The sequence below is a fragment of the Desmodus rotundus genome, chromosome 6 (assembly GCF_022682495.2).
Source record: "Desmodus rotundus isolate HL8 chromosome 6, HLdesRot8A.1, whole genome shotgun sequence".
Lineage (NCBI taxonomy): Eukaryota > Metazoa > Chordata > Mammalia > Chiroptera > Phyllostomidae > Desmodus > Desmodus rotundus.
The window spans coordinates 59431910-59503998 of NC_071392.1; the positions used below are offsets into that span (position 1 = coordinate 59431910).

General features: G+C 40.3%; 1 pseudogene; it reads right to left on the bottom strand.

Annotated features, from left to right (window-relative positions):
- Positions 1 to 8638: 8638 nt before the first annotated feature.
- On the bottom strand, positions 8639 to 56339 carry LOC139441017 (host cell factor 1-like; annotated as a pseudogene).
- Between the last annotated feature and the right edge of the window lie 15750 nt (positions 56340 to 72089).

The following is a 72089-nucleotide window of genomic DNA, read 5'->3' on the forward strand; positions in this document are numbered from 1 at the left end:
TTTGGGTACTCCTATGTTGGGTACATATATGTTTATAATGTTTATGTTTTCTTGATAGATTCTTACCTTGAGTATTATGAAGCATCCTCATGGGTCTCTTTTTGTGGTCTTTGTTTTGAATTCTATTTTGTCTGATAAAAGTATTGGTACCCCTACTTTTTTCCCTATCTATTTGCTTGGAATATATTTTTCCAACCTTCACTTTCAGTCTATGTGGATCTTTCATTCTGAGGTGGGTCTCTTGTAGGCAGCATAAGCAGGTTATGTTTTTTTATCCATTCAGCTACCCTGTGTCTTTGGTTTGGAGCATTTAATACATTTACATTTAAGCTTATTGATAGATACTTGTCATTGTTGTTTTTTTCCCCTTTGTAGTTGTGCTCCTTTCTCACTATATAACTTCATTTTCTTAAAGCAGTTCTTTTAGCATGTCTTGAAATGTTGGTTTGTTGGAAGTGTATTCTTTTAGTCTTATTTGTTTGGGAAACTTTTTATTTCACCTTCCATTTTAAATGACAGTCTTGCTCAGTAGGGTAGGATTGGTTGTGGACCTTTGCCTTTCATTATGTGGAATATTTCTTGCCATTTTCTTCTGGCTTGTAGTGTTTACATTGAGAAATCAGCTTTTAGCCTTATTGGAGCTCCTTTGTAAACTATCTTTTCATCCTTTGCTGCCTTTAAGATTCTCTTTGTCTTTAACATTTGACACTTTAATTATGATGTATCTTGGAGTAGGCCTCTCAGGTTTCACCTTCCTGAACTGTGTGGATTTTCCCCTTTTCAGGTTAGGGAAATTTTCTGTCACTATTTTTTCAAACAGGTTTTCTATCCCTTGCTTTTTATCTTCTTCTTCTGGTATTCCTATGACTCAAATGTAGTTGCGTTTCATGTTTTTCTGCACTTCCCTTAAGCAGTCTTCATATTTTTTTGAGTTTTATTTTCATGCAGATGTTCTACCTGTGTATTTTTTTCTACCTTGTCTTGCAGCTCACTAATTCGGTCCTCTCCTTCATCCAGACTGTATGTAATTTCTTGTATTATATTTTTATTTCAGATATTGTATTCTTCATTTCTTCCTGGTTCTTGTTTATAATTTTGATTTCCATTTTCATGTATACCAACCAATTCCTTGTAGGTTTCAGTGAGTTCCTTGAGCATGCTTTTATAACCAGTCTTTCGAATTCTGTATCTGATAGTTTGTTTGCATCCATTTCATTTAGCTCTTTTACTGGGGAAGGATCCATTCCTTTCAATCTGTGTTATTACTTTTTCTCCCCATTTTGGTGAATCATTTTGTTTGTTTCTGCGATTTCAGATGCTCTGCTTTTCCAGGTGTCTTTGTAGGGTGAACTACTGTGTTAGGGGTTCGGTGAGACTCAGTGCTGTGATCTCTTTGATTTCCTTGTCTGGATGATCTAGGGTTTCCCTTTCTTCTGTTTGTGTGGGCTCTCTTGCACTTGGTCTTTACCTACTGGTGGTTCCTTTGTTTGTGGGTTATCTCTGCCAGTCTGTTTACTGATACTCATAACTCCCACCTTGTCCCGTGTGCTGTTGTACAGGTATGGTTAACAAAGCAGTATTAACAGACAACCAAACCTATGCCAGCAGAAAGAACCCCGCTACCACATCAGCAATCTCAACCATAATTGAACTAATATTAATAAAGTTTAAGAGAGATCACAGTCATTATAAGATATGACAAAGGGGATATAAGATAACTAAATGGGGGAAATTTTGCTGTGTGGCAAGAGGGAGGAGAACTGATAAGAGTTGGGTTGGAACTGAGGCAACGAAAGGAAGAGAGTACAATTTATTATTTTTAAAGTATATTTTATTGATTATACTATTACAGTTGTCCCATATTTTACTCACCTTTATTCTCCTCCACGCTGCAGCTCCCCTCCCACAAGCATCCCTACCCCCCATTAGTTCATGTCCATGGGTAACACATAGAAGTTCTTTGGCTTCTCAATTTCCTATACTATTCTTCACTTCACTCCGTCTATTTTTACCTGCCATTTGTGCTTCCTATTCACTGTTCCTTTTCCCCCATTCTTCCCCCATCCCCACCCTGCTGGTAACCCTCCATGTGATTTCCATTTCTGTGATTCTGTTCCTGTTCTAGTTTTTTGCTCAGTTTTTAAAAAAAATTTTCTAGGTTCAATTGTCGATAGTTGTGAGTTTGTTATCTTTTACTGTTCATATTTTTGAACAATCTTCTTTTTCTTGGTTAAATCCCTTTAACATTTCCTATAATAAGGGCTTGGTGATGATGAACTCCTTTAACTTGACCTTATCTGGGAAGTTAAGGTCAAGTTAAAGGACCTGTATCTGCCCTTCCATTCTAAATGATAACTTTGCTGAATGGAGTAATCTTGGATACAGGTCCTTGCCTTTCATGACTTGGAATACTTCCTTCCAACCGCTTCTTGCCTGCAAGGTTCATTTTGAGAAATCAGCTGACAGTCTTATGAGCACTCCTTTGTAAGTAACTCTCTACTTTCCTCTTGCTGCTTTTAAGATTCTCTCCTTATCTTTAATCTTAAGTAATGTAATTATGATGTGCCTTGGTGTGTGCTTCCTTGAGTCCAACTTCTTTTAGGCTTCATGAGCTTTCTGGACTTCCTGGAAGTATATTTCCTTTGCCAGATTGGGGAAGTTCTCACTCATTATTTTTTTTCAAATAAGTTTTCAATTTCTTGCTTTTCCTCTTCTCCTTCTGGCACCCCTATTTTCAGATGTTGAAACTTTTAAAGTTGTCCTGGAGGTTCATAAGCTTCTCTTCATTTTTTTTTGAATTCTTATTTGTTCATTCTGTTCTGTTTGAGTGTTTATTTTTTCCTTCTTCTCCAAATTGTTGATTTGAGTTTTGGTTTCCTCCCCTTCACTCACCAGTCGCCCTGCCCAGTATATATATACAGGGAACCACCTTCCCTGTATATATATTTTATTTCACTTTGCATAGCCTTTATTTTTTCCTCCATTTTGAGACCATGCTCAACCATTTCTGTGAGCATCTTGATTACCAGTGTTTTGAACTCTGCATCTGATAGGCTGGATATCTCTTCATCACTTAGTTCTGTTTTTGGAGCTTTGATCTTTCCTTTCACTTGGGCCATATTTTTCTGTCTCAGAGCCTCTGTTATATTGTAAGAGGCAGAGCCTTAGGTATTCCCCAGGGCAGGGCGACTCATGTTCCTGTGTTATGGTACTGTATGTGGGGGAGGTGTCTGAGAGGGAACAATGCTGCTTGCTTGACTCTCAGTGTGCTTTCAGCCATTTCCCCCACTACCCACAAGCATATTGGGTCCTCTGGTGCTGATTCCTGCCTGAGTGGGTTTGTTTATGTTCTAGGACCCTATGAGTCTGGGAGAGAGCAAAATATAAAACATAATTAAAAATGAAAGGGCAATGGGAACAATGGGGTAAGAAGACAAGAGTATACTATGAGTGTTTTAGTAAAATTGAAAAGGTACTGGACCAAAGGGAGCAAAAGTGCAGAAAAACCACAACAGGGTTGATATCGACAGCTGAATGAAGTTTAATAAAGGTGAAACAGGAATAAGAGTATTGTAGAAGAAAGAGTGAAAAGTGAATATCAGATATCTACAGGAAAGGAAAATTATTTTGACAGAAGAGTAAGAAGTAAAGCCCAGGTTGAGAGAGCGGGAAAAGGAAGAAAAAAGGGAGAGAGAACACAATGAAATAAAATTCCTCACTCAACTGATTTAGGGTAGGGGAAGGCGAAATGGAGTAAGAGATCAGGAAAGTATTGTATGGGATTTAAACTACAGATAATTAGTGAACAAATAGGAATTCCTTTGGAGAAGTACAGCAATAAGCTTGGTATTTCACCCAACTAGTCACTGTTTATAAAACATGAAAAAGAAATAAGACTCTTACTAGAAGGGAAAAAGAATGTGAGGTTGATTAAGAAACAAGAGCCTTTACAGTAGGCTAGGTGGAAAAGAAATAGTGAGAGTAAGGGACAGAAATTTGGTATAGAGTAAGAGAAAATAAAGTTAATCACAACAGTAATAAAGCTCAGGAAGATGGCAAAATGGATTAAGACCAAGGAAGGGATTTGGAATAACAATAGTATGATAAGAAATACATAATCTGAATGAAAAGTAAAAGACCAAGATTAGTGTGTTATTTAGATTGTGAGTGAAGTGAAAAGAGAAAAATTAAAATGCAATATGAAAGGGAGAATAAAAAAAAGCAATAAAAGAATAAGAACAAACAAGAAAACCTAAACAAACTGAAAGAAGAGAAATAAAACAAAACAAGCAAGTTCTGAAGGAGAGTAAAGTGAAATTCATCTCAGCTTTGGTGTTCACCTTCTGTCTTCCTTCTGGATCTGTCTCTTTTTCTCACAGCTCCAGGTCTTATTCTTGGGGTGGAGGGGTGGGAGAAACCTCCTACTGATTTCAAACCTGCCCAGCCAGTTTTGCAGGTCTTCCTGCATCCTGCAGGCAGAGGGGAGCTGGGCTTTGTATTTTTCCTTTCCTGTGGTTCTGCAAGAATGGGGTTCAGTCTGGGCTATAATAATCAAAGGTGCCCATTTTCCAGCCCACACTCAGAGCACTGTGCAGCCTGCACCATCCACTCTGTGCATTTACACCAGGCTGTCAATGATAATCCACCTCATTCTGCAAACCTTTGATCAGTCTGTGAGGTGCCCTGAGTGGGAACAAATAATGCCCACACTCCTCCCTCTTTGCTGTGAGGCAAGAGACAGCACAGGAAGAACTCTGAGACTGCATACTGTAACTGGCTAGCATCTAGCATCCTGGTTGCCAGGAAATGCCTTTTACTAATTAGGTAGATTAAATAGTAAACTGACGCAGGGAGGAGGAAGGAGACAGGTCTCACATGCTAACTCAGCAGTCCTGAGCCTGTTCTGATAATATTGCCAGGTGTTCCAACATCACAAGAAACACTATGTTAGCAAGAAAGAAGGGAAGTCCTCGAAATTCTATGTAGCATTTCCACTATCTGGGAAAGAAAGCCTTGGAACAATGCTTTCATCCCAAGGCCTGGAATGTGGGAGAGGGTCCATGGTGCCCAAGAAGAAGCCCATAAAACAACTTTGGTTAATTGTCTACCTCTGGTCACTATCTGTTTTATGAGGGAGTCCCTGATGCTTATAGAAAGTGCCCATAAATAACTTTGGAAAGTGCCCCAGTTTTAATTAACTGCCTCCTGTCACGTATTTGTTTTACAACAAGATGAACAAATGGAGTCTGGAGCAAGATAAGGATTTGGGCTAACAGACCCCCACACAAACCTAAGTTTGGGTAGTCACATTCCCCCAGGAAAGCTGGCACCACATTTACCCATTAATCAGTATGTAACTTTTTTTCTTATATCCCACCAACCATATAAGTCCTCAGAACAAAGGACTCGCTCTCTCTCTATTTGGGGCTTGGGGTGCTCTTGGTGCTCTTGGTGCTCTTGGCTCCCAGGCCACTGGGCCTCTGGCCACCTGGCATCAGGCTGCCCAGGGGCTTGACACTCTGGTCTTCAGCCACTCTTTTCCTGTCCTGCTTTGCCCTGAAACTGCCTTTCACCCCCAACTCTACCCAGTCCTGTTCTCTCCATGGGTATGGGTCACTAATAAACTGATTACACACTAATAGATTTGCTGATCTGTAATTCTTTACATGCGTCAGCAAGAAGAACCATGTTTCTCCTGTCAACAGCTATTCCAGCTGTTCATGAGCGAGGTCCTTGCAGTGTAGCTCAGTTCCCCTTTTGAAAAATGCCTCCATGGGTGTCACTGCCACTCCTAACCAGTGCCTGACTTTCCACACATTCCAATACTCTGAACTGTCCATAGTATATTAGGGTCATGGCCTCACGTCTCCTCTCTTCTCCAAGCTCTAGGTGTCACCTGGGTCCCCAATTTCTCTGGTACTCTCCCAGATGGTGACCTCTGCCCCAGCCAGGGTATGCTGCTGGCTGTTTGTCTCTTACTGCATATTTATTCCCCTAGCAACTTTGTGCATACTCATCTCTCCTGGCACAGGTCTGGGACTTCCCCACTCTGGGAGGGGAGCGAGCCTCTATGCTGTGATCACTGGCCCAACTTTCTTCCAGTGCTCCCACAGCAGCCGTGGTCTCTGGTGCAAGACCTGGGGACCTTCCTGTTGACCTACAAAATCTCTTTACCACCTGTTTTGAAGTGCCCTCTGCACTTTGGCTTCCAAACTTCACGTTAGCTGGGATTCTGTTGGCTATTTACTCTGTTCTTCAGAAGATCAGCTAGGTATCCCAATTGGTTGCAAGAGCAAGTGGGCTCAGCTCCCACCTGCATCACCGTCATCTTCCTACCACCCATTATCATGTTAATTGTTAACTCTTCACTATGCTATAACCACCTATGTAAAAGAAGTATATATCAATTTGTTTTACTTTAAAAAAATATTATATTTGTTTATTTTTAGACAGAGGTGAAGTGAAGGAGAAAGAGAGGGAGGGCAACATCAACATGTGGTTTCCTCTTGCATACCCCCTCCTGGGGACCTGGCCTGCAACCCAGGCATGTGCCCTGACTGGGAATCAAACGAGTGACCCTTTGGTTCTCAGGCCAGCATTCAGTCCACTGAGCTACACCAGCCAGGGCTATTTGTGTTACTTTTTATCCAATCCCAGAGATTTCCCAGTTTTGCTTTCTCCCCCACTCCCTAATCTGTCACCATTGAATTTCATGTAACCCCTTACACTTGCCTCCTCATTTGATTGTAATGTATAAAATAAGGTGCAAAACTGTTATTTTCTGGATCATTTTCTTCTATCTGTTGAGATTTTGATTCTGGCAGTTGTCATCAGTTTGGCACAAATAAACTCATAAAAATTCTTACAGGTTTGGACATTCTTTGTTGACACAAGAAAGAAGATGCCCAGTCAGGATTTGAACTCCAATCTTTTTGTTTGTTTCAAAACAGGCCATTTTTAATTGTTCAAAATATCACAAAATGACATCACACTATGGTAATATTAAATCATTCTCAATATGTTTTAGGGGTTACTCTACAATAGACAATTGGAAGTACTATTATCAGAAACAAGGGGCAAAGGAAGGGGAAACAATTAGGACCATGTAAGTGGGCTCCAAGGTGACTAAAAGTGATATTTTTCACAGTGAAATATATTATTATGCAATAAACCAGAGGCCTCAGAGGAAGCCAGCCAGTGGATGGGAGGGTCTGTGGAGGAAGGGAAGGGGGATGCAGCCTCAGTTGTGTCACCAGAGCAGAGATGGGGGGGGTCTGAAAAGATGGGTTAATTTTAAATCTTGTGTAATCTTTGTATGTGAACACAGTACATTGTACAGATGATGTGTTGCAGAATTGTGCACCTGAAGCCTGCATAATTTTGTTAACCAATGTAACCATGCAAACTAGGCTTCAGCTTCCTGGTGCCCTTATATATGACCAAACAATTTGTATCAAAGGAAACAGGTTTTTATTCACAGGGTATTAGGTTGGATAGATAGTAAACCAAGGCAGGGAGGAGGAGGTAGACATGTCTTACGCACTAACTCAGCAGTCCTGAGGCTGGTCCAATAATATTGCCAAGTGTTCCAACATCACAAGACACACCATGCTAACACTTTGAAATTCTATGTATTGTTTCCACTATCTGGGAAAGAAAGCCTTTGAAATTGTGCATTCATCCCAAGGCCTGGATGGCAAGAGGAAGTCCACAGTGTCCAAAGAAAAAGTCCATGAAACAACTTCGGTTAATTGCCTACCTCTGGTCACTATCTGTTTTACAAGTGGGTCCCTAGTGCTTACAGAAATAGCCCATAAATAACTTTGGGTAACTGACTCAACTTTAATTAACTGCCTCCTGTCACATATCTGTTTTACAACAAGATGAACAAATGGAGTCTGGAGCAAGATAAGGATTCAGGCTAATAGTCCCCCACACATACCTATGCTTGGGTAGTCATGTCCTCCTGGGGAAGCTGGCACCACCTATAGCTGTCAATCAATATGTAACTTTTTCACCATCATCCTTCTAACTATATAAGTCCCCAGGACAAAGGACTTGATGCTTTTGCCACCCTTGCCTTTTGCTGCCCTTACCTTGCCCTGCCCTGAATCTATGCTTTTCAACCCCCACCTTAGCTAAGCCCCATTCTCTTGCATGAGAATTTAGAACTAATAAACCTTGCCTGCATGCTGATAGACTTTGCTGATCTGTAATTCTTTACAATGTTGGCAAGAAAAACCGAATTTCTCAAATAACAAAGGTTCCAAACTTGGGGGCGGGCTGAGAGTACTCCTGCTTGATTCCTTCTCTTCCATGAGACCCAGAACTTCTCTTGCTCCCCAAAAGAGTACAAGCCAAAACCATGTCCAGAAGCTTCCCATTTCCTTATCTATCCTTAAGCGAGTCATGCAAACAGATCTCCATCCTCTCTGACATGTACACTTGTGGGTTTCAGAGTTGCCATCTTCTTGCAGCAGTTCTCTCCTTCAGGATCTGTGGTGCACTGCTCCCAGTCTCCATGTAGTGGTTCAGGAACTGTGTGCCATACCTTGTGTCCCAGAGGCTGGAGCCTAGGGAGGCACACACCCCAGCATGGGACCCTGCCTCCAGGAGTGGGCTCCCATCCATGCAAGGTTTAAGCCCCTGCTGGGCCTGGCATCTGCCTGGTCCCATGACCACTCTCACCCATGTTGGGAGCAGGGCTGGAGGCCTAGAATGTCCAAATGCCAAAAGCCATATAGAGAGCTTGCACCAAGCTCCAAAGCAAATGAGTGACTTCTCTGTGCCAAGCATGTGAGAGCACACTTGAACGAGAAAGTTTTCTGTGCCCTTGCTTTAAAAAGGTCCTGTTGAAATTCCACGTGCACAGGAAGCCAGACGCAGTGTCTAGCTATTTCTGTGGTGCATCAACGTCTGCCATTTTTAGTAAGTGTCTTTGACTCTCTTTTAGCTGCCATTTTTAGTAAGGGCAAATGTTTCCCAGTCACACACAGGTGCACTTGCATCTGTTTTTCCAGGCCTCTGGCTCCTGCAGCTCATATAAGCAAGCACTGTATGAGCTTCCCCCACCACCAGGTTGTGAGTGAGGAGTGACTGTTATTCTGTCTCTTGGTCTCATAGTTACACTGACTTTCTTTACAGTTTGCCCTGCATGCAGCAGCCTTCTGCCACAGCTCCTTTTGGGAAGGCATGGGCTATTATATTCTACCTTTGTTATGCAATAAGCCTTAAGCACTGTGCCTTCTGCTCAATAGGCACCCTTCCAGCCACCCTGCTTTTTTGCTTTTGGGTTTCCCTCTTTTCCAGGGACCTCTGCTCTGACACCCCATTTCAGTGTCACCCAGTGAATTCAATAAAAAGGAAAAGTAAATAAATCCTGTGTAACCTGTTTGTAAGCCTTGCTCCTTGCCTAAAGCTGGGGCGTGGGCCAAGAGCTGGATCATTAGCCACTCCAAGCAGAGACTGAGAAGTCTGGCAGTAGAGAGTCCAAGAAATCTGGCACTAGGAGGACTGCATTGCCTGGGGACAGTGTTGTAAGTTCATAGACCTGGTGACTAGCACTATTAGCCTTCTTCTTCCACAGACTCCCATACTAGGTGAAGGCACACACTTGCCCTCTCATAATGAAACCAGAAAAGCCACTGGCCTTTGGGCTGCCTGTCACTACCAAACCCAATAAGCAATGACAGCAATTTAATTTTTATAGGTGCTTTATTCAGATGGCCTGTGATCCAAGAAGATGGTGGGTTCATACCCTAACAAACCATCTTCCCTTCTCTTTCCAGGCCAGGCATTTTATAACAGGGAATAAATAAGGTGCAGAGAGGGCTTTGAGTTTCAGGGGGGATTACGTGAAAGAAGTTGCAACATTCCTGTCCTGGGCAGTTAGCTGTTCCCAGGGGGTGGGTGGTCAGTCTGTCTCCCTGGAACACAAAGGCCTGGATGCTTCCACTTGTCCCCAGGTAGTAATCTTTAACAGTGCCCCAGAAGGTCGGCTGTTTTTCCCAGGAGCCAGGATGGGTCTTAACTGTAGTTTCTGAAACAAAAGCTTTAACACATACATTACTTACTAGGCTTATAACATTTTCCCTTAAACTAAAATTTTCCAACTCTTGAGTCCCCTGTCAATAATGCCTCTAAAAACTGGTTTTCCTTTATTCCCCCACTAGACCTTTTTTCTTACAACTTTGTCTGCAGAGGGAGTGGATACAGAAGGCAACAGTTGAGGGTGTCAGATGCTCTAAATTGTAAACTAGCTATGCCAAAGAGGTAGGGGTAAGAGGGTGGTGGAGAGTTCTGTGAACCCAGAACTAGGAAGATCCTAGGCCTTGACCCTTGGGCTATCTTCAAAAACCTGAATGACTTTATGCTCCTGTGGAATCTCAAACTCACCCCTGTGGTGTGATGTGATTCAATTGCCCGTGGAGAGTGAAGTTTGTGAGCTTACACTTCCTTTGTCTCAAAGATGTGGGTACAGGCAAAAGGGTAGAAGTCAGGGACCAGCAAGAGGAGGTTGGGCTGGGCAGCAAACACCAGCTCTGCATAGGAGAGTCTTCACCTCTCCTGCCCTGGCTGTCTCCACCTTTTCCTCCAGAAAGATCCATGTCAAGGCTTAGCCAAGTACAGAAAAGAAAAAAAACATTCTATACTCAGCTATAAACAACAAAAAGGGACAAAACCCCCATGCTAAAACTAAAATTACAATAAAAATGTTAACTTCATGACTTTCAACTTAAAAAAATACAACAAATGAAACAGTTGGTGATATGGTCCTTAGCCTCAACTCACTGGGGCTGAAGCCAGGCTCAGTGGTGGCTACTCTACTGGGAGCCAGGAGGTTTTCACAGAACACTGCTCAAGTCACCATGAGGCCCCTTTCCCTGCTTCTCTTTTTCTTTTCTTTCTTCTCTTGATTTAAATGGGTAAGAAGAAGGAAGGGGAACTTTTGTAAGCTTCTGATACAAGGCCTCTGAGAAAATGTGTAAGTGTCCTATGGGATCACTTAGCAGAGATCGGTTGGATAAGTAAAGGGCAGGCTGTTAAGTGACAGGGAATGCAAAGGGAACAAAATAAAATAGAAATAGACAGACACCCAGCACAGGGTGCCCCACAAAGCCTCTCTTGCCTCTAGGAGCAGAGGCTGGGGAGGAGGACTGAGGGGCACCTTTCCCTGGCTTCCATGTCCCTCTGTGCAGCCAGAGTCCCTCCATAGAGGGATTTGTAATGGGGTCCAGAACTCAGAGCATCCAGGAAATATTAAAAATATAGGATGTCCTCAACCCCACAAGTCTGAAATGGGGGATGGGACACAAGGAGCAGGGCCTTTGAGTTATTTTGCATATCAACAGTTTTGCAAATAAACTCTAGAACAGTCATTTAACATATGTATAACTTTTAACTGGTTTCATGGATATGTTAAATGACTGTGGCTGTGCTTTGAGCCAGGGAGATAGGAGTGACTTCCACCCAAGATGTAACTGGGAGGCAACACCCTCTGGTTATGGCATCTAGTGAGAATGTGGAGATGATTGGCTCCACTCCATGGGGCCAAGCCTGCCCAGACTTACTATGGCAGCCCAGAAAAGCTGGAAAAATAAGGGAATACTGGCAGATGTAGCCATAGTGGGATGAGTCAGAAATTGGGATTCAGAAGAAGATTGGCGCTGGGATTTAAACTGAGGCTCGATAGCCATGCAAGGGAGAACTCTGTGGCTTTGGTGAGAGGTCAGAACTATGTGACTTTGGGGCTCTGTTTGCCAGGCAGCTTAGGAAGCTGGAAAGCAAGATATAGCAGCAATGCAGAGCTTTGTTAGCAGTTTGGAAGAATGCAGGAGAGACGTTGAGGGAAGGAAAGGGGTGAAAGGACTCTTGCTGGTGGGCCATGAGTAGGTGCCACATGGTTTTGAATTAAGAACTGGAGACTGTGGCAGCATGCAGCTGATGATGCTGGGAACCACGGAGGTCTGCCAGTTGAGCATGGATCACTGGGAAGAATGGGGGGCTACCTGAGTCATGCATGGACTTCTATTTCTTTTCCTGAGGTATGGTACCCTGGACTGGGCAAAGCGGGGAAGGAAAGACTGTTTGTGCTTGTGGGTGTTTTAAGGGACTTTGGGATTTTAATGACCACATTAAGTCATTATTCTGTGTAACTTTTTGAATAAATAGTTCCTTTGCTTTCATCAACCTCTGGCATTGAGAGCTATAATTCCCTGGTGGCGGGCAAGGTGAACCTAGTACAGGGGGACCCCGGGAGAGGGGGGGTTCCATTCGGTAATAGTATATAATTCCCCACCACACTAAGGTCTCTGGCTTCCCCCTCAAGCCCAGGGTGATAAATAGCAAGAGGCTCTTCAAAGGCTGTGTATTTTCATGCCTCCACTGTTTCCACATCTTTGTTCTAAGTTTCTCTTTCTCTCCCTCAGGGCCCAAGGACTCTGTGGCTAACTCATTCCCCCAGTGGAGGATGCAAGGTGGAGGAGGCGCACTAGACCTGCCTCTGCTTCTTTCCAATCACAATGGTAAAATATACTTTCTTGAGATTATTTTAAAAACATGGGGAGAGAGAAAAGGAGAAAGAAGGAATAGTGGTGGCAAGTAGCTTGAGAGGGGTAAGTGTGAGCACTGGGCAGGTAGAATGGGCTGCTAACCCTGGTGGGTGGTGCTCCTGAAGCAGAGGGATCTCTTGAGATGAATCCAGGTGCAAGCTAGTTGCCTCTCACTAACCACCTACCTTAGATTACCTTGGAGCAGATTTCATTTCCTGAGAGGAAATGGGCTGCTTGCTGGTCAGCTTGGGGCCAGAGCTATCTTTACTGGTTTCTTGGCAACCACCTCACATGGGTGGCTGAGCCATAGCCTTTCTTGTTTTTAGCAGCAGTGCGGAATATGATGGCAGGCTTGGTGGTACAGTCAGTGTGGGCATTGGAGAGGCTGAAGGGCTGTAGGACACAAGAGGCACTGGGTCCATAGTAAACTCACATAAAGGCCTGCTGGCCTTGGGTGGAGCTCTTGGGCTTGCCAGTGTCCTGTGAGCTTTGGATGGCCAGGTACACAGAGTACATGATGATCTTATAGGGGATCACAGAGAGTATGTCATTAGGAAGACTGCATGGCCTAGGGACAATGCTGTAAATTCATAGACCCAGTGACTGGTGCTGTCAGCTTGCTCCTTCTATAGACTTCCATCCTTGGTGAAGACACATACTAGCCCTCTCAGACTACCTCTGAATACAAGTTACTTTAAAAAAATATTTTAATTATTTATTTTTAGAGAGAGGGGAAGGGCAGGAAAAAGGAAGAGAAACATTGATGTGAGGGAGAAACATCAGTTAATTGGTTGCCTCTTACGTGCCTTGACAGGGGACCGACCCTGCAATCCAGGCATGTACCCTGACCAGGAACCCAACCAGTACTTTTCATTTTGTGGATGAAAACCTATCAACTGAGCCACACTGGTCAGGGCACCAACTGGACTGCTTCTGATTTTAATGGCATGGGGGTCCCTGGGAAACCAGGCAGACCATTTTAAAGGCTGAGATCTTGCTGAAGGATCCCCAGCCACAGACATTGATAATGACAACACAATACCTATAGGCTGTGCAGGGCTGCAGTTCTTGCTTCTTCAGCTGGTTATAGTCTGGAACAGTGCCCAAGGCATCATCAGATGGGACAGACAGCATTACATCAGTGTCCTTAATGACCCCTACATCAAACCACTGATTCTCTTTCTTTACAGTCTTTGCTGGGCAAAGTCTAGCTTCAAGCCAGGTACTCAATGCCATTGGCTACCTCAGTCAGGGTAGCAACAGCCTACAGTTTTACAGGACTGGCTCCCACAACTGGCTGGGGGTCCACAGACATGTTGGAAGGAGTCAGTTTCTTGGTGATTGTGAAGGGCAAGAAGGCCATGGTGCTGGGGACAGCCTAGCTAGCTTGTGAGGCAGTTGCTTTCAATAGTCAGGGAGTTGACGCTGTTGGCAGGGCCCAGGGCCTCTGTGGGAAGGTTGTGGTGCTACTGCTGGGCCTGTGCCTCCTGCAGCTGCTGCTGCTGCACCAGGGTGGCCAGTTCCTATGGTGTCAGTGAAATAAGAGTGGTGGTAGCCTTGGCCCTGGCCATGGCCTAGCTCTACCTCTGTCACGGCTGTTGCCACCTTGGATGTGTTCATGGATTCCCAGGTGCTCATTACAGCCTGCTGTCCAGCCTGGAGCACAGCCTGGGTGGTCAGGGCCTGGGCTTCCTCTGTGTCTGCAGCCTGGGCAGCTGCTTTGGCAGTAGCAGTCACCACCAGCTCCTTAGGGGTATTAACATGAGGGTGGCAGTGCCTGCCTGGGTTTCAGCCATCAGCTTTTGGGGAAGTAACAACTGGTTTATTTTAGACTGTGTGGGTGAAGGTGGCTGGACAACTACAATGGCCAGTTGGCAGGCTCCTAGTTTGAAGATGGGTCCCCTGTACTGCTCAGGGCCACAGCAGCCTAGAGCTCAGGGGTCTGGGAGGCTGACAGGACTTCAACAGATTTACTCATTGGGTCTGGAGGCAGGCTGTAGGAGTGTTTATAGTGGTCATAGAGTTCTTCTAGGGGAAGCACAAAGCACAGCTTGTGTCAGCATGGAGGATATAACCCACTAGGGGACTAGAGCTGGTGATGTTCACATTGTCACCCTGGGTGCTCTCTACCTCTCCCTGGTCACTGGAAGCAGTGGGAAATCTTTGTTTGAACTCCTGTTGGAGGTGATGGTGGTATCTGTGTGCGTGGTGCCTGTCCCATGTATCTCACAGGGTGGGGGATAGTGAGGATTGGAATATACCCTCTGGAGAATGGAACCAGCAATGAAGTACAAGCCTGGGGAACAATGGTAGGTGATACTGTCCCTTCCAACCCAAACACTATGGTCTGTGGGAGGGGTTGGTGTGAAGGAGTAGGGCAGTGCTAGTGGAAGTGATTGGGTACATCTCACAGGGGTCATTGGCAAGGGACCACTGCCCATCCTAGGGCTTTCCTGCACCCGTACACAAGGTGATGGTAGTGGGTATACAGGTGGTGCCCATTTATTGCGTCTCTCACAGTGCATTGGAGCAGTCTTGAGTCACCATGGCCAAGGAGAACAGGAGCACCTCCAGTGCTGTCACAGTCACAGCAGTGCTAGTTAAGCTCCTGCAGGGGTGGGGAATCCCCACACCTCAACAGGCTCCCCAAGAACGTCATTCTTTTTTCTTTACTAGTGTTTTCTCCCTTAATTACTATTGCTTACCATTAAAAACACCGAGAGAAATGTAGATCAAGAAATGAACACCATACCATAAATTGATTAGGACTGAAAGGATGTTTACAATGTAATGAAAAAGAATTCTTAATGAGACTAAGGTAAATGTTAAGGTTCAAAAAGCAACTACATTTCCTGTAGATTTCTGTACAATACATATTTGTTTGGAGTGGAAATGTGTAGCTCAATTCTGTAAGAACACTTAATACAGTAGTGTTTTGTTAAAAAACATGGCAAATCATTATTTTACTGACATTTAAACATTGGTTGCTGATATCATACTCATACAGCCAATATGCTGTTTTAATCCTATGATAATTCTTAGATGCATTTTTCCTATTTTTTGTCAATTTTAATAAGATTATTTTCCCCATGACTTATGATATAAATTTGTAAAACAGTTAAATACATCTGACTATTTACCTACCAGGGAATCACATTAAGCTTTGTAATTGCCACTTAAAACCATTCCTTTTTATTTTTTTCACAGCTTGTACTTTTATATTTTAAATTTTTTCACATTTTTTTAATGTACAGTTGTCTCCATTCCCCCCCCACCACTCCCTCCCACACCAGTCATCCTAACTTCCCACCCTTGATCCTACCCCACTTTAGATTTGTCCATGTGTCCAAAGTTGTTCTTTACAACCCTTCCCACTTTTCCACCCATTATCCCCTCCTACCTGTCCTCTGGTTACTGTCAGTTTGTTCTTTATTTCAATGTCTCTGGTTATATTTTGCTTGTTTGTTTGTTTTGTTGATTAGGGTCCACTTAAAGGTGAGGTCATATGGTATTTGTCTCTCACTGCCTGGCTTATTTCACTTAGCATAGTTCTCTCCAGATCCATCCATGCTGTCTCAAAGGGTAGGAGCTCCTTCTTTCTTTCTGTTGCATAGTATTCCATTGTGTATATGTACCACAGTTTTTTGATCTACTCATTTACTGATGGGCACTTAGGCTACTTTCAGCATTTGGCTATTATAAATTGTGCTTCTATGAACATTGGGCCGCATAGGTTCTTTTGAACTATTGTTTCAAGATTCTTAGGGTATAGTCCCAGCATTGGAATTGCTGGGTCAAAAGGCAGTTCCATTTTTAGTTTTCTGAGAAAATTCCATACTGTTTCCAAAGTAGCTGCACCAGTCTGCATTCCCAACAACAAGGTACTAGGGTCCCTTTTCTCCACAACCTCACCAGCACTTGTTTGTTGATTTGGTTATGATGGCCATTCTGATCTGTGTGAAGAAACCTATTCCTTTTTAAATGCAAACATCCATATGGAATTTAAGGCAACTTATTTCCAAATAGAAATACACTTTTGTTGCTCTGTTTTATTCCTTTGGAAAAACACTTTGGGCAGTGATCATACATGTGCCTGAGAAATCTTATGAAGGCATTACCACTTTAAAAAAAGCCACTATTTTCCTTAGAAAGAAGGTGATTTTATTATCTCACAGTTCCCTTTTAATATCTTCCACCTCATGATTCATGACATATCCTCAAAGGATATGTTACTTTCATATCCTTATTGTTATTCATGTTATTCAGTAACATGAATAAGGATTCATGTTACTATTCACGAACTTCAAAATTATAGGTTTACTATTCTTGATTAAAAAAAACATTAGTAAACATCTATAGTAAGTCAGCCTGATTAACAAAAATTTGAAAAATTGTTGGTCTGACATTAACCACTTCAAAAATAAAGTCAGCTAAGCAGAACTGTTCTCTTATCCACATGGCATTTGGCTTAGTTTTAACTGCCTAAAAGTGTCATTCATTTATTCTGTTCATCCAAACATATTTACCGAGCATCTGCTATGTGCTAGGTAGTGCACTAGAGCTTGGGACTTAAAGGCAGGTAAAACATAACAGTGGTATTCAGGGTGTCACAGTCTGAAGAAATGGTTATTTTACTGTTTTTGTTAATGATAAAACCACACATTCAAATCAATTTTAATTGTAGGCACAGATGCAGCTTAGATAATGACCATTTATTGCCCATTCACTGAAACAGAATAGCACTGTACAGGAAGAACAGAACTCTGAAATTATATTCAACCATTGGAGTAGAGCAGGTGTTTGGGGTACACAAACAGTTGCAGGTGCTGAGAGGAAATCCAGCATTGTAGGCAAAAATGGTATCTAGAATTTCTGTTAGTAAGTAGGCAAGCAATCATTTCCAGAGGGTCCAAAACAGTAATCAGTGAGAATGTGCTGTGAGAGAATTAAACATCAATAATATATGCTGTCCAGGCAGGAAAGTAAGCAGTTGTCATTCAAGAAATATGCCAGCATATCTTGAAGTGAGCAAGGTATGTATTTTTTTTTTATGGTTTTAATTTTTTTTACAATTTTTTTTAAATTTTAATTTTGTATTGTTACTCAATTACAGTCGTGTGCCTTTTCTCCCCATCCCTCCACCCCACCACAGCTGAACCCCCCTCCCTCCCCCACCTCCACCCTCACCCCCCATCCTGTCCATGTATCCTTCACAGTAGCTCCTGCACTCCTCTCTCCTCACTGTACACTCCCCAGTCACCCCTGCCCATTGTTAGATTGTTCTTAACTTCAATGTCTCTGGTTATATTTTGTTTGATTTTTACTCTTGTTAATTATGTTCCAGTTAAAGGTGAGATCATATGGTATTTGTCCCTCACCACCTGGATTATTTCACTTAGCATAATGCTCTCCAGTTCCATCCATGCTGTTGCAAAGGGTATAAACTCCTTCTTTCTCTCTGCTGCATAGAATTCCATTGTGTAAATATACCATAGTTTTTGGATCCACTCGTTTGCAGATGGGCACATCGGTTGCTTCCAGTACTTGGCTATTGTAAATTGTGCTGCTATGAAAATTGGGGTGCATAGGTTCTTTTGGACTGGTGTTTCAGGGGTCTTAGGCTATAATCCCAGCAGTGGAATTGCTGGGTCAAAGGGCAGCTCCATTTTTAGTTTTCTGAGGAAATTCCATACTGTTTTCCACAGTGGCCTCACCAGTCTGCATTGCCACCAACAGTGCACTAGGGTTCCCTTTTCTCCACATCCTCTCCAACATTTATTTGTGGATTTCTTTATCTTGCCAACTCTGACTGGTGTGAAGTGGTATCTCATTGTGGTTTTAATTAGCATCTCTCTGATGGCTAGTGATGCTGAGCATCTTTTCATATGTCTCTGGGCCCTCTGTATGTCTTCCTCGGAGAAGTGTCTGTTCAAGTCCTTTGCCCATTTTTTAATTGGGTTGTTTGTCTTCCTGGAGTGGAGTTGTGTGAGTTCTTTATATATTTTGGAGATCAGGCCCTTGTCTGAGGTATCATTACCAAATATGTTTTGCCATACTGTTGGTTCTCTTTGTAATTTGGTGCTGTTTTCTTTAGCCATGCAGAAGCTTTTTACGTTGATGAGGTCCCATTTGTTTATTCTTTCCTTTATGTCCCTTGCTTTAGGGGACATGTCTGTGAGGATGTTGCTGCCTGGAATGTCTGAGATTTTCCTGCCAATGTTTTCGTCTAGGACTTTTATGGTGTTACAACTTATATTTAAGTCTTTTATCCATCTTGAGTTTATTTTTGTGTATGGCGTAAGTTGGTGATCGAGTTTCATTTTTTTGCACGTAGCTGTCCAGATCTCCCAACACCGTCTATGGAAGAGGCTATTTTTGCTCCAGTTTATGCTCCTGCCTCCTTTGTCAAATATTAATTGACCGTAAAGACTGCAGTTTATTTCTGGGCTCTCTGTTCTGTTCCAGTGGTCCATGTGCCTGTTTTTATGCCAGTACCAGGCTGTTTTGATGACAGTGGCCTTGTAATACAGTTTGATATCAGGTATTGTGATCCCTCCTGCTTTGTTCTTCTTTCTCAAAATTGCTGCTGCTATTCGGGGTCGTTTATGGTTCCATATAAATTTCTGCAATGTTTGTTCTATATCTGAGAAATATGTCACGGGTACTCTAATAAGGATTGCATTGAATCTATAAATTGCTTTGGGTAGTATGGCCATTTTGATGATGTTAATTCTTCCAATCCATGAGCATGGTACATGCTTCCATTTGTTTGTGTCTTCCTGAATTTCTTTCTTCAGTGTTGTGTAGTTTTTTGAGTACAGGTCTTTTACCTCCTTGGTTAGGTTTATTCCTAGGTAGTTTATTTTTCTCGTTGCTATATCGAATGGGATTTTTTTCCTGATTTCTGTTTCTGCTGTTTCATTGTTGGTATAAAGGAATGCCTTTGAATTCTGAGTATTGACTTTGTATCCAGCTGTTTTGCCAAATTCATTTATTAGGTCAAGTAGTTTTTGGTGGAGTTTATAGGATTTTCCATGTACACTGTCATGTCATCTGCAAACAGTGACAGTTTAATTTCCTCCTTTCCAATTTGGATGCCTTTTATTGCTTTTTCTTGTCTGATCGCTGTGGCTAGGACTTCCAATACTATGTGGAATAGAAGTGGTGAGAAAGGGCATCCTTGGCTTCTTCCTGATATTAGTGGGAAAGCTCTAAGTTTTTGTCCACTGAGTATGATGTTGGCTGTAGGTCTCTCATTTATGGCCTTTATTATGTTGAGGAATGCTCCCTTTATTTCCACTTTGCTTAGTGTTTTTATCATAAATTGGTGCTGTATCTTATCAAATGCTTTTTCTGCATCTATTGATATGATCATGTGATTTTTGTCTTTGCTGTTGTTGATGTGATGTATTATGTTTATTGATTTGCGAATATTGTACCACCATTGCATCCCTGGGATGAATCCCACTTGGTCATGGTGTATGATCTTTTTAATGTATTGCTGGATGTGGTTTGCCAAAATTTTGTTGAGAATTTTAGCATCTATGTTCATCAGCAATATTGGCCTTAAGTTTTCTTTCTTTGTTGTGTGTTTATCTGGTTTTGAGATTAGGATGATGCTGGCTTCATAAAAAGAGTTTGGGAGCCTTCCATCAGTTTGGATTTTTTCAAATAGTCTGTGAAGGATACGGGTTAGCTCTTCCTTAAATGCTTTGTAGAATTCTCCTGGGAAACCATCTGGTCCAGGGCTTTTGTGTGTTGGGAGTTTTTTGATGACTGCTTCAATTTCGTCTGCTGTTATTGGTCTGTTCAGGTTTTCTGCTTCTTCTTCATTCAGTTTTGGAAGATTATATTTTTCTAGAAATGTGTCCATTTCATCTAGGTTTTCAAATTTCTTGGCATACAGTTCTTCATAGTAATTTCTTACAATCCTTTGTATTTCTGTGGTATCAGTTGTAATCTCTCCTCTTTCATTTCTAATTGTGTTTATTTGGATCCTCTCTCTTTTTTTCTTGATGAGCCTACTTAAAGGCTCGTCCTGTTTATCTTTTCAAAGAACCAGCTCCTGGATTCATTGATCCTTAGAATTGTGCTTTCAGTCTCTATGTCATTTAACTCTGCTCTGATCTTTGTTATTCCTTCCTTCTGCTTGCTCTGTGCTGTGTTTGTTGTTGTTCCTTGAGTTCTTGTAGGTGTAGGGTTAGGTTGTTTGTTTGAAATTTTTCTATCTTTTGATGTAGGCCTGTATTGCTATGAACTTCCCTCTCAGGACTGCCTTTGCTGTGTCCCATAGGTTTTGGGTTGTTGTAAGTTCATTTTCATTTGTTTCCAGAAAGTTTTTGATTTCTTCCCTAATCTCGTTCTTGACCCATTCATTGTTTAATAGCATGCTATTCAGTTTCCATGATTTTGAATGTTTTGGGTTTTTTCATTTGGGGTTGGTTTCTAGTTTCAGTCCCTTGTGGTTAGAGAAAATGCTTGATATGATTTCAATGTTCTTGAATTTGTTTAGGCTTGCTTTGTGTCATATCATGTGGTCTATCATTGAACGAGTTCCATGTACACTTGAAAAGAATGTGTATTTTGCTTCTTTGGGATGTAAAGCTCTCTATATATCAGTTGAGTCCATTTCATCTAGGGCATCATTCAATGCCACAGTATCTTTGTTGATATTTTGCTTGGAAGATCTGTCCAATTTTGACAGTGGGGTGTTAAAATCCCCTACTATAATTGTGTTGCTGTCAAAATCTTTCTAGAAGTCCTCCAAGGTTTTTTATGTATTTGGGTGCTCCTATGTTGGGTGCATATATATTTACAATGTTTATGTCTTCTTGGTGGATTCTTCCTTTGAGTATTATGAAGTGACCTTCTGGGTCTCTCTTTATGACCCTTATTTCGAAGTCTATTTTATCTGAAATGAGTATTGCTACCCCTGCTTTTTTTTTCCTGTCCATTTGCTTGGAAAATTTGTTCCCAGACCTTCACTTTCAGTCTGTTTAAGTCTTTTGTCCTGAGATGGGTCTCTTGTAGGCAGCATATGTGTGGGTCATGTTTTCTTATCCATTCAGCTATCCTATGTCTTTTGATTGGAGCATTTGAATCATTTACATTTAAGGTTATTATTGATAGGTAGTTATTCATTGCCATTTTTTCCTACCTGTGTTCCTCTGTCTTTCTCTTTTCCTTCCTTTCCTTAAAGCAGTCCCTTTAGCATCTCTTGCAGAGCTGATTTGGTGGAAGTGTATTCTTTTAGACTTCTTTTGTCTGGGAAACTCTTTATTTGGCCTTCTATCTTGATTGAGAGCCTTGGTGGGTAAAGTCGTCTTGGTTGCAGGCCTCTGGTTCTCAGTACTTGAAATATTTTTTGCCATTCTCTTCTGGCTTGGAGCATTTCCAGTGAGAAGTCAGTTGCTAACCTTATTGGGGCTCCCTTGTATGTTACTTCCTGTTTCTCCCTTGCTGCCTTTAAGATCCTCTCTTTGTCTTAGAATGCTGCCATTTTAATTATGATGTGTCTTGCAGTAGGTCTCTTTGGGTTCCTCTTGCTTGGGACTCTCTGTGATTCCTGGATTTGGGTACTTTTTCTCTCCTCAGATTAGGGAAATTTCCCATCATTACTTTTTCAAACAGGTTTTCTATCCCTTGCTCTTCTTCTTCTCCTTCTGGTATGCTTATTATACGGATATTGTGACGTTTCATGTTGTCCTGCATTTCCCTTTATCCCTCTTCATTCTTTCTGAGCCTCTTTTCCTTTTCTTGCTCTTTCTGGGTGTCTTTTTCTACTTTGTCCTCCAGCTCGCTGATCCGATACTCTGCTTCATCAAGTCTGCTTTTCGTTCATTCTACTGTGTTCTTCAATTCAGAAATTGTATTCTTCATTTCCGCTTGGCCCTTGTTGATAGTTTCTATTTCCTTTTTGATGTTAATATAGGTTGCAGTGAGTTCATTGTAGTTTCCCTGTAGTTTCTGGTAGTTTTCTGTGAGCACAGAGAGCTCAGTGAGCTTCCTGATAACCATTGCTTTGAACTCAGTATCTGATAGTTGACTTGTCTCTTTTTCAGTTTGCATTCTTTCTGAGACTTCCTCCTTTCCTTTAATTTGGGGATTGTTTCTTTGTCTTCCCATTGTTTGTGAGACTCTTCTTGTTAGTCTCTGCTTCTTAAATGTTCTATTCTGACTCCGTGGGTTTATGGTATGAAGTTCTATGGTAGAATGCCAATGGGATTCAGTGGTGGTGTCACCTTAATCTCCTGGGCTCAGTGGTCTTGAGCTGACGTTTATGGGTGTAACACAGTCTAACTCTGATCTTTTCAGCACTCCAGGTTTTCTAGTCTCACCTGTGTGTAAAAGAGAAAGGGTGGGGGGAGAGAAGAAAAAAAAAAAGAAGGGAAGGAGGGAAAAAGGGTATAGAAAAGGAAAGGAAGGAAGGAAGAAGGAATAAAGAAAGATCGGAGGCAGGATAAGAAGGAATTTTTTAACAAAAATTAAAACAAAAGAATAAATAATAGAAGGCAGGAAGAAGGAATAAAAAAGGTAAAGGATGGAAGGAAGAAGGAATAAAAAAAGAAAGAAGGACAGAAAGGAAGAAAGAATTCAGGGGGAAAGGGGGAAAGAAAAAACAAAAAAGTCTTCTGCTGGCTCTAAACCGGTTAGGTTAGTTCTCCTGGTCTTCCTGTGTGTGGAACTGGAGGGGGTGGTTGGAAGGATTGGTTTCACTTTTCTCCCTTCCTGAGTCACACTCTTAGCTGTTCTTCAGCCTCCAATCCAGTTCCTCAGGGTCCTTCTGCTCCCTACTAGGCCTTTAGTTCACCAGTTGTGCTGTCCTTGAGTTGCACCAATTAGGGGCAACTCACACTCCCCCTTGTTGCTCTTTGGTGTCTTAGATGCTAGGGGCTCTGGGTGCTGCTATGGGGTAGTTCAGCCCCCTACTGGGTCGAGTCTTTCCGGGGAATGCAGTCTCCCCCAGCCCTGTAGCTCCCCTCTGCTAGGTGTTCTGCCTTCCTCCTAGAGCGCCAGTAGGCCCTGCAGGGCTCTGTGTGCAGGGGCTAGGTAGGAGTTTTTCAGAACCTGTTCTTTTAGGTGTGGCCCCTGGCAGGCAGCCAGGCTGTTGATCAGCCAATCTGCTGCTTTGGGCCTGGGTGGTGGGCTGGCTGGTCCCCAGCTCTGGGCCTGAGTTGCACAGTTGGTTGGTCTGCTGCCTTGGGCCTGTGCGTGGGGCAGCTAGCCTCTGCTCCAGGTGCGCACCCACCTGAGGTTTCAGGTGTGGGCGGCCAGCTGGGGTTTCAGTTGTGGGCCCCTAGTCCACTAATCTGGGTGCGCGCAACTGGACTTCAGGTGTGTGCTGGGGCTGGTTATCCAGCGTTCACTATCCAGGGGCTGAGGGGGGAGGGGCACCAGAGGTCAAGGCTGCTGCGGAGAGTCCTCTAACTAGCCGCTGCGTGCCTCTATTTTCTTTTTCTTTTTGAGAAATTCTTCCTATTCAAGCCCCCCTGGTCCAAACAAGCACCTGGCTGCTCACACAGCTCAGCCTGGCTCTCTCCCAAGAATCCTGCAGCAGACCCTGTGTCCGGGCTGGGGCTTCAGCTGCCCTGGTCCCCGCACAGGTCCCAGGGACCTTATTGTACTTAAGCACTCTTCTTACTGTCAGATCTTTCAATGTCCTCTATCTTAGGTCTCCAATCTTCATATGTGCTGGAATACCGTTGGCTGTTTGCTCTGCTCCTCAGATCAGCTAGGTGTTTCACTGGTGTTGAGGGGAAGTGGACTCCACTCCCAGCTATCTTGCCGCCATCTTCCCGACCCCCAAGGTATGTTTACAGAGCTGGATTGTTGGGGAAAGTTTAATCTGGGGCAGGAAGAAAGGGAAGAGTGGAAAGAATGTGCATGTGTGTAGTTCTGAGAACATTTAAAAAAATTATCTTATCTATTTATTTTTAGAGAGAGGGGAAGGGAAGGAGAAAGAGAGGGAGAGAAACATCAGTGTGTGGTTGCCTTTCACATGCCCCACACTGGGGACCCAGCCTGCCACCCAGGGATGTGCCCTGAACTGGAAATGAAACCAGCAACCCTTTGGTTCACAGACCAGCAGACAGTTATCCACTAAGCCACACCAGACAGGGCCTAAGGATGTTTTTAAAGTAGATGCTTAGTAATAGTAGATGAGGCAGAAAACTGATTAAGCCAACTGGGTCATACTCATCTTTCCTAAAGATATTTTGAAGAGTAAATTACAATGTAAATGATACACACAAAGTACTTAGAACAGTACCTCATATGTAGTGTTTAAAAATTATTAACTGTTATCATTCTTTCTATCTATCTATCTATCTATCTATCTATCTATCTATCATCTATCTATCTATCTATCTACTTGATCTACTAGGTTGTCAACAGGAATCTCATACTTAGTGTGTTCAAAACAGAACACTTGATTCCCCAGACTTGTCTGCACTTTAGTCTTCACCGTCTCTGTGTATGGCACTATTTTATTGCTAACAAAATTAGATTTTTATTTCTTCCCTATCCACATACAATCTACCAGCAAGTTCATGAAGATTCTGCTTTCAAAAAAAGTCCATATCTGAGCAACTCTTTTGCTGTTACCCAATCCAAGATACTAAGCTACACTAGTGCCTCTAAACTTGTTTCTTTTTTTACCTCTTGCTCCCTTCCAATTCATTATCACATACAAGTCACAGTAATTGTTTGAAAAGACTCCCTTATTCATGCCCTTCAGTGACTTCTCATTGCATGTAGAATAATACCTAAACACTTTTCCATGGCTCACAAGGCCCTGCTTGATTTCAAACCCACTTACCTCTCCAGGACAATATTGTCCCACTTTCCCCTTCATCTACATTGGCTGCCATTTTTCTTCCTTAAAACTGTTTTCTACCCTTCACTGACTCTGGACTTCTGCCTTGATTATGTATTTGTCTTGGAATGCTGTTTGCTAAATTCTTTGAATATTTATTTATTTATTTATTTATATGACATCACTCTTTCAACTGTTAATATTGAGCACCGTCTGCATAAAGATTTATTATATTTATATCTTTCTATGTCTATATGTATCTCTATTTCTGTATGTATGTACTTTCTTAAAAAATTAAACTGTTTTATATAGGGATTATTATCTATTTGTGGGAGTCAGTACAATTATACCTGATTGTTATGGACTCTGAAAGTAGGTAACAAGCATTAACCTTTACTTTTAATAAGCAAGAAAATACTGGAAATATTTAATCAACTTAAAGTTAAATAATCCATAATTCACAATGAAATTAACAATGAAATTGTCAAAATATATAAAAACTATAAAGAAAAAAGAGTAAAGGAAAAGAAGTTGATTCAAATGGGGATATGTAGTAGATTCAGCGAGGATGAATTGGATATGGGTGAAAGGCAAAGAGGCATCAAGCACAGTTTTGATGTTTCAAGTCTAGATGACTAGGGCAAACATACCCATCAAAAGGGTGATTGGGGACCAGTGCTACATTTGGAAGGAGGGTGCTGGGATCAGTTTAGACATGTTGATTCTACTGTAAAAGTCATCATCAAAATGTAAATGTTCAAACTGAGGCATGAAATTAAAGTAGGGTGAAAGTTGGAAGTATGAGAATCACACACACAAAATGACATATCTAATTTTGAGAACAAAAGTCAGGGGTTGAGCCCTGGCTGTTGTGCCGGCCTGCAAACCAAGGGGTCACTGGTTAGATTTCCAATTGGGTCACATGCCTGGGTGGCACGTGAGAGGCAACCACATATTGGTGTTTCTCTCCCTCTCTTTCTCTCACCCTTCCCCTCTTTCTAAAAATAAATAAATAATATCTTTAAAAAATTTAGAAAAGTCAGGGGGTAGATTTTAAGGAAAATCTTAATTCAGGATGGGATAAGAAAAGGACCATAAAAATTGGTAAAGCAAAATTCTAGCTGATAAGAAGTCTGGAAACCAAAGGTTGCAGAGGATGTTTAAAAATGGATAGTAAGGAGATTTTGTAGGGTGGTGGAGGGTCCTTGGGCTCTCGTTGGGGCTAGCAGTTGCTGCGGCAACTTTGAAGGAAAGCCTGGTCAGTGATTGTGACTGGGTAGCTCCATGTCATCCCAGAGGGGCGAGTTCACAGATCTGCGCCAGGAGAGACCTGGATGCTTAAAGTTGCTGGAGGTTAAATATGCACTAAGAGACACACAGCTGGTAGTGTATCTTAGCTGGGACTATGGTTGCTGGCTGGGACAGTACCAGAGAAATTGGGGAGCTGGGTGACACCTGTCGATGGAAAAGAGATGGGCCATGACTGGTCATGATTCAGATAGTCTCTGGACTGGTCGGATACTTGGTCTGTGTGGAAAGCCGAGCACTTATTAGCAATGGCCTGCTGCAAACAGGGGAATTCGTTCAAAAAATGCTCTCAGCCACAGTGAAGGACTGCTTGCCCACAGCGGCAGAGCCAGCAAAGAGGGAGGAAGGGGGACACAATTTGCTCCCACTCAGGGCACCACAGGGATTGCTCAAAGAGGGGCAGCAGGGGCTCATGAAGTAGCAGCCCCCAGAGAGAATTGATTCAATAGGGGAATTAAATTGCCCTAAAGGAACTTTGTGTGCATGCAGGCCCAGGCTATTAAAGATTGTTAAGGAGAGGTGTGATTTGCTCCTACTCAGTTCACCTCACAGACCAAATAAAGGAAAGCATAATGAGGCAGACCATAGGTGCCAGCATGGTGCATATGATCAGTGCACAGTGTAGGCTGCACAATGCTCGGAGGGCATGGAATGGAAACTGGACATCTGTGAATATAGTAGCCCAGAATGAGCCCCCAACCTCACAAAACTGCAAAAAATGAAAAAAATAAAAAAATGAAGCCCAGCCCCCTTCAGCCTGCAGCATCCAGGAAAACCAACAGAGTCCCCATTTGGCAGGTTTAAAGGCAGCAGAAGGCTTTTTTATTTTTCCAAATGTAAGAAAATAAGACCCGGAGCTCTGAGAGGACCAAAGATAGATCCAGAATGAAGTCAGAAACTTAACACCAACAGCTGAATTAATTTCACTTTGCTATCCTTCATAACTTTTATTTTATTTTATCTTTTGTTATTTTTATTTCTTTATTTTCTTATTTTTATTTTTTATGTTTCTTCTTGCCATTTAGGGTTTTTTTTCTGTTTTGGTTTGTTTGATTTTATTGTTTGATTGTTTTTCTTTATTCTCCCTTTCATATTACATTCTCATTTTTTTTTTCTTTCACATCATTTGTATTCCACTAACTTTAGTTGAGTTCTAATAATCCACTACCATCGGACCAGCCACATCATTTGTATTCCAATAACACACTACTCTCAATCTTTTACTTTTTATTTTTACTCAGGTTACATATTTCTTGTATTATTATTTTTCCAAATCACATTTGGCACCCTTCCCTGGTATTAATCCATTTAGCCATCTTCCTGAGCTTTATGACCATAGTGGTTCACTTTATTCTCTCACAGTGTTACAGGACAAATGACTCAGATGAAGTTGTGGGGTAGCGAAGTGGAGTTTATTTACGCATGCAGACCCAGAGGAGGCAGTCTCCAAATTCTGGGCCCCAAGCTCTGACCTTCCAGGGTTTAGATAGCCCCCTACTCCCTGCCTACGTGGCAAAGCAAGGTTACAGAAGCCCAATGCAGAAGTTAGGTCTAGCTACCTTATTTGGTAAAAGCAAGAACAAAGCACAGAAGCTTAACCCGGAATCACAGGAGTTTAACACGGAAGTTGCCTGTCACAGCTGTACCCCAACTTTCTATCTCTTACACTATTTCTCCTCCACCTAACCTCACATAAGTGCTCTGTTTTTTAAAGTCAGCTCACATTCTTTTTGACTTTTAATGAGAGTCTTATCTCTCTTTCACATTTTATACAAATGGCTAGTTGGATGAACTATCAAGGTTTTTGTTATACTTCTCCAAAGGACCTCCTATCTGTTCTCTACCTGTTCTCTTATTACTTTAAATCCCATAGGACACTCTCCACTGTCTTACTCCATTTCACCTTCACCCATTGCCTGATCACATACAGGACAAGGTGGGAGTTGTGAATACCAGCAAACCCACTGAAGGAGATAATCCAACAACAAAAGAGCCACCAACAATAAAGCCCAAGTATAACAAGAGAGCCCACACAAACAGAAGGAGAACCCTAAGCATCCAGACAAAGAGATCAAAGAGATGACAGCACTGAATCCCACAGAACAAACCCTGTGAAGACAGCTTGCAAAGCAGAGCTTTGGGAATAGCAGAAACAAACAGAGAGTCACTAAATTGGGGAGACAAAGAAAGAAACCACAAATGAGAGGAATGGAAGCTCCACAGTAAAAGCTAAATGAAATGGAGGCAAACAAACAGTCAGATACAGAACTTGAAAGAATAGTGATAAGGATGCAGAAAGGAACTCACTGTCAACTATAAGGAACTGAGTGGAAACTACAACAGTATGAAAAAGGAAATAGAAACTATAAACAAGAACCAGGAAGAAATAAAGAATACAATTTCTGAAATAAAACATACATGAGAAGGAAAAGAAGCAGGCTGGATTAAGTGGAGGAGTGAATTAGTGAGCTGAAAGACAAACTAGAAAGAAATACCCATGCCCCAGCTAGTGTGGCTCATTGGACTGAGCACCAGAATGCAAACCAAAGGGTCACTGGTTTGATTCCCAGTCAGGGCACATGCCTGGGTTGCAGGCCAGGTCCCCTGGGGGGGCACATGAGGGGCAACCACACATTTGATGTTTCTCTCCCTCTCTCTTTTCTTCCCTTCTCCTCTCTCTAAAAATAAATAAATAAAATAATTTAAAAAAGAAAAAGAAAAGAAATACCCAGGTAAAGAGGCTGCATGAAAAAAGACTAAAAACATAAGATAGCTTAAGGGAATGGCAAGACAACATGAAATGCAACAACATTAAATCAGGAATGCCAGAAGGAGAAGAAAAGTAATAAGGGATAGAAACCCTGTTTGAAAAAATAATGACAGAAAATTTCCCCAACTGGAGAGGGGAAAAACCGTACAAGTGCAGGAAGCACAGAGGGTGCCAATCAAGATGAACCAAAAGAGGCCTCATAAAGTCCCAAATTTTAAAGATAGAGAGAATCTTAAAGGCAGCAAGGGAGAAACAAGTAATATACAAGGGAACTTCAATAAGCCTATCAGCTGATTTCCCAACAGAAGCATTAAAAGCTAGAGGGGAATGGCAAGAAATATTCCAAGTAATGAAAAGCAAAGGCCTGCAATCTAGATTACTCAAGAAGACTCTCAATTAAAATGAAGGGAAAATAAGGAGTTCCTCAGAACAAAGTACTCTCAAAGAATATAATTCCACCAAACCAGCACTACAAAATATGCTAAAGAGACTAGTTTAAGAAGAGAAAGAAAAAGAGTGCTTGAGAGAGGAACAAAGTACCTAATAAATAAGTAAGTACCTAGAACATAAATAAATAAGTGCCTATCAATAATAACCTTAAATGTTAATTGATTAAATGCTCCAATCAAAAATCATAAGGTAGCTGGAAGGATAAGAAAATATGACCTACACATATGCTGCCTATAAGAGACCTACCACAGAACAAAAGACCTACATAGACTGAAAGTAAATGGTTGGAGAAAATATTCCAAGCAAATGGACAGGAAAAATAAAGCTGGTGTAGCAATGCTTATATCGGGCAAAACAGAGTTAAAAACAAAGGACATAAAAAAAAGAGAGACACAAAAGGACAGCTCATATTACTCAATGGAAGACTCCATCAAGAAGACATGCGTATTATAAACACATATGCACCTAACATAGCAGCTTCCAAATATATAAGGAAAATCTTGGAGGACTTCAGGAAAGATACTGATGGCAGTACAATTATAGTTGGGGATTTTAACACACCATTGTCAAAAATGGATACATCTTCCAAACAAAATATCAACAAGGATATTGTGGCATTGAACAATGCCCTAGGTCAAATGGCCTTAACTGTTATGTAGAAACTTTCATCCTTAACAAGCAAAATACACATTCTTTTCAAATGGATATGGAATATTTTCAAAGATAGACCTAATGATTGTATACAAGAGAAGCCTCAACAAACTCAAGAAACTTAAAATCATACCAAGCATTCTGTGAGACAACAAAGGCCTGAAACCAGAAACCAACTTCAAGGGAAAAACTAAAAAGCACTCATATTCATAGAGATTGAAAAGCTTTCTATTAAACAATGGGTTAATAAGCAGATCAATGAAGAAGTCAAAAAGGTTATGGAAACAAATGAAAATGAACTCACAACAGTACAAAACTTAAGGGACACAGAGAAGGCAGTCATGAGAGGGTAGTTCAGAGCTACTCAGGCCACTGAAAAAGAAACATTTCAAATAAACTACCTAATTCTACATCTATAAGGACTGGAGAAACAACAACAAAGAGCTCAGAGCTAGCAGAAAGGAGGAAAAAACCAAGATAAGAGCAGAAATAAATGACAGAGAGAATAATAACACAACTGAAAGGATTAATAAATTGAGGAGCTAGTTCCTTGAAAAGATAAATAAAATTGAGAAGCCTTTTATGAGACTCATCACAAAAAAAAGAAAAAGGACCCAAACAAATAAAATCATAAATGAAAGAGGAGAAATTACAACTGATATGACACAGATACAAATAACTGAAAGAAATTACTACCAACAAATATATGCCAAGAAATTTGAAACCTTGGTGAAATGGACAAATTTCTAGAAAAATATAATCTTCCAAAACTGAATGAAGAAGAAGCAGAAAGCCTGAACAGACCAATAACAGCTGATGAAAGCGACACAGTAATCAAAGAGCTCCTGGCATACAAAAGCCATGCACCAGACAGTTTCATAGATGAATTTTACAAAACATTTAAGGAAGAGCTAACCTCTATACTTCTCAGACTATTCCAAAAAGTACATAAAGAGGGAAGACTCCTAAAGACTTTTTATGAAGCCAGCATCATCCTGGCTACATAAAGCCAGGATAATCCCCAAATCAGACAAAGACACAAAAAAGAAAAAAATTATAGGCCAATTTTGCTGTTGAACATAGACCCTGAAATCCTCAACAACATATTGGCAAATCACATACAGCAATAGACTGAAAAGATCATATACCATGATCAAGTCGGATTCATCCCAGGGATGCAAGGATGGTACAATATTTGCAAAACAATAAAGGTAATATATCACATAAAAAAAAGAAAGACAAAAATCACACATCCTATCACTACATGCAGAAAAAGCATTTGATAAGCTACAGCACTCATTTATACTAAAAACACTTAGCAAAGTGGGACCAGAGGTAGCATACCTCAACATAATAAAGGCCATATACGAGAAACCTACAGCCAGCATCATAGTCAATTGGCAAAAACTGAAAGGTTTGGCACTAAGACAGGAATAAGACAAGGATGTCCACTTTCACCACTTCTATACGACATTGCATTGGAAGTCCTAACCACAGTTATCAGAGAAGAAAAAGAAATAAAAGCCATACAAATTGGAAAGGAGGAGCTAAAACTCACTGTTTGAAGAAGACATGGTAGTGTACATTAAACAAAAAAAATATGTAAGATGCCACCAAAAACTAATCGGCCTAATAAGTGACTTTGGCAAAAGAGGAGGATACATGGTGTTCAGAAAGAGAAGACTTTTTTTGTACACCAACAACAAAATAATGGGAAACAGAAATCAGGTTAAAAATACTATTGCTATAAGAACAAGTTAAATAAAGTACCTAGGAATACACCTGACCAAGGAGGCAAAATACCTGTACTTGGAAAATGACACAACACTGAAAAAAGAAATTAAGGAATACAAAAATAAATGGAAGCATATACCATGATGATTGGAAGAATTAACATCATGAAAGTGTCCATGCTACCCAAAGCAGTTTATAGATTCAACACAATCCCTGTTGAAATACCAGGGACATATTTCACAGATACAGAACAAACATTTAAAAAGTTTATATGGAATCATAGATTGCCCTGAAGAGCTGCAGCAATTTTGAGAAAGAAGAACAAAGTTGGAGGGGTCACAGTACCTGACATCAAACTATATCACAAGGCCACCATAATCAAAGCAGCGTGGTACTGTCATAAGACAGACACATAGATCAATGGCATGGAATAGAGAACCCAGAAATAAATCCATGTCTCTATGGTCAATTAGTATTTGACAAAGGGGCAGACACATAAAGTGGAGTAAAAATAGCCTCTTTAACAAATGGTGTTGGGAGACCTGGACAGCTACATGCAATAAAATGAAACTTGACCACCAATTTAGATCATATACAAAAATAATCTCATGATATGAGATTAAATATAATTTGTGACACCATAGAAGTCCTAGAGGAGAATATAGGCAGGAAAATCTCAAGATATTCCTTACAGCAATGTTTTCACTGATATGTCCCCTAGAGACAGGGACATAAAGGAAAAAATGAATAAATTGTACTTCATCAAAATCAAAAGCTTCTGCATAGCCAAAGAAAATAATAGCAAAATGATAAGGGAATCACACATATGGGAAAATATATTTGCAAATGATAACTCAGACAACGGTTTGATCTCCAAAATATATAAAGAACACACGACTCCACTCCAGGAAGACAAACAAGCCGATCAAAAAATGGGCAAAGGACCTGAACAGACACTTCTCTAAGAAGGATATATAGAGGGCCCAGAGACATATGAAAGGACACTGAGCATCACTAAAGATCAGAGAGATGCAAATGAAAGTCACAATGAGATACGGCTTCACAGTGGTCAGAATGGCCATCATAAACAAATCAACAAACAAGTGCTGGCAAGGTTGTGGAGAAAGAAAAACCCTAGTACACTGTTGGTGGTAATGCAGACTGGTGCAGCCACTGTGGAAACCTGTATGGAATTTCCTTATAAAAGTAATAATGGAAGTGCCTTTTGATCTAGCAATTCCACTGCTGGGATTATACCCTAAGAATCCTGAAACGCCAATTCAAAGGAACTTAGGCACTGTAATGTTCATAGCAGCACAAGCACAATTTACAACAGCCAAATGCTGGGAGCAACTTAAGCGCCCATCAGTAAATGAGTGGATCAAAAAACTGGTACATTTACACAATGGAATACTATGCATTAGAAAGTGGGAGCTCCCCCCATTTGTGACAGCATGGATGGATCTGGAGATACTTATGCTAAATGAAATAAGCCAGGTGGTGAGAGATAAGTACCATATGATCTCCCCTATTAGTGGAACTTAACTAAACATTCAAGCAAGCAAAATATAACCAGAGATATTGAAAATAAGAAGAAAGTTACAGTAACCAGAGGGGTGGGGGAGATGGATAATGGGGGATAATAGGGTAAGGGCCTTCAAGGAACATATATAAAGGACACATTGACAAAGCCAAAGGGGGGTAAGATGTATGGTGGGAGGTGGGGATGGGTAGGGCAGGAGGGTAATGGTGGGGGAAAACGGAGACAACTATATTTCAAAAAACAATGAAAAATAATGTAACAAAAATTGGTAGAGTAAGTATTTTAAATAAAACAGGCTTAGAGGGAGAATCAATGAGAAAACTTTGGTATTACTTAGGTTAAGAGAGTAGGGTATTTGACAGAGGGACTGGTAAAGCATGAAGCAAAAAAGTAAATTAATAGTTCAGAAATGTAGAAATTAATATGGAAAGGCATAAAGTTATATATGGAACCAGACAGACTTGCCCCAACATATATACATGTTTGGAATCAGACTTGTTGCAGCAAAATGAGTATAATTTTGTCTATCAAGTGGTGATATGTGAGAGAGCTCCATTCCGCAGAGCCCTCCCAGCTGGGGATCAGAATAAATCTACCAAGACATAACCTGCTTGGGGAGAAAAGGCTGACCAGTCTCCCAGAGGAGAAGGGCCTCAAGATTCTTTCTCAATAGGCTCTTATTGGCTTTAGTTTGCATAGGAATACAGGGCATATATGTAAAGCTCATCAATCATTGTCAGGCAGTAATGATCAAGGAATAGATAACATTCAAAGAACTATAAGGGCTTATTCTGAGTCAGGGTCAGATACATAGAGTGATACTAAAGGGCCATAAAATTTTGGGAAACAAACTCATTTTATGCTTGGACCCTTAATATTTAAATTGAGGGCATTCTTAGCAAAGCAGGTTTCACAGGATTTTATGCATTCTTTCTTAGGCCTGATCCTCCCCACCCCCTGCTGAGAACTGCCCATTCCAGCACATGGCTGCACCTGCCTTTAGCATTGTTTCAGGCCTGAATCAAGTGAAGGAAGCAAGGCAGCCAAGAGATTAGGAGACTTCTTACAGATAGAATGAGGACTCAGACTATGACAAAACCGAGGGGTGAGGATCTTTTGTCCCTCCTCCATAATCCCCTAAGTCCTTCCCTGATGGCCCCTTCATGGCTGTTCCTATCTTAGGTTGTTCCTTCCATGAGGAATCTTACCCATTATTGACTATCCAGCCATCCTCTAGAGGCCAAGCAGGGTGAAGTAAAGGGGGCAGAAGCTATGCCCCTGTTGGGAGGATAAGTTCTGTCTCCTTAGTGGCTTATGGTCCCAAGGTCCCCTAGCTGCGGGGCCTTTTAGCCTGTCGTGGGGTTATAGCTTCTGCAACCAGGCAGGGTGGTTCCCAACAGTGATAGTAATATTTCCTTTTTTGGTATTATTGTTGGCACTAGAGGTAATATAAAGTTTCTGGACATAATTGGTATATAATAAAGTATTATGAATATAATTTGATACAGGGAAATGTTTTCAGATTGGTTTAAGACAATCTAAAAGATGAGGATAAAGTATTTTTTTATATAAAAACTTAGAAGAAATAGACCTGATAATTTGAAGAAAAATAATAGTGACACTACAGAGAGATAATTCCTTCTTCCTCCTTCATAACAGAAACACAGTTCTCTTCAGATATGCTACATGAAGTATATGCTCCTGAGGAGAGCTTGACTTTGCCCCAATCAGATCTGAGTCTAATTATCAAAGGCAGAGATCCCCAGATTTCTTGGATCCCCTAATTTCTAAATATTTTTTTTATTTATTTCTCTAGGCACAAATAAATACCGAACTGCTCTAAACACAACTTATGAAACCTGGAATCATCGTCACCTTCATGGCCCCATCCATATTGATTTCAATTAACACTTTTTATAACAGTAGCTGCTGAAAAAGCAACTATTCATAGGTATAGCATTCTTGAAAGGAATGTAGTGGGATCTGTTTTTGAAGTGGTGGGCTAATTGTGTGGAATCCTGCAGGTGCTGAGTATAACTCTATTTCTTTCAAAAATCTAAAATACATCGTAGCACCCTTGTAAGTTTACTGTGGCATACAAGAGTACCCATTCATACAGTTTGGGAAAACTAATGTTTAAAAGTATTTATGTTCTTTGCCAGTGATTGGTTCAGAAATAGATATGTTGTCTAATTTGAGCAACTAAAGCAGGAAGAATGACTGTTTCAAAATGTATATTTAATCGTTATTCATGTGTGGCAAGCACATAGATCAGATGCTTGCCATTGAAGCATTAGTTTGTTATTCTATAGATACCAAGAGGAGGGGGCACATAGTGTCTTAGGGCACAAATGGGAAAGTACCATGGTTAGTAAGTCAAAGGAGTGGAAAAAAATGTGAGCTCAAGTCTTTATTGTAGTTTCCTGGGGAAGAAGGAGGCAGGGCAGGGTAACTGAGTTTAGAGATTGGCTACTTTGAATAATTTTATTGAGCACTGGGGCATAGGGGCTGTCCTTAGTTGTCTAGTACTTTTCCCTGGGATGATAAGGGCAGGGTAATAATGGCACTGAGTGTGACAGCTGAATATATGAAGTGGTTGGGGGTATGGGTTCTAGACTGTTTGATTTGCATATGTAAAGCACTCTTGCAGGTTAGTCATTTTTTATCTCCAGGAACTGGCTAGCTTTTTCTAGAGGCAGCAATGCTCAAGATGTCAAAGTAAGAGAAACATGGTTATTACAATGATGAGGCATCCAAATGCTTTTTTCCTGGTGCTTCTGATTCAGCTGTGGCAGTGCTCCCCTGCCTCTTCTTTTGGAAATGTAAGATTTCCAATGAATACCACAATCTTGCTACCACCTGAGGATGAAGTTGAGACAGGGAGGTGGTTGAATATATAAACACTGTAAAACAACAGAGTAGAATCATTTGTATTTAGTTTACCTTGAACCTTGACAATATTTGGACTTTTACTTATGTGAACCAATATATTTTCTCATTATTTAAGTCAGTTTATTGTTGCAGTTTGTATTTGTTGTTATTTTTAGATTTCCTATTACTCTCAAACATCTGTTCTAACATTTACAAAACCATGCTGTGAAAACCCACAGGAACTATTACCAGAGGGAAAGGTGGGTGGGGAGAGGTAGGAGAGAGTAAAGTGAGGATAAATGGTGATGGAAAATGACTTGACTTGGGGTGGAGAACATGTTTCCAGTGGAAGTGGGGTTCTTTCATGGGATCAATAGAAAAGCATTTCACAGACCCATGTGCAAGAGATTGTGATATGGCAAGATTTATTTGGGTGGCAGGCTACTTCTGTGTTCCATTTCTGTCTGTTCCACCATGGAGAAAGTACAATGGTGTTTTCAGTAAGGCCAAAACAAAGGCCAGTGTCCAGAGTTTCTGTACTATATTAAAGCTTAGTCTAGTCTAGTATTTCTTAGCATTTCGTGCTTAGCTTATAGCCTGGAATATACCATTGCTGTGCTGTGCTATCCAGGTTCCTGACTAGAGCCTATGTTTAGAGTCCATGTGGTCATCAGCCTCACAGCTGCTAAGGCCACATGGTTACAAAGAGAGAACATGTGACTGTATGGGACAAACATGGATCACTGAGAGAAAAGTCTTCTTTGTTCCCTGAGTTTATATTATTTCAACTTTGGGAAGGACCAGGAGCTTTTTCAAAATAACCAATCTTCTTTTCAAGCTTTCTCAGACTTCTGATGGGTCCACTCCCTAGCCAATTGATTCCTCTCCCAGGTTAGATTGACAGGCATCTATGGCCAGGCATTTCCCTCCATGCCATTTTAACTTCTATTGCACATGTGCTTACCTCCTCCTGTTCCTCTCAACAATCTGATACTGGAGCGGGAAAGGGAGGGGCATTAATTCTTCATGGGACAATGCTGTGATTTCCAGGAGTGTGTGAAGCTGTAACTTTCTGGTGAAGCAAACCAGAAAGTTACGCTCTCTGGTTGATTATGCTCAACAATATCCAATTCCCTTTACTTCATTCCTTATTAATAATTAGCTAACTGTCTATGATAACATTTTCCCCTTGAAGATCTTGAACCTTGTAATCTTACATGGGGAAATGGATGATGGTCTCATCTTCAGCAGTAGGTTCCTGCTGTCAAGAAATGTAGTTTTGTCTATCCCAAGACCCATAGGTTTTTTCCCATCTGCCAAAGGAAGAAAGGAATAAAAGGGAAAGGGCATTTTCATGCATGGAGGACGGATTTTGCAAAATCCATTTAATCCACTGTCCCAAGGAGGTGGCATGCACAATGTTTAGAGGATGGCAGTGTTGGATACGGTGTTACCATCGTATTCTAGAAGTGGCAAATTTGACAAGGTTAAAAGACTTAGTCCGAAAATGAGGAGAATTATAGCAACTGAAGGCTTGGTGGAAGGTAAAAACTAAGTAATCAAAGGAGGGCTAACTTTATAGTGCCCCATATTAGGTTGGAGGAGTGGCTTTCCTGGACGAAGGTGTGTCACACCTATGTGAAACCCTCTTGAATAACATACTTAACTCAAATTAGGCTGAGGAGAACATTATAAGATCCTTTCCCCCTCAAATTTTGTTTTTTTTTTTTTTTCTCATGGAACCATTTAAACAGGAAATGGAAAGCCATTCTAAGCAAGCCAATAGACCACCCCATACTTCACCTACTCAACCATCTAGTCTTGACAACAAGTAAATCCAGTCAAACTGTTGAGTCTCATTTCAAGAGACAGTGAATAAGATGGGCTTCTATAGTGAGGCCTATACTGTGTAAACAAGCAAACAGGTAAGTAAGGTTATATGCATACACCTAAGAAAATAGAAGGAGGAACACAAAGGTTAATGAACATAGGAAGTCATAAACAAGTTTCTGAGTTTGTAAGACCTTTAGTTGAGAAGACTTCCAAATGCAAGACTTTTATTTGGAATGAAATTAAGCAGTGACAATTTGATAGGTTCTCTTTGCCATTTAACATCTTTCATGATAATTCCTAGTCCAAAAGTGGGAGGAAAAACAAAACATTAGCCTGGAGGGTTGAAGACAGCTGGAATAATTCAAAAACCAGTCCAGCTTACAAGTGAAAACAAAACTTTGAAGAGAGTTAACTGCACTAGAGTCCAGTATCCACTTCTGGGCATTGTGATTTCCATTGAAACACAATATCATTTCCTAAAATTACTCTTATTTTTATCAAAGAGACTGCATTAAATCCAGCCTTAATTTGGCCTGATTATTTGCATAAATACAAGATAGCCATTAATCAGATATATTTTTAAATTTCCTTTGCTGCACTCTATAAGGAATCCTCAGTTGAGCTTTAGGAGCCTCTCAGGGCACAGAAGCCAAGCCACATAAGTTGCCATAAGTCTTTGCCTTCAATACCTATATGTTTGGCTAAATTCCTCAAGTTCTTGAGGTCCCCGCATAATGTCTTGAAGTTCCTTTCTTGCCATCTCTAAGAAACGCAACCTTTGTTCCTTACCACAAACTATGTGACCAAGCCAGGTACCAGGCCATTTCTGCAGTGGGCTCCCTATTAGCTTAAGAAGTCAATATCAATTCCTCAAGGCTTTCTGGTGACATCCAGAGTCTAGGCATGTCTGTATCAGACATGACATTCTAGTCAAAGTCTTGGTTAATAAAACCACAACTGGAAACTGGTCTTACTGAGTTTATGCAAAGAAATATATTGCCATGTCTCACTCATTAAGCATTTCCAAATTCTGGAGAGATTAGGTAGAGGAAAAATATAAGGCAAAATGAAAATCCTCGGCCTTTTAGCAGAATGAAACTCCAACTTTGCATTAGACAGCTAAAAGTAGGCAATTAGCATTCCCTTGAGTGTCAAACACAGTTTAAAACTTCTAGAAACATAGGCTTCACCCTTCATAATTATGGATATTGTTAGGTGAAGAACTAGATAAGACCCTTCAGTTTGTCATCCTCCCAGCCAAATTCCAACAGACATTTCAAGACTTAGGGATAAAGACACTGTGTCCAACTGCATTGGCTCAATTATATGAGCTGGGATCCCATGTTTTAATTAAGACCTGGAAGGAGGAACCCCCTGGAAGTGTGGCTAGCCCCAAATTGGAAGGGACTATATACAGTCATTCTTTCAACTCCCATGGCAAAGTGCCTGGGATAACTTCTTGGTTTCATCATTCCAGGGTAAAACCTTATCATTCAACAGACCAAGAGGTGGAGGAAAAAAGGGACAGCTGCACTCATGAACCTGTTGAAGACTTAAAGCTGCTGTTCAGGAAATAAGATAAGTAATGATTGATAATGAAGCCTTAAAATCGCCGTTGTTTTGGTTGGTTACTGCCTTTGGGATTTTCTTTATAACACTATATTTTGCATGAGGTCTTCCTTACTTCCTTCTGAATGGAATCACTTCCTTTGTAAACCTTGACTCTTGATCAAGATCATACCCTGGGCTCTGTTCTTATTCTACCTTAAACCCACGCTGATAATTGATACCTCTCCCTTTATTATGCTTCTACAGACAGCAGTTAACCTACTGGCTAATACTGCCTACAACCACTCCTGTTGAATATGTCTGAAGTATCTAGACCAACTGGGGTAGGGATGGCCAGTTTCATTACAACTCAAGGCCCAACTTCTCTGGACACCAAGACTTGTTTGTATCCACTAACAAAGAGGACCTTACTCACCCTTTTATATGACCTATTTATAGCAGGGTCAAACTCAGAATTCAAGCCCCTCTCTGCCTTTAATACTCTAGATTTGATCAAGGGTATCTTGTAGAGTCTCTAAGTAACACATCTTTCAAATTTACTGTTCAAATGTATTTCAGTGACTGATCAGCCACTTACTTGACCCTCCCCCATACATCACTCACCTCACACCTCCACCTCCACAAAATGTTTCTCAGAGGCATTCCTACTCTGGAGGATTCTACCTAGGAAGAGTCCTATATTGGTCCCACCTGGCTTTAATGGCCAATTCCTACTGTAAAACTAGAGGAAAAAACAACTGCTTCCTCATTAATAATGTCTGTCAAGGAAATGCTTTTATTGACCCCCACCAAATGCATTATGTTTTTGGAGGATAAAACCAACACTTCCCACAATAACACCCCTTGCTTTAGCCCCCATACAGAAGCACCCTTTGCCAATGCATATTTCTGAAAAGATAACTATGAAAATAATCATACCAGCTCTCACCTCTGTTACTTGTCAGGATGCCTTCCCCCTCAAAGGGGATTGTATTATGTCTGGAGGATCTGCATATTAATTCCTGCCTCCCAATTGGACAAGACTTTGTACCCTAGGGTAACTTTTACCCACAATATCTGTTGCAGATGCTATGGCTCCTATACCCATCCTCTTGAGTACCACTCACAGGCCCTCTAAGATAGAAGGGCCCCTAACTCCCATTTTAATAGGAATCAGCTCACTTGCAGGAGTGGCAGAAGTTGTCCCTGAAACTACTGGAACCATTTATGTAAATATTTATGCCAATCTCTCTTTAGAAATGGCCCAACCCAACACCTAATCATGGCTTCCCTTTTTACCATCCAGACTCAAATTAATTTCTTAGCAGCTGTAGTTCTTCAAAACTGGCAGGGACTAGATGTGCTAGCTGCTGCCCAAGGAGGCATCTGCATTATGCTCCAGGGAGTATGCTGTTTTGGGGTCAACCAAACAGGACAAATTCAGAATCACATTCATGATTTTTAGACAAGGCCAAGTAGCCCCAAGCCACGCTGAGCAAGGGGGGAATTCCTGGTGCAGCTTCTGGTGATGGAAATTTTGGATACTGCCTCTCCTAAATCCTCTGGCTTTCTTACTTATCTTACTCCTTTTTGGACCTTGTATTTTTAATATCCTTGTCTGTTCTGGGATATCTAAGCTAGCATCAATTAGCCTGCAAATGTCCATTTCATCAGAATATTTAAGCATATCTCTTAACCCCTTAGATCTGGCTGCTGACATAGTCCATGCAAAACCCTAACCTTTACCTGCCCAGAGGAAGAACAAGGGACACTGTCCCAGAACCTACTCTATGACCCTAATCAGAATACAGTAGACATGAAAAACTGACCTTCAACCTTCAGCATCCCAAAAGCATTTGGACGGTGTCACTTGATGGGGGAATGATTGGCAGGAGAAATTGCAAACCAAAGCAAGAAGGAGGAGGAAGACATGCCTCACCCATTAACTCAGCAGCCCCAAACCCAATCAGATCATTACCTCGTGTCTCATCCATTACTTTGGCATTCCTGAAACTGGTCATATCATTATGTTCTCTCTTACCCATTAGTCAGCATTTCTAAGCCTGGTTAGACAGATTGCCAGATGTTCCAAAGGTCTCAAGAAAGACCACATGCAGACAGGAGAGGAACCTTTATTTTTTCCACTATTTGGAAAAGGAAGTCTTTGAAGCTGTACGTTAAACCCCAAAGCCCAGAGAAAAGAGGAGGAAGGGGAGGCTGGAAGCTGGCTGCAAGCATAAAATACCTAAATCCCCAATGGTTGAGGCATTCACACAGGCTGGGTGCCCACTTCCAGTTTCATGCTCAAATGTATTTCATAAATAAACATGCTACCTCATTTCCATTATACATTTTGTCTCTTGCTTGAGTTCAACTTTCCTGAGTGAGACAAGGACTGAAGAGGGAGAGATCCCTAACACAGATCTCCTCAGTAACAATTAGACTATAGAGTGAATATTTTGATCCAAAAAATAGTATTAACAGCAGTTCTAAAAACCAGTACTGAAACCTTAATAAGACATGCCTTACTCTACATCTCAAGAGAAAAGAGGTACACTCTGTGTCAATAACCCCCCATACGTTCACTTTAAAAAGCTTAGGAATTACTATGGAGCTAGCACTGGAGCCTGCATGCTCTTGGCTCTGTGGATTCTTCTCTTCCACAGGGTCTTCACCATTTCTATCATGTAACTGTGCTTGAAAGTGCTTCCTGGTAATGTGATGCCTCTGTGAAAGGAGACCTGGAGAGTAATTTAGGCTGATTAAGTTTGAAAAAACCCTAGGTCTTAAAGCAGTGGGGCAAAATAAATAAAGCCCACAAGCTTGTTTAAGGTCTAGCTCATACTGTAAGCATTTAAACAGTGATCAGATTAGGGGGTCCGAAGACCCCTCTGACCCAAGATTGAATGATTTGCTAGGAGAACTCACAGGACTCAGCATATAGTTTACCCACTGATATTTTTTTACAGTATAAGAATAGAAAGTAAAATTAGCTGAAGGAAAAGGTGCATGAGAGGAAGTTTGGAGAGACCTAAGCAAAGGATTCCAAGAGTCCTCTCCCAGCGGAGTAACAGAGAATGTGCTTAATTGTCACAGGAAAGAGTTATGAAGACACATATGAAACATTCCCTGCAGGGAAGCTCATTAGAAACTCAGATTCTTAGGTTCTTATTAAATATTAGTCAATTAGGTAGATTTTTCCTGGCATTCTAGATGCCAGATGGAAAACAGATATTTAGAATAAATTATATTTTTTATAGAATCAGTTCAAGCAGGGCGAACCACTCTATCACTTAGGGTGATGAGAATTCTCTTAAAACATATTTCCAGCTTTCTGTTGAGGATCAGGATCATCAACCTTGCAAGCAGGTTTTTATAAGAATAAAAGTCTTAGATTTGCTATGTGAACACTGTCTGCACAGTGCCAAAGTAGAGATTTGGAGCCAAAGACCTATCTAGTGTATACTTGGCCAATACCCTTAGATATAGAGCAGCATATAGACTGGTATCCAAAAAGTACTTGAATGTTTTTATGTGTTAGCATCTGAGGCTAATTCAAGAATAAAAAAATCTTTTTTTAAAAATATATTTATTGATTATGCTATTACAGTTTTTCCATTTCCCCCCCCACTCCACTCCATCCTGCCCACCCCCCTCCCTCCCACATTCCCCCGCCCCATAGTTCATGTCCATGGGTCATACTTATAAGTTCTTTGGCTTCTACATTTCCTACACTATTTTTACCCTCCCCCTGTCTATTTTCCACCTATCATCTATGCTACTTATTCTCTGTACCTTTACCCCCCTCTCCCCCTCCCACTCCCTTATTGACAACCCTCATGTTCTAGTTGTTTGCCTAGTTTGCTCTAGTTTTTGTTTTAGGTGTGGTCGTTAATAACTGTGAGTTTGCTGTCATTTTTACTGTTCCTATTTTTGATCTTCTTTTTCTTAGGTAACTCCCTTTAACATTTCATATAATAAGGGCTTGGTGAGGATGAACTTCTTTAACTTGACCTTATCTGAGAAGCACTTTATCTTCCCTTCCATTCTAAATGATAGCTTTGCTGGATCCAGTAATCTTGGATGTAGGTCCTTGCGTTTAATCTTGGGTAATGTAATTATGATGTGCCTTGGTGTGTTCCTCCTTGGGTCCAGCTTCTTTGGGACTCTCTGAGCTTCCTGCACTTCCCGGAAGTCTATTTCCTTTGCCAGACTGGGGAAGTTCTCCTTCATTATTTGTTCAAATAAGTTTTCAATTTTTTGTTCTTCCTCTTCTCCTTCTGGCACCCCTATAATTCGGATGTTGGAATGTTTCAAGGTGTCCTGGAGGTTCCTAAGCCTCTCCTCATTTTTCCAAGTTCTTGTTTCTTCATTCTTTTCTGGTTGGATGTTTGTTTCTTCCTTCTGGTCCATACCATTGATTTGAGTCCCAGTTTCCTTCTCATCACTATTGGTTCCCTGTACATTTTCCTTTGTTTCTCTTAGCATAGGCTTCATTTTTTCATCTGTTTTTCGAACAGATTCAACCAATTCTGTGAGCATCTTGATAACCAGTGCTTTGAACTGTGCATCCGATAGGTTAGCTATCTCTTCCTCGCTTAGTTGTATTTTTTCTGGAGCTTTGAAGTGTTCTGTCATTTGGGCCATTTTGTTTGTTTGTTTGTTTGTCTTGGTGCATCTGTTACTTTAAGGGGCGGAGCCTTAGGTGTTCCCTGGGGCGGGGTAATGCTGGTCTCTATGCTGTGACGCTCTACGTGGGGGAGGGGCCGAGTGGGAGCAATGGTGCCCGCCTCACTCTCCTCCTCCGGATTTCAATCTTTCACTCTGATACCCACAATCAAACTGGGCCACTCTGGGGCTGGTTCCCGAGTAAGTGGGCCTGTGCACACTCTAGGCCCCTGTGGGTCTCTCCAACAACCTCTCCTGTGAGGCTGGGAATCTCTCCTGCTGCCGCCCCAACCCCCAGGGGCGCTTTCAATCAGAGCTTTGAGGCTTTATTTCCCCGAGCTGGAGCCCTGGGTTGCGCAGTCTGCTTCGCTGCCCGCCCTTCGTCCGGTTTATCTGTGGGTGAATGTGGTGCCGCAGGGTGCTACCCGCCACTCTGCCTGCCCCACTCTTCGCCACTCTGAGTCCGGCCCTCTGGGTTTATCTATGCAAATGTGGGGCCCCAGGGTCGGCTAGTGCTCGGACTGCCTACGCCATTTGTCCCACACTCCGCCAGTCTCAGTCCCACCACAGCCACGTGAGTCCTCTCCACCCTGGTGCCCGTCTCTGCCCCTCCTACCAGTCTGGATGAATGTTTATTTTCTATTTCCTTGGTGTCGGTCCCCCTTGCTGTTCGATTCTCTGTCAGTTCTGGTTGTGCGAGGAGGCGCAGTGTGTCTACCTACACCGCCATCTTGGTTCCTCCGAATAAATAAATCTTTTTCAAAGGAAAAGATGAGATATGGGAGAATAAAATAAATGTGTGACTATCTCTTAAAGCCTTCAATAAGTTTATTCAACTATATTTATTTATTATAATTTATTGATTATGCTATTACAGTTGTCCCATTTCCCCCCCTTATTCCCCTCTGTCCTGCACACCCCTTCCCACCCACATTCCCCCCCTTTATTTCATGTCTATGAAATACATATTCATACATACTTATGAAATACTTATTCATACATATAATAAGTTCTTTGGCTTCTACCTTTCCTATACTATTCTTAACCTCCCCCTGTCTATTTTCTCCCTACCATTTATGCTACTTATCCTCTGTACCTTTTCCCCCTGTCTCCCCTTCCCACTCCCCCACTGATAATCCTCCATGTGATAGCCATTTCTGTGATTCCGATCTGTGGGGAACTGTTCCAAGCATGGGAAATGTGGCTCAGCCCCCACTTGGAAAACCAGTGGGGAGCGAAGTTGGCGGGCAGGACCCACGTCCATGGATAGGTTCTCCAGTGGGAAATCAGGCCTGCATTGTACCTGGACTGCTATGAGACTTGCTCTTGCTAAAAAACTCCCTCACCCTGAATTGAGGAAGCAAATGTTTACTGAGTATCTTTATCTTCCCAGAATCTGGGCTAGACCCTCCAGGTGTGGGACAAAGCCTTTTCGACCATTTCTCCTTTTACATTGCAAATATCCCCCTTTGATGTATTCAGTGACTTCCTCTCCTGTGTCTGCAAAGATAACCACCCCAAACAAACGTATGAATAATAAATGAGGACCATCTTTGATGTAGGAGGCCTAGAAAAACAATAAAGCCTGTCCAGGCGGGGGTGAAGGGGTCTCTCTCTAACTTGGAGAGTGGCCACGTAGCCCCTTTTCCTCCACCTGATGTCTATAGTCTGTGTGTATGTGTGTTTGAATACTGAAACCTCAACAGCAGATCTTGCGGGCCGAGATCTGTGTCACCGATCCTATTCTAGTTTGCTTAGTTTGTTTTTGTTTTGTTTTTGTTTTAGGTGTGGTTGTTAATAACTGTGAGTTTGCTGTCATTTTACTGTTCATAGTTTTTATCTTCTTTTTCTTAGGTAATTTCCTTTAACATTTCATATAATAAGGGCTTGGTGATGATGAACTCCTTTAACTTGACCTTATCTGAGAAGCTCTTTATCTGCCCTTTCATTCTAAATGATAGCTTTGCTGGATAGAATAATCTTGGATGTAGGTCCTTGCCTTTCATGACTTGGAATACTTCTTGCCAGCCCCTTCTTGCCTGTAAGGTCTCTTTGGAGAAATCAGCTGACAGTCTTATGGGAACTCCTTTGTAGGTAACTGTCTCCTTTTCTCTTGCTGCTTCTAAGATTCTCTCCTCATTTTTAATATTGGGTAATGTAATTATGATGTGCCTTGGTGTGTTCTTCCTTGGGTCCAGCTTCTTTGGGACTCTCTGAGCTTCCTGGACTTCCTGGAAGTCTATTTCATTTGCCAAACTGGGGAAGTTCTCCTTCATTATTTGTTCAAATAAGTTTTCAATTTTTTGTTCTTCCTCTTCTCCTTCTGGCACCCCTATAATTCAGATGTTGGAATGTTTCAAGATGTCCTAGAGGTTCCTAAGCCTCTCCTCATTTTTTTGAATTCTTGTTTCTGCATTCTGTTCTGGTTGAATGCTTATTTCTTCCTTCTGGTCCAAACTGTTGATTTGAGTCCCAGTTTCCTTTCCATTACCTTTGGTTCCCTGTACATTTTCCTTTATTTCACTTAGCATAGCCTTCATTTTTTCATCTAATTTGTGACCGTATTCATCCATTTCTGTGAGTATCCTGATTACCACTGTTTTGAACTGTGCATCTGATAGGTTGCCTATCTTTTCGTTGCTTAGTTGTATTTTTTTCTGTAGCTTTATATGTCCTTTCATTTGGGCCAATTCTTAGTCTGTGCCTGCTTATTACATAGTATGGGGTGGAGCCTTAGGTACTCACCAGGGTGAAGCAACCATGTAGCTGTGTTGTCTTGCTGTATATGGGGGGTGGGTCTGAGAGGGAACAATGCCTCTTGTTATGCTCTCTGCCAGTTTTCAGTCACTTCCCCCACTAACCACAATCAAATTGGGCCCTTCTGGTGCTGATTCCTGGGTTTGTGGGCCTGTGTACATTCTAGGACCCTGTTGGTCTTTCCAGTGAACTCTCCTGTGAGGCTGGGAGTTTCTCCTGCTACTGCCTCAACCCCCACAGGTGTTTTCAATAAGAGGTTTGAGGTTTTATTTCCCCACACTGGGACCCTGGGTTGTGAAGTCTGTCTGGCTCCCTAGTTGTTCCTCCCGGTCTATCTGCCCATGAATGTGGGATCGCCCCGTCTGCAATCTGCTGCCTCACCAGGTCTGCCAGCCACTGCCTTGCCCACCCCAGTCCTCCAGCCCTGCCTTGCCTTGAGTCCTCTCTGCCCGGCTGCCCATCTCCACCCCTCCTACCAGTCTGGATGAATGTTTCTTCTTTAACTCCTTGGTTGTTGGACTTCCATACAATTTGATTTTCTGTCAGTTCTGGTTGTTTTTTGTTTTTAAATTTGTTGTTGCCCTTCTTTTGGTTGTGCAAGGAGGCACAGTGTGTCTACCTATGACTCCATCTTGGCCTGAAGTCTCTATTCAACTATTTTTTTATAAAGTGTCTATTATGTGTTAGGCATGTTATTGAGGAAGAGGAAAAAAATCTGTGCATTCTGAACCTCATATTATAATGAAGCGAGACAGACATACAAATAAATAAAAGGTGATAATTACTAAGAATAACAGTAATGAGAAGAAGGACAGGGAACTGTAGGATGGTATGGAGTAAATTTGTAAAACATTTTATTTATTTATTTTTAGATAGAGGGGGAGAGAGGGAGAGAAACATCAATGTGTGGTTGCCTCTAATGCACCCCCTACAGGGGACTGGGCCCACAATCCAGGCATGTGCCCTGATTGGGAATTGAACCAGCGACCCTTTGGTTCTCAGGCTGGTGCTCAATACACTGAGCCACACCAGCCAGTGCAGGAGTAAATTTTTAAATAGTTTATTTTTGGAATAACTTAATAATAAGGTGTCCTTAAACAAAGACCTGAGCAATGTAAGAGAGTAAGCCATGCAGATATAGAGAGGAAAATATTTCATATACAAGGAACCACAAATACAAATGCAAAGGTTTTGAGGCATGAGTGTATACGGTGTCTTCAAGGAAGAACATAGAGGCAGTATAAATGAAATAGAGCACAGGTGGCAAACACAAGGCCCATGGGCCAAATCCGGCCCTCCATCTTATTTTATCTGGGTCTGCACCTTGTTTCTACCCAGCATCAGTGCCGAGCTATCACTTAACTGTTAAGGAGTAGTTACATTTATAGTCCTAAAATTACATTTGGCCCTTTGAAGAGAATTGTGAGGCTGATGTGGCCTCTGGTGAAAAGGAATTTGACACTCGTGAAGTAGAGTTAGCCAGGGCAATGAGAAATAATGAAAGGGCCAGAGGGTGTAGAGACATGGAAGTAAATGCAATGACTTTGGATTTTACCTTGAGTAAGATGGGAGGTAAGTAGTAGGTTCTGAATGGTGACTAAGACTGACAGGAGGACCTCGGGAAGAGGTAGGTAGATGAGGTGTCTTCAGTGCCTTTGGTTAATATTTGACCTACCTCTGGGCCCTATGTTGATAAAAAGCCAGGCTTACAGAAGAGTGAGGCATATCCCAAATGCAGCCACGCATGAGGAAGACAGACACAATTTGTGGATCACTTGTAGCTTCAAACAAGCTGCCTAGAGCTAAACATGAACAGCATCTGACATTGGCTTATACCAGTTTCACACAACATCAGAGTTGTATCCAGAGAGAGAACCTATCAGACAAGCATTAAATTCTAGTGAGACAAAATTCACTTTGTTCTTTTTCATTACTTTTTCTTTCACATATATTTTGACCTTTTTGTTTTCTTCATTTTTTTCTTATTTTTTCTATATTTTTTTCAAATCTTGTATTTTACTCCTCCCCTTCCCTACTCCATTTTGCCTTTTTTCTTATCTTATTTTTTTACATTTTATTTTTCCCGCCTTTGATCTTTTGCAGTGATTCCAGGCTTCTATCCCTTACTCTTATTATTTTTCCTCACTCTATCCCCTCATAATCATTTTTCTTTCATTTGGTTATCTCATATTCTATTTTTCTTATAATATTCTCTTTCCATCTTTAATACTCTTTTCTCTTCTGTCCTTGATTTTGCTGTTGTTGTTGGGGATTTTGTTTTTTGCTTTTGAGTTTTATTTTTGCTGTTGTGTTGTTTTGTTCTGTCAGCACCTGTTGGGAACCGCCCTGCCTGGTTTCAGAAGCTGTAACCCCCTATGGTTAAGGATGAGTCAGAGTTGGGGCCATAAGCCACTAAGGAGACAAAGCTTATCTCCCTGGCAGAGGTGCCATCTCTGTCCACTTCACCCTGCTTGGCCCTGAGCTTGACAAGTTAGCCAATGACGGGTAAAATTCCTCATGGGAGGAACAACCTAAGACAGGCATGGTCACCAGAAAAAGGCCACAGAGAAGGACTCAGGGGGCCTATAGAAAAATGGGGTGATGACCCTCACCCCACAGCTTTGAAATAGCCTGAGTCCTCATTCTGTCTGTAAGAAGTCTCCTAATCTCTTGGCTGCCTTACTTCCCTTGCCTGACTTAAGCCTGAAGCAATAACAGAGGGCAGTGCAGCCCCGGGGAATCAGGCCTAAGAAAAAAAGCATACAACCCTGTGAAACCTGCTTAATTTATACCCTCAGCTTAAAAGATAAGGGTCCAGACCTGAAATGAGTGTGGCGCCTAAAGTTCTCTTTTTTTTTTTTTTTTTAATTTTTTTTTTATTGTTATTCAATTACAGTTGTATGCCTTTTCTCCCCGTCCCTCCACCCCACCCCAGCTGAACCCACCTCTCCACCCTCCCCCTTGGTTTTGTCCATGTGTCCTTTATAGTAGTTCCTGTAATCCCCTCTACCCACTGTCCCCGCCCCCACCCCCCACCCCCACCCTGGCTGTTGTTAGATTGTTCTTAACTTCAATGACTCTGGTTATATTTTGTTTGCTTTTTCCTTCTATTGCTTATGTTCCAGTTAAAGGTGAGATCATATGGTATTTGTCCCTCACTTCCTGGCTTATTTCACTTAGCATAATGCTCTCCAGTTTCATCCATGCTGTTGCAAAGGGTATAAGCTCCTTCTTTCTCTCTGCTGCGTAGAATTCCATTGTGTAAATATACCATAGTTTTTGGATCCACTCGTTTGCTGATGGGCACTTCGGTTGCTTCCAGTACTTGGCTATTGCAAATTGTGCTGCTATGAACATTGGGGTGCACAGATTCTTTTGGATTGGTGTTTCAGTGTTCCTAGGGTATAATCCCAGCAGCGGAATTACTGGGTCAAAGGGCAGTTCCATTTTTAGTTTTCTGAGGAAATTCCATACTGTTTTCCACAGTGGCCTCACCAGTCTGCATTCCCACCAACAGTGCACGAGGGTTCCCTTTTCTCCACATCCTCTCCAACATTTGTCTGTGGATTTGTTTATCTTGGCCATTCTGACTGGTGTGAGATGATACCTCATTGTGGTTTTAATTTGCATCTCTCTGATGGCTAGTGATGCTGAGCATCTTTTCATATGTCTCTGGGCCCTCTGTATGTCTTCCTTGGAGAAGTGTCTGTTCAAGTCTTTTGCCCATTTTTTAATTGGGTTGTTTGTCTTCCTGGAGTGGAGTCGTGTGAGTTCTTTATATATTTTGGAGATCAGGCCCTTGTCTTAGGTATCATTGGCAAATATGTTTTCCCATACTGTTGGTTCTCTTTGTAATTTGGTGCTGTTTTCTTTAGCCCTGCAGAAGCTTTTAATTTTGATGAGGTCCCATTTGTTTATTCTTTCCTTTTTGTCCCTTGCTTTAGGGGACGTGTCTGTGAGGATGTTGCTGCGTGGAATGTCTGAGATTTTCCTGCCAATGTTTTCCTCAAGGACTTTTATGGTGTTACGGCTTATATTTAAGTCTTTTATCCATCTTGAGTTTATTTTCGTGTATGGCGTAAGTTGGTGATCGAGTTTCATTTTTTTGCACGTAGCTGTCCAGATCTCCCAACACCATCTGTTGAAGAGACTGTTTTTGCTCCATTTTATGCTCCTGCCTCCTTTGTCAAATATTAATTGATTGTATAGATTTGAGTTTATTTCTGGGCTCTCTATTCTGTTCCATTGGTCTATGTGCCTGTTTTTATGCCAGTACCAGGCTGTTTTGATTACAGTGGCCTTGTAATACAGTTTGATATCAGGTATTGTAATCCCTCCTGCTTTGTTCTTCTTTCTCAAAATTGCTGCTGCTATTCGAGGTCGTTTATGGTTCCATATGAATTTCTGCAATGTTTGTTCTATATCTGTGAAATATGTCATGGGTACTCTAATAGGGATTGCATTGAATCTATAAATTGCTTTGGGTAGTATGGCCATTTTGATGATGTTAATTCTTCCAATCCATGAACATGGTACATGCTTCCATTTGTTTGTATCTTCCTTAATTTCTTTCTTCAGTGTTGTGTAGTTTTCTGAGTACAGGTCTTTTACCTCCTTGGTTAGGTTTATTCCTAGGTACTTTTTTTTCTTGTTGCTATATCGAATGGCGTTTTTTTCCTGATTTCTGTTTCTGCAGTTTCATTGTTGGTGTAAAGGAATGCCTTTGATTTCTGGGTATTGACTCTGTATCCAGCTATTTTGCCAAATTCATTTATTAGGTCGAGTAGTTTTTGAGTGGATCTATAGGGTTTTCCATGTACACTATCATGTCGTCTGCAAACAGTGACAGTTTCATTTCCTCCTTTCCAATTTGGATGCCTTTTATTGCTTTTTCTTGTCTGATTGCTGTGGCTAGGACTTCCAATACTATGTTGAATAGGAGTGGTGAGAGAAGGCATCCTTGTCTTGTTCCTGATCTTAGTGGGAAAGCTCTAAGTTTTTGTCCATTGAGTGTGATGTTGGCTGTAGGTCTCTCATATATGGCCTTAATTATGTTGAGGACTGCTCCCTTTATTCCCACTTTGCTGAGTGTTTTTATCAGAAATGGGTGCTGTATCTTATCGAACACTTTTTCCACCTCTATTGATATGATCATGTGATTTTTGTCTTTGCTGTTGTTGATGTGATGTATTATGTTTATTGATTTGCGAATATTGTACCATCCTTGCATCCCTGGGATGAATCCCACTTGGTCATGGTGGATGATCTTTTTAATATATTGCTGGATGCGGTTTGCTAATATTTTGTTGAGAATTTTAGCGTCTATGTTCATCAGCCATATTGGCCTGAAGTTTTCTTTCTTCGTTGGGTCTTTATCTGGTTTTGGGATTAGGATGATGTTGGCTTCATAAAAAGAGTTTGGGAGTCTTCCATCAGTTTGGATTTTTTCGAATAGTCTGCGAAGGATAGGGGTTAGTTCTTCCTTAAATGCTTTGTAGAAATCTCCTGTGAAGCCATCTGGTCCAGGGCTTTTGTGTGATGGGAGTTTCTTGATGACTGCTTCAATTTCCTTTGCTGATATTGGTCTGTTCAGGTTTTCTGCTTCTTCTTCAGTCAGATTTGGAAGATTATATTTTTCTAGAAATGTGTCCATTTCATCTAGGTTTTCAAATTTCTTAGCATACAGGTCTTCATAGTAATTTCTTATGATCCTTTGTATTTCTGTGGTATCAGTTGTAATCTCTCCACTTTCATTTCTAATTCTGTTTATTTGGATCCTCTCTCTTTTCTTCTTGATGAGCCTACTTAAAGGCTTGTCGATTTTGTTTATGTTTTCAAAGAACCAGCTCCTGGATTCATTGATCCTTAGAATTGTGCTTTTAGTCTCTATGTCATTTAGTTCTGCTCTGATCTTGGTTATTTCCTTCCTTCTGCTTGCTCTGGGCTGTCTTTGTTGTTGTTCCTCCAGTTCTTGTAGGCATAGGGTTAGGTTGTTTGTTTGAACTGTTTCTAACTTCTTAAGGTAGGCCTGTATTGCTATGAACTTCCCTCTCAGGACTGCCTTCTCTGTGTCCCATAGGTTTTGGGTTGTTGTGAGTTCGTTTTCATTTGTTTCCAGGAAGTTTTTAATTTCTTCCCTAATCTCGTTCTTGACCCATTCATTGTTTAATAGCATGCTATTCAGTCTCCATGTTTTTGAGTGTTTTGGGTTTTTACCCTTGGGGTTGGTTTCTAGTTTCAGACCCTTGTGGTCAGAGAAGATGCTTGATATGATTTCAATTTTCTTGAATTTTTTGAGGGTTGCTTTGTGTCCTATCATGTGGTCTATCTTTGAAAAAGTTCCATGGACACTTGAAAAGAATGTGTATTTTGCTTCTTTGGGATGAAAAGCTCTGTATATATCAGTTAAGTCCATTTCCTGTAGGGTATTGTTAAGTGACACAATATCTTTGTTGATCTTTTGTTTGGAAGACCTGTCCATTTTTGATAGTGGGGTGTTAAAATCCCCTACTATAATTGTGTTGCTGTCAATATCTTTCTTGAAATCCTCCAAGATTTTCTTTATGTATTTGGGTGCTCCTATGTTGGGTGCATATATATTTACAATGTTTATGTCTTCTTGGTGGATTCTTCCTTTGAGTATTATGAAGTGACCTTCTGGGTCTCTCTTTATGGCCCTTCTTTGGAAGTCTATTTTGTCTGATATGAGTATTGCTACCCCTGCTTTTTTTTCCTGTCCGTTTACTTGGAAGATTTGTTTCCAGCCCTTCACTTTCAGTCTGTGTAAATCTTTTGTCCTGAGATGGGTTTCTTGTAGGCAGCATATGTGTGGGTCATGTTTTCTTATCCATTCAGCTGTTCTATGTCTTTTGATTGGAGCATTTAATCCATTTACGTTTAAGGTTATTATCGATAGGTAGTTATTCATTGCCATTATTTCCTAACTGTGTTCCTCTGTCTTTCTCTTTTCCTTCCTTTCCTTAAAGCAGTCCCTTTAGCATCTCTTGCAGAGCTGGTTTGGTGGAGCTGTATTCTTTTAGACTTCTTTTGTCTGGGAAACTCTTTATTTGGTCTTCTATCTTGATCGAGAGCCTTGCTGGGTAAAGTAGTCTTGGTTGCAGGCCTCTGGTTCTCAGTACTTGGAATATTTTTTGCCATTCTCTTCTGGCTTGGAGCGTTTCCATTGAGAAGTCAGTTGCTAATCTTATCGGGGCTCCCTTGTATGTTACTTCCTTTTTCTCCCTTGCTGCCTTTAAGATCCTCTCTTTGTCTTGGAAATTTGCCATTTTAATTATGATGTGTCTTGCAGTGGGTCTCTTTGGGTTCCTCTTGTTTGGGACTCTCTGTGATTCCTGGATTTGGGTGACTTTTTCTCTTCTCAGATTAGGGAAATTTTCCATCATTACTTTTTCAAACAGGTTTTCTATCCCTTGCTCTTCTTCTTCTCCTTCTGGTATTCCTATTATACGGATATTGTTACGTTTCATGTTGTCCTGCATTTCCCTTATTGCCTCTTCATTCTTTCTGAGCCTCTTTTCCTTTTATTGCTCCTTCTGTGTGTTTTTTTCTACTTTGTCCTCCATCTCGCTGATCCGATCCTCTGCTTCGTCAAGTCTGCTTTTAATTCCTTCTACTGTGTTCTTCAATTCAGAAATTGTATTCTTCATTTCCTCTTGGCTCTTGTTGATATTTTCTATTTCCTTTTTCATGTTGATATAGTTTGCAGTGAGTTCATTGTAGTTTCCTTGTAGTTTCTGGTAGTTCTCTTTGAGCTCAGAGAGCTCAGTGAGCTTCCTGATGACCATTGCTTTCAACTCAGTATCTGATAGTTGACTTGCCTCTTTTTCAGTTAGTATTCTTTCTGAGACTTCCTCCTTTCCTTTCATTTGGGAATTGTGTCTTTGTCTTCCCATTGTTTGTGAGGCTCTTCTTGTTGGCCTCTGCTTCTTAAATTGCTTTGTTCTGACTCCCTGGATTTATGATATGAACTTCTATGGTAGAATGCCAATGGGATTCGGTGGTGCTGTCTCCTTACTCTCCTGTGCTCACTGGTCTTGAGCTGACGTTTATGTTTTTAACACGTCTAACTCTAGTCTTTTCAGCATTCCAGGTTTTGTTGTCTCACCTGTGGGAAAGAGAGAAAAGGGGGGGAGAAAGAAAAGAAAAGAAAAAAAAAACCCACAAAAAAAACCCAAAACAAAGATGGGAAGGAGGGAAAAAGGAAATAGGAAAGGAGGAAAGGAAGTAAGGAGGGAAGAAGGAATAAAGAAAGATCGGAGGGAAGATAAGAAGGAATTTTAACAAAAATTAAAACATAGAAATAGATAAAAGAAGGCAGGAAGAAGACATAAAAATGGTAAAGGATGGGAGGAAGAAGGAATGAAAAAAAGAAATAAAGAGAGGGGAAGAAGGAATTCAGGGGGAAAGGAAAAAAAAAAAGAAAAAAAAAGGATAAAAAAAAAATCTTCTGTTGGCTTTAAACCAGTCAGGTTATTTCTGCTTGTGTCCTGTCTGTGCAGGGGGAGGGGATGGTTGGAAGGATTGGTTTCACTTTTCTCCCTTCCTGGGTCACACTCTTCGCTGTTTTGTAGGTGTGGTCCCTGGCAATCTATCAGGCTGTTGATCAGCCAATCCAGCCGCTTTGGCTTGTGACGCGTGCGCTCGCAGCAGGGGAATCCAGCCGCTTTGGGTTGTGACGCTATTTTGTGCGCTGAGCGCGCAGCCGGCCGACCAATCGAGTCGCCCGGGCTGGGACGCTAGGGCGCAGGCGGCATGTTCAGCCGCCTTGGCGTTAGGACCCTCGCCAGCAGCTTTGTGTTTGGAAAACGTGCACCCAGCCATCCCTGCGCTTGGTGAGCGCGCAACCCGCCGAGCCTGAGGTTCTATGCTTGGGAGCCGTTCCAGCCGCCCTGGGCTTGAGTCTCTCGGGCAGGCGGGGCCGCCCTGGGACTGAATCACGCGGCACTTGGTTCCGAGGTTTTGGGCCTGTGGGTGGAGCAGCTAGCCTCAGCTCCAAATGATCTCGGAGGTTTCAGGTGTGGGTGCCCCTCCGGGGTTTCATGTATGGGCCCCGTTCGCTAATCTGCGCACGCGCGCGCGCCACCGGACCTCAGGTGAGCGCAGTCACTCTGGTGCTGCCCATCCCCCCGCTCGCAGTCCAGGGGCGGAGGGGGGAGGGGCGCCAGGGGCCTCGGCTACCACTGAGAGTTCTCTAACTAGCCCCTGAGTGTCTCTATTTTCTTTTTCTTTTTGAGAAATTCTTACTTTTCAAGCTCCCGTGGTCCAATCAAGCACCTGGCTGCTCACAGCACAGCCTGGCCCTCTCCCAAGACTCCTGCAGGAGCCCCTGCGCCAGGGCTGGCGCTTCTGCCGCCCTTGTACCGCGCGTTCCCGGGTCCCGGGGACCTTATTGTCCTTGAGCACTCTTCTTACCATCAGATCTTTCAATGTCCTCTATCTTTGGTCTCTGATCTTCGTATATGCTGGAATACTGTTGGCTGTTTGCTCTGCTCCTCAGATCAGCTAGGTATTTCCCTGGCGCTGAGGGGAAGTGGATTCTGCTCCCACCTATGTTGCCGCCATCTTCCACAAAATACCTGAAAAGGCTCGCGCCTAAAGTTTTATAGCCCTTTAACTAATTGACTGTAACTCAGAATAAGTCCTCAAAGTTCTCTATATTTTATGTATTGTTTGACCCTTACTGCCTGACAATGATTGATGAGCTTTATCTGTATTCCTGTGCAAAATGAACCTAATAAAAGCCCATGGAGGAAAAGGCTCTTGGCCCTTCTCCTTTGAGGGATCGGCCACCTCTCCTCCCCAAGCAGATCATGTCTTGATAGACTTACTCTCATCCATGGCAGACGTGGGGCTCAGAGATAAACCTCCATGACAAGCACCTATACAACAGTGTACAAGATGTGGTGGGGGCTGAGTCTCAGTCAGCCAGCCAGAGGGGAGAATGCACCAATGAATGGGTCATCAACAATCAAGACCCAAATGTAACAGGAGAGCCCATATAAATAGCATAAGTGGCATTCTAGAATATCCATATAAGGAGATCAAGGAGACTGCACCACTGAGTCCCACTGGACACTTATCACATAAGACTAACTCAGGAAGATAGGGAGTCTAAATACTTCTATCTAATATGTAGAAACAAACAAACAAAAAGAATCAGATAAAATGGGGAGACAAAAGAAAAACCCAAACAAAAGGAAAGGTGGAATCCCCAGGAAAAGAAGTAAATGAAATTGAGAAAAGCAATTTATCAAACATAGGGTTCAAAGTAATGGTTATAAGGATAATCAAAGAACGTAATGTGAACTACAAGGAACTTAGTGGGAACTAAATCAGCAGGAAAAGACATAAAAACTTGAATAAGAACCAGTTGAAAACGAAGAATGTAATTTCTAAAATTAAGAACATACTAGAAGGAATAAAAAGTAGGCTAGATGAAACAGAGGATCAAATCAGTAATTGGGAAGACAAGGTAGAAAAAAAGCACCCAATCATAGCAAAAAAGAAAAAAAGACTCAAAAAGAACAAGGATGGTTTATGGGAACTTGGGACAATAAGAAACATAATACTATCTGCATCAAGGGATACCAAAAGGAAAAGAAAGAGAGAAAGGGATAGAAAACCTGTTTGAAAAGTAATGACAGAAAACTTCCTTAACCTGATGCAGGAAAAAGTCACACAAGTTCAGGAGCACAGAGAGTCCCAGTTGAGAGGAACCCAAACAGACCCACATTAATCACATCAGAAATAAAATGGCATAATGTAAGGACAGAGTTAATCTTAAAGGTAGCAAGACAGAAACAGTTATCTTCAAGGGAGCTCCAATAAGACTATCAGAAAATTTGTCAACAAACACTGCAGGCCAGAAATGTTTGGCATGAAATATTCAAAGGAATGAAAATCAAGGACATGCAACCAAACTACCCTATCCAACAAAGCTCTCATTTAAAATGGAAGGTGAAATAACAAGCTTCCCAGACCAAAAAAAAAAAAAAAAAAAAAGGCTAAAGGAGTTCATTAATACCAAACCAACATTGCAAGAGATGTTAAGAAACTGCCTTAAGAAGAAGAGTAAAAGAGATATAGAGGAATAAAATGACAAAGAATTAATACTGGGTTAGCCAAAAAGTTCATTTATTTTTTTCTGTACTATAGCTCTATAATGTTGAGTTGTTTTTAACTTTATCCAAAACAATGTAGTTAAATTCTTTATGACAGCTGTCATATCAGCATGCATTTAAAAAACTTACCAAAATTTTAAAACTTATCAAATTGGTGAATTTTTGTGCAGCCATTTTAATGTTGAAGATGGAAGGACATATGCAAAATTTTTGGTGTATTACACTTTATATTTCAAGAAAGGTAAAAATGCAAATGAAAATCAAAAAAGATTTGTGCAGCATATGGAGAAGGTGTGGGGGCTGATCAAACAGATCAAAATGGTTTGCAAATTTTCTTGGTATTGATATTTTTCCAACTAAATCTTTGCTGTGGGGCTGTCTTATGTTTTGGAGATGTGTAGCAGCACTCTTGGGCTCTATGCACTAGAAGCCAATAGCGGGAGGTTGTTGACATACTCAAAATAGTGAAATAAATACATTTATTGGGGAAAATGAAAAAAGTACCTTTTATTTTATGGACAAAACTAAACAGACATTTTGGTCAACCCCAAACTTATTAATAATAACAACTTTTAATATAAGTAGTTTAAATGCTCCAATCAAGAGCCATATGGATAACAATGGATAAGAAATCATGACCCACATATATGCTGTCTACCCACCTCAGAGACCCACATCAGAACTAAAGATATACATAGGCTGAAATTAAAGAAATGGAAAAATCCCATTCAAATAGAGGTGAAAGGAAACCTGGGGTAGCAATACTTCTGTCTGACAAAATAGACTTCAAAACAAAGGCAACACGAAGAGGAAAGGAAGGTCCCTACATAATGCCAAAAATATCAATCCAATAAGAGAATATAACTCTTATAAACACGTATGTGGACAATATAGGAGCACCTTTATGTATATAAAGAAAATATTGCTGGACTTTAAGGAAGAGATCTATAGCAATACAGTCATAGTAGGGCAGTTTAACACCCTACTGTCACCACTGGACAGATCTTCCAGACAAAAAAGTAACAAGAAAACAGCAACCTTAAATGATATACTAGATTGTATGGATTTAATTGATATTTACAGAACATTTCATCACAGAGCATCAGAATATACATTCTTCTCCAGTACACATGGAAAATTCTCAAGTAAAGTCCACATGGTCTATATTTGAACAAAAAGTAAGTTTTAACAAACACAAGAGAATTGAAATCATATCGAGAATTTTTTTTGATAACAATAGCATAAAACTAAAAATCAACCTCAGTAAAAGAAATCTGGAGGCTAAATGTGGAGTAACATATGGAGGCTAAATAGCATGTTATTAAATAATGAATGGGTAATCAAAGAGATTGAAGAAAAAATAAAAAAGTACCTGGAAACAAATGAAAATGAGTACAAAACAATCCAAAACCTATGGGGCACAGCGAAAGCAGTCCTGAGAAGGATGTTCATAGATTTAGCCATACATCAAGAAGGTAGAAAAATCTCAAATAAACAATATAACCCAACACCGAGAAGATCTAGAAAAACAAAGAGAGCTCAATAGAAGTAAATGAAAGAAAATAATGAAGGTCAGAGAAGAAATAAATGCCATAGAGGATCAATGAATACAGGAGCTGGTTCTTGGATAAGATAAACAAAATTGATAAACTTTTAAACGAATTCATCAAGAAAAAAAGAGAGAAGACCCAAATTAACAAAATAAGAAATGATAAAAATACAATGGGACATTTACACAATGAAATACTACTTGGTTATAAAAAAGAAAAAAAAAATACCCTTTGGAACAGTATGGATGGACCTGGAGAATATTTTGCTAAGTGAAATAATCTAGTCAAAGAAAGACAAATACCATGTGATTTCACTCAGAGGTGGAATCTAACAAACCAACTGAACTATCAAGGAAAATTGGGATAGACACATAGATGGAGAGCAGGATATCAGCTAGTGGGGGAAGAGAAGTTAGGGAGTAGGGGGATTGAGTAAAAAGGAAAAAGGGCTCATGCACATGGACAACAGTGTGGTGATTGCTGGGGGGAATGGTGTAAGTGGACTAAATGGTAATAGAAAAATTCAATAAATATTAAATAAGAAGAAAGAGGAGAAATAAGAATAGATACCACAGAAATTCAAAGGTTTGTAAAAATATACTTTGAACAGCTATATGCCAAGAAACTGGACAACCTGGGTGAAATGGAGACATTTCTAGAATCATAACATATCCCAAAACTGAATCAAGAAGCAGCAGAACACCTGAATAGACCCAAAACAACTAATGGAATTGAAACAGTAATAAAAAATCTCCACGCAAACAAAAGTCCTGGACCAGATAGCTCTACAGGAAAATTTTACAAATCAACCAAAGAACTAACAACTATTCTTCTCAAATTATTCTAAAAAATTTGAGAAGAGGGAAGGCTTCCAAGCTGTTTTTATGAAACCAGTATTATCCTAATTCTAAAAACAAGGCAAAGACAAAAAGAAAGAAAGCTATAAGCCACATACCTGATGAACGTTGATGATAAAATCCTCAACAAAATATTAGTAAACTGGATCCAGCAACACATTAAAAGAATCATACACCAATATCAAATGGGGTTTTCCTGGGTATGCAAAATTGGTACAATATTTGCAAATCTATAACTATGATATATCACACAAACAAAATGAAGGATAAAAATCACATAATCATATCAATTGATGAAGAAAAAACATTTTATAAAATCCAGCACCCATTTATGATAAAAACTGTCAGCAAAGTAGGAATAGCGATATCATACCCTGACATAATAAAGGCCATACATGTAAAACCTACTGCCAACATCATACTCAGGAGGTAAAAACTAAAAGCATTTCCTCTAAGATCAGGCCAAGACAGGGATGTCTACTTTTACTACTCATTCATCATAGTATTGGAAGTCCTATCCACAGTGATCAGACACAAGAAGAAATAACAGTCACTCAAATTGAAAAGGAGGAAGTAAAACTGTTATTATTTGCAGATGACATAATATTGTACATAGAAAAACCTATAGGCTCCATAAAAAACTAGTAGACCTAATAAACAAATTTGACAAAGTAACAGGGTACAAAATCAATACTCAGAAATCGTTGGCATTTGTATAAACCAATTATGAACTCTTAGAAAGAGAAACTAAGAAAACAACCCCATTTACTATTGCAACAAGAAAAATGAGGTACCTAGGAGGTAAAATACCTTTATTTGGAAAATTACAGGGCACCAAAGAGATTGAGGAAGATACAAATAAGTGGATGCATATACCTTGCTCATGGATTGGAAGAATTAACATCATTAAAATGGCTACGCAACTCAAAGAAATGTATAGATTCAATGCAAATCCTATTAAAATATCAATGGCATTTCACAGATCTAGAATGACTATTCCAAATATTTATACAGATCCAAAAAAGACCCCGAATAGCCAAGCAATCTTGAGGAAGACGAACAAAATTGGAGGGAGTATAATACCTGATGTAAAACTATACTGTATGGCCACTGTAATCCAAACAGTATGGTTTTGGCATTAAAACAGACACATAGACCAATGGAACAGAATAGACAGCCCAGAAATAAACCCATGCCTCTATGGTCTATTCATATTTGACCAAGGAGGCAAGATCATACTATCAAGTGAAGACAGTCTCTTCAATAAATGGTGTTGGGAAAACTGGAGTAGTACTTGCAAAAATAAAACTAGACTACCAATTTATACCATACACTAGAATAAACTCAAAATGGATAAAAGATTTAAATATAACTAATGATATAATACAACCTCCAGAGGAAAAAACAGCAGTAAAATTCCAGATATCTTTTGTAGGAATATTTTTGCCAATGTATCTCCTAGGGCAACAAAGGAAAAAATAAACAAATAAGACTATATTAAATTAAAAACTTCTGCATAGCTAAAAATACCATCAACAAAATGAAAAGAGAATCCACTGTATGGGAGACTATATTTGCAAATGACACAGCTGATAAAGGTTTACCTTCCATAATGTATAAAGAACTTACCCAACTCAACACTAGGAAGACAAACATTCCAATCAATAAGTGGTTAAAGGATTTGAATAAACACTTCTCTGAGGAGGGTGTTGAGATGGCCAAAAGACATCAAAAAATGCTCAGCATAACTAATCATCAAAGAGATTAAAATTAAAACCACAATGAGATATTACCTCTTATCTGCCAGAAAGGCTACCTTCAATAAATCATCAACAACAACAAAATCAAGTGCTGGCAAAGATATGGAGAAAAGGGAATCCTAGTATACTGTTGATGGCAATGTAGATTGGTGCAATCACTGTGGAAAACAACATGGAATTCCCTCAAAAATTAAAAATGATACTGTCTTTTGACCCTATGATTCCACTTCTGAGAATATTTCCAGAGAATCCAGAAACACCTATTCAAAAGGATATGCACACCCCTATGTGTATATTAGAATTATTTACAATAGCAAAGACTTAGAAACAGTCTAAGGGTCCATCAGTGAATGGGTGGATAAAAAAGCTTTGGTACATTTACACAATGGAATACTACAAAACCATAAAAAGTGAATTATTCCTTTTTTGTGACAGCATGGATGGAAGTGGAGATTATTATACCAAGTGAAATAAGCCCATCAGTGAAAGGCAAATACCATATGATCTCACTTATGACTAGAATCTAATGAACAAAGTAACTTATCCAGCAAAATAGATCAGAGGCACAGAACCATGGAAACATCTGACTCCTGTAGGAGGGGAGGAGGGAGGTGGGAACTGGTTTAAAATAAGTGAAGGGATAAAAGAACATCCATGCATGAAATATGGACATGGACAACTGTGTGGGGATTGACTTGTAAATGGGAATGGGCTGTGAGGAGAAGAGGAAGGGGGAAAACTGGGACAGCTCTAACATCATAAAACAATAAAAATGTTTTTAAAAAGCAAATATATATATTTATATATATGATTTATATATATATATATATATATATATATATATATATATATATATATATATATATATATATGTAAATAGGTAAAAAAAAACTTTACAAAACCATCCTTCTCACTGTGGTCACTCAAATGCCTGGCATGCAGAACAGCAGGGATCAGCAAGCTTTGGCCAAACACCTGCCTTGTACAACCTGTGGGCAAGAAACATGTTTATACTTTCAAGTGCATGAAAAAAATCTACAGGGGAATGTTTTATAACTTGTAAAATTATATGATGTTTAAATTCATGTGTTCATATAGTTTTATTGGAATACAGTCATTTATAGCAGAATTGAGTAGCTTCAACAGAGACTATGTGGCATGCAAGACATAATATTTATTGTCTGGCACTTAAAAATTTGCTGAACCTGCAGGATGCAATTAATATTTCTTTAATAATTTAAAAAATATTTTGGAGTGGGACTTTCTTGCAAATGGCTAATCTCATTTAGATATTGCTTCATAATTATTAACTTTTATGTTTTTTAATTCTTCTTCAAATACAGTTGTCTCCATTTTCACCCCAACACCAACCCCTGCCACACCTATCCCCATCTCCCACCCTTGAACCTACCCCCTTTGGCTTTATCAATGTATCCTCTATACATGTTCCTTGATAGCCCTTCTCCTATTATCCTCTATTATCCTTCTCACCCTCCTCTCTGGTTACTCTCAGATTGTTCTTTATTTCAGTGTCTCTGATTATGTTTTGTGTGCTTGTTTGTTTTGTTGATTAGGTTCCACTTATAGTGAGATCATATGGTATTTGTCTTTCACTACCTGGCTTATTTCACTTAGCATAATTATTTCCAGTACCATCCATGCTGTCATGAAGGGTAGAAGCTCCTTCTTTCTGCTGCATAGAATTACAATGTGTAAATGTACCACAGTTGTTTTATCCACTCATTTACTGATGGGCACCTAGGCAGCTTCCAGCACTGGACTATTGTAAATTGTGCTGCTATGATCATCGGGGTGCATAGGTTCTTTTGAATTAGCGTTTCAGGATTCTTAGGGTATAACCTCAGCAGTGGAATTGCTGGGTCAAAAGGCAATTCAATTTTTAGTTTTTTGAGGAAATTCCATACTGTTTTCCACAGTGGCTGCACCAGTCTGCATTTCCACCAACAGTCTACTAGTGTTCCCTTTTCTACAGAACTTGGCCAGCACTTCTTTTTTGTTGATGTGTTTATGATGGCCAATGTGAAGTGGTATCTCATGTGGTTTTAATTTGCATCACTCTGATGGCTAGTGATGCTGAGCATTCTTTCATATGTCTCTTGGCCCTGTGTTTGTCCTCCCTGGAGAATTGTTTGCTCAGATCCTTTGCCCAATTTTTAATTGAATTGTTTCTCTTCCTTGTGTGGAGTCATGTGAGTTCTTTATATATTTTGGAGATCAAACCCTTGTCCAAGATATCATTGGCAAATATATTTTCCCATACACTTGGATCCCTTTTAATTTTGCTTATGTCGTCTTTAGCCATACAGAAACATTTTGTTTTGATGAAGTCCCATTTATTTATTCATTCCTTTATGTCCTTTGCTCTAGGGGACATATCAGTGAAAATATTGCTGCATGGAATATCTGAGATTTCCCTCCCTATGTTCTCCTCTAGGATTTTTATGGTGTCACAACTTATATTTAAGTCTTTTATCCACCTTGAGTTTAGTTTTGTATATGGTGTAAATTGGTGGTCGAGCTTCTTCTTCTTCTTCTTTTTTTTTTTTTTTGCATGTAGCTGTCTGGATGTCCCAACACCACTCCCTGACTATGGTCAAAATATCTATAGGTCAAATATCTATTGACCATAAAGACATGGTTTTATTTTTGTGCTCTCTCTATTCTGTTCCATTGATCTATGTGTCTGTTCTCATGCCAGTACAAGATTGTTTTTGTTACCAGTGCCTTGTAATATAGTTTGATGTCAGGTATGGTGATCCCTACTACTTTGTTCTTCTTTTTCAAAATTGATGCAGCTGCTCAGGGTAGTTTGTGGTTCCATATACATTTTTTGAAATGTTTGTTCTATATCTGTGATATATGTCACTGGTATTTTAATAGGGATTGCATTAAATCTATAAATTTCTTTGTGTAGTATGGACATCTTGATGTTGTTAATTCTTCCATTCCATGAACATGGTGTATCCTTCCATTTGTTTGTGGCTTCCTTAATTTTTTCTTCAGTGTTGTCTAGTTTTCTGAGTACAGGTCTTTTACCTCCTTGGTTTGGTTTATTCCTAGGTACTTTATTTTTCTTGTTGCTATAGCAACTGGGATTTTTTTCATGATTTCTGTTTCTGATATTTCATTGTTGGCATATAAAAATGCCTTGAATTTCTGAATATAGACTTTGTATCCTACTATTCTGCCAAATTCACTTATTACACTTTGCTTGCTTGTTCATTTTGTTTATTAAGTTCCTGTGAGATCCCATGGTATTTGTGTCTCACTGCATGGCTTATTTCACTTAGCATAATGCTGTCCAGTTCCAACCATGCCATTGCAAAGAGTATAAGCTCCTTCTTTCTCTCTGTTGCGTAGAATTCCATTGTGTAAATTTACATTAATTTTTGGATCCACTCATTTGCTGATGGGCACTTAGGTTGCTTCCAGTACTTGGCTATTGTAAATTGTGCTGCTATGAACATTGGGGTGCATATCTTCTTTTGGACTGGTGTTTCAGGGGTCTTAGGATATAATCCTAGCAGTGGGATTGCTGGGTCAAAAGGCAGTTCCATTTCTAGTTTGTCTGAGGAAATTCCATACTGTTTTCCATTCTGGCTGCACCAGTCTGCAATTCCCCCAACAGTGCATTAGGGTTCCCTTTTCTCCACACCCTCTCCAACATTTACTGTTTTTTGCTTTGTGTATGATGGCCATCCAGACTGGTGTGAGGTGGTATCTCATTGTGATTTTAATTTGCATCTCTCTGATGGCTAGTGATACTGAGCATCCTTTCATATGTCTCTGGACCCTCTGTATGTCCTCTATGGAGAAGCGTCTATTCAAGTCCTTTGCCCATTTTTTAACTGGGTTGCTTGTCTTCTTAGAGTGGGGTAGTGTGAATTCTTTATATATTTTGGAGATCAATCCCTTGTCTGAGGTATCATTGGCAAACATGTTTTCCTATATGGTTGGCTCTCTTCTCATTTTAATGCTGTTTTCTTTAGCTGTACCAAAAACTTTTTATTTTGATGAGATCCCAATTCTTTATTCTTTCCTTTATGTCCCTTGCTCTAGGGGACTTATTGTTGAAAATACTGTTGCATTGAATATGTGAGATTTTCCTGCCTATGTTCTCCTGTAGGACTTTAATGGTGTCATGACTTATATTTAAATCTTTTATACACCTTGAATTTATTTCTGTGTATTGTGTAAGTTGGTGGTTGAGTCTCATTTTTTTGCATGTAGCTGTCTAGCTCTCCCAACACCATTTGTTGAAGAGGCTGTCTTTGCTTCATGTTATGCTGCTGCCCCCTTTGTCAAATATTAATTGACCATAGTGACTTGGGTTTATTTCTGGGCACTCTATTCTGTGCCATTGGCCCATGTGTCTGTTCTTATGCAATACCAAGGCTGTTTTGATTACGGTGGCCTTGTAATACATTTTGATATTAGGTATTGTGATCCCTCCTACTTTGCTCTTCTTTGTCAAAATTGCTGCAGGTATTCGGGGTGGTTTATGGTTCTGTATCAATTTTTGAAGTATTTGTTCTATATCTGTGAAGTATGCCATTAGTACTTTAATCAGTATTGCATTGAATCTATAAATTGCTTTTGGTAGCATGGGCATTTTGATGATGTTATTTTTTCTGATCCATGAACATGGTATATGTTTCCATTTGTTTGCATCTTCCTTAATTTCATTCTTTAGTGTAGTGTAGTTTCTGAGTATAGTTTTTTTACCTCCTTGGTTCGGTTTTTTCCTAGGTATTTTATTTTACTTGTTGCTATAATAAATGGGATTTTTATCCTAGTTTCTCTTTCTGATAGTTCACTGTTAATGTCCAAAAATGCCTTCAATTTCTGCATATTGCTTTGTGTCCCACTGTTTTTACAAATTCACTTGTTAGGTCTAGTAGTTTTTTATTGAAGCCTATAGGGTTTTCTATGTCCACTATTGTGTCATCTGGAAACAATGATAGCTTTTATCCTCTTTCCCAATTTAGATGCCTTTTATTTCTTTTTCTTGTCTGATTGCTGTGGCTAGGACTTCCAATACTATGTTGAATAGAAGTGGTGAAAGTGGACAATCTTGTCTTGTTCCTGATCTTAGGGATGAAGTTTTAAGTTTTTTCCCGTTGAGTATGATGGTGTCTGTAGGTCTCTCATATATGGCCTTTATTATGTTGAGGAATGCTCCTTCTATTCCCACTTTGCTGAGTGTTTTCAACGTAAGTTGGTGCTGTATCTTATCAAATGCTTTTTCTGCATCTATTGATACGATCATGTAATTTTTATGTTTGCTTTTGTTCCTGCGATGTATCACATTTATTGATTTGCAAATATTGTACCATCCTCGCATCCCTGAGATGAATCCCACTTCATCATGATCTTTTTAAAGTATTGCTGGGTACGGTTTGCAAATATTTTGTTGAGGATTTTATCCTCTATGTTCATCAGAGATATTACCTTGAAGTGTTCTTTCTTTGTTATGTCTTTATCTGGTTTTGGGATTAGGATGATGCTGGCTTCATTAAAAGAGTTTGGAAGTCTTCCATCTTCTTGGATTTTTTGGAATAGTCTGTGAAAGATAGGGGTTAGTTGTTCCTTAAATGCTTTGTAGAATTCTCCTGTGAAATCATCTGGTCCAAAGCTTTTGTGTGTCAGGAGTTTTTTGGTTATTGCTTCAGTTTCATCAGCTGTTATCGGTCTGTTCCTACTTTCTGCTACTTCTTCATTCAGTTTTGGAATATTATATTTTTCTACAAATGTGTCCATTTCAACTAGGTTTTCAAATTTATTGGCATATAATTCTTCATAGTAATTTCTTACAATTCTTTGTATCTGTAGTATCAGTTATAATCTCTTTTCTTTCATTTCTGATTGTGTTTATTTTGGTCCTCTCTCTTTTTTTCTTGATGAGACTTCTTAAAGGCTTTTCGATTTTGTTTATCTTTTCAAAGAAGCAGCTCCTGGATTTATTGATCCTTAGAATCATGCTCTTATTCTCTATGTCATGGTCTAATTATCCTCTGACTTTGGTTATTTCCTTTCTTCTACTTGCTCTGAGCTATCTTTGCTGTTGTTCTTTGAGTTCTTTTTTTTTTTTTTTTTTTTTTTTTTTTTTTTTTTTTTTTTTTTTTTTTTTTTTTTGTTTCTTTCTCCTTAACTTTTATTTTGACGTTTCCAGACTTAGGGCTTAAAGAATAACACAGAATCTCTTTATTGCCTCCATCCGGGTTCCCCAAAAGTTATTACTTGCACCCATCTGTGGGTCCAGCCAGGCCTGAGGCTCCTAGCGAGGATCCACCAGCGATCTCCGCGGAGGTCGGCTGGAGGGGGGCCTTCGCTCCGAGATGCCTTCCCAAACCTGTGGCTCCCAGTCCCAGCCGCGACGAGAGACCTCGTTCTTTGAGTTCTTGTAGATGTAGGTTTAGGTTGTGCATTTGAAGTGTTTCTCTTTTTTTTTTTAGATAGGCCTGTATAGCTATGAAATTCCCGTTCAGGACTGCTGTGTCCTATAAGTTTTGGGTTGTTGTGAGTTCATTTTCATTTGTTTCCAGGAACTATTTGATATCCTCCTTGATCTCCTTCTTGACCTATTCATTGTTTAATAGCATGGTATTCAATCTCCATGAGTTTGAGTGTTTTGAGTTTTTCCCTTGAGGTTGGTTTCTAGTTTCAGGCCCTTGTGGTCAGGGATAATGCTTGTTATGATTTTAATTTTCTTGAATTTGTTGAGGCTTGGTTTGTGTCCTATCATGTGGTCTATCTTTGAAAATGTCCCATCTGCATTTGAAAAGAATGTACATTTTGCTTCTTTGGGATGAAAGGCTCTATGTATATCAATTAAGTTCATTTGATCTAGGACATTGTTCAATGCCGCAATATCTTTGTTTATATTTTGTTTTTGGTGATCTGTCCATTTTTGACAGTGCGGTATTGAAATCCCCTAGTATAAATGTGTTGCTGTCAATATCTTTCTTGAAGTCCTCCAAGATTTTCTTTATGTATTTGTGTGCATATATATTTACAATGTTTATATTTTCTTGATGGATTCTTCCCTTGAGTATTATAAGGTGACCTTCTGGGTCTCTTTTTATGGGTCTTTTTTTGAAGTCTATTTCATCTGATATGAGTATTGGTACCCCAGTTTTTTGTCCTGTCCATTTTCTTGGAGTATTTGTTCCTCAGCCCTTCACTTTCAATCTGTGTAGGTCTTTTGTTCTGAGGTGGGTCTCATGTAGGCAACATATGTGTGGGTCATGCTTTCTTATCCATTGGGCTACTCTATTTCTTTTGATTGGAGCATTTAATCCATTTACATTTAAGGTTATTTTTGATAGGTACTTATTCATTGCCATTTTTTCATATCTGTGTTCCTTTGTCTCTCACTGTTTTCCTTCCTATTCTTAAAGCAGTCTCTTTAGGATCCCTTGCAGAGTTGATTTGGTGGAGGTGTATTTTTTTAGACTTTTTTTTTTTTTTATCAGAGAAGGTACTTATGTGGCCTTCCATTTTAATTGAGAGCCTTATTGGGTAATCTTGGTTGCAGGTCTCTGGCTTTCATTACTAGGAGTATTTCTTGCCATTCTCTTGTGGCTTAGATGGTTTCCATTGAGAAGTCAGCTGCTAGCCTTATCAGGGCTCCCTTATATGTTACTTCCTTTTTTTCCCTTGCTGCCATTAAGATTCTCTCTTTGTCTTGGAATTTTACCATTTTAATTATGATGTGTCTTGAAGTGGGCCTCTTTGGGTTCCTCTTAATTGGGACTCTTTGTGTTTCCTGGATTTGTGTGACTTTTTCTCTCATCAAATTAGGGAAGTTTTCTATCATTACTTTTTTAAACAGGTTTTCTATCCCTTGCTCTTCTTCTTCTCCTTCTGGTATCCCTATTATATGGATATTGTTGTGTTTCATGTTGTCTTGCAGCTCCCTTACCACCTGTTTTTTCTTTCTGAGTCTGTTTTCTTTTTCTTGCTCTATGTGGGATTTTTTTTCTACTTTGTCCTCCATCTTACTGAGTCAATTCTCTGCTTCATCCAGCCTGCTTGTAATTCCTTCTAATGTGTTTTTTATTTCTAAGATTTTATTTTTCATTTCTTCCTCATTTTTGTTTATAGATTCTATTTCCTTTTTCATGCTCATGTACTTCTTGCTCAGTTCCTTGTACGTGTGTGTGAGCTCCTTGAGCATCTTTATACCATTTATTTGAATTCTATATCTGATAGTTTGGTTACCTCCATTTCACTTAGCTCTTTTTGTGGGGAGTCTTACATTCCTTTTGATTGCATGTTCTTTTTTTGTCTCCCTATTTTAGTTGACTCTTTTTGTTTGTTACTGTGCTTCCTGATGTTTTGCTTTGTTAGCTGTCTTTGTAGGGTGAACTTGTATGGTAGGAATTCTATGAGGTTCAGTGGTGTGGTCTCTGATCTCCTTGACTGGTTGCTGTAGGTTTGCCCTTTCTTCTGTTTGTGTGGGCTCTCTTATTGTGCTTGGGTTTGTACCTTTTGGTTCTTCCTTCATTGGTGGTTTTTCTCCTCCAGCATATATATTGATGTTTGCAGCTCCCACATATTCTTGTATGTTATCAGTGGCAGGGGGTAGGCAAAATGGATTAAGAGAGCAGGAGAGTATTTTATGGGATTTAAAGTACCAGCAAGTAGAGATAGATAGGAGATTCTTTGGATAAGTATAGTGTCAACTGTGATATTTCACCCAATTAGCCACTTTTTATAAAAGATGAAAGAGAGATAAGAGTCTTGTTAGGGGGCAAGGATGATTATGAGCTGAATCCGGAAAACAGCGCTTGTGCAATGTTAGATGATGAGATTTAGAAATTAAAGTATAGAAAGTAGATGTAGTGTCAGAGAGAATAGAGTTAACCACAACAATAATAATGCTCAGGATTAATGTTAAGTGGGCTAAGATCAGGAAGGGTTGCTCTGTGTAGTATGTACAATTGTATGGAACAACAGTTATTTACAATAGTACTGGAATAACAATAACAAGACAAGAAATATATGATTTGGATAACCAGAATAGAAAGTTCCCATTCAAGAGTTGTCTGTTATTGGATCACAGGTGAAGTGAAAGAAGAAAAATTAAAATACAATACAGAGAGAATAAGGAAAACCAGTCAAGCGATGCAATTAAACAGGGAAATAAAATGAGGAAAACTAAACATAAGGAAGAGAAATAAAAAAATTCTAATAAAACAAAAGTGGTAAAAAATCATTGCAAGACAATAATAATACGCATACACAATAAAATGCCAGC